The sequence below is a fragment of the Sminthopsis crassicaudata genome, chromosome 1 (assembly GCF_048593235.1).
Source record: "Sminthopsis crassicaudata isolate SCR6 chromosome 1, ASM4859323v1, whole genome shotgun sequence".
Classification (NCBI taxonomy): Eukaryota; Metazoa; Chordata; class Mammalia; order Dasyuromorphia; family Dasyuridae; genus Sminthopsis; species Sminthopsis crassicaudata.
In genome coordinates, this window is record NC_133617.1 from 31,463,086 (window position 1) to 31,535,174 (window position 72,089).

The 72,089-nt window shown below is 43.7% G+C and overlaps 1 protein-coding gene across 4 annotated transcripts; it reads right to left on the bottom strand.

The window, feature by feature from the left end:
• Positions 1 to 454: 454 nt before the first annotated feature.
• ATP2A2 (ATPase sarcoplasmic/endoplasmic reticulum Ca2+ transporting 2) lies at positions 455 to 52,293 on the bottom strand. Of its 4 annotated transcripts, none has more exons than XM_074297634.1 (22): positions 52,227 to 52,293; positions 51,428 to 51,734; positions 50,517 to 50,534; positions 50,344 to 50,426; positions 43,655 to 43,759; positions 39,335 to 39,473; positions 15,545 to 15,625; positions 13,314 to 13,399; positions 12,560 to 13,024; positions 10,512 to 10,600; positions 9,076 to 9,178; positions 8,398 to 8,529; positions 8,196 to 8,318; positions 7,847 to 8,065; positions 7,076 to 7,411; positions 6,766 to 6,986; positions 6,364 to 6,566; positions 5,394 to 5,479; positions 5,181 to 5,314; positions 4,584 to 4,701; positions 4,350 to 4,470; positions 455 to 1,351 (listed from the first exon to the last, which is right to left on the bottom strand). In XM_074297634.1, exons 2-22 carry the CDS (start codon positions 51,543 to 51,545, stop codon positions 1,338 to 1,340), a joined length of 2,994 nt encoding a protein of 997 aa, XP_074153735.1. In that variant the 5' UTR covers positions 51,546 to 51,734; positions 52,227 to 52,293; the 3' UTR covers positions 455 to 1,337. The 4 variants fall into 4 exon arrangements, with proteins under 4 accessions (XP_074153735.1, XP_074153740.1, XP_074153730.1 ...); XM_074297639.1 differs by having other exon boundaries at positions 51,428 to 51,716; positions 52,209 to 52,292; XM_074297629.1 differs by lacking the exon at positions 52,227 to 52,293 and having other exon boundaries at positions 51,428 to 51,747.
• Between the last annotated feature and the right edge of the window lie 19,796 nt (positions 52,294 to 72,089).

Below are 72,089 nucleotides of genomic sequence, written 5' to 3' on the forward strand. Positions count from 1 at the left end.
TCATGTTAAAAAAAACATCATATAATGGAGTCAGGTGTGATTTAACTATAATTGGCCTTGGTCTGAAAAGGGCCTTAATTTGAGAATCCTCCTTGGGGTCCCAGAGGCTCTCCGAAGGCCCCCTGTAGGGCAGTGTTCCCAGTGTGCACCACGGACAGCTGGGGAAAGAGGCAAGGGAGGGTACAGAGCCTTTCACAGGGCTGTCCCTTAAGACTCCAGCCAAGGCAGGAAGGGATGGACCCTTCGGGGGGCAATATTTCTACCTCACTGCCCACTAAGCTCCCAGGATAAGTGGGGGCCAAACTTCCCTTCCTTAGAGCTTCTGGCCCACCCGCCCACTACTCCCTGCTTCCAGGGAGGGCGGTAAGGGGGGTAGTAGCATCAGGAACCCCCCCCCATAGCGGCCAGGCCTTCACCGTTCACAAAAAGTGCGCCAAATAACACCCCACAGCTGTATTGTAGAATAAATTTATTTACCTGAAACCATGATGGTTGTGATGCTGATCGTTCTCAGCACAGAAATCAACAACTCATCTTTATTTACAGTCTCTAACGTCCAACATGCGTTTGTGATCAAAAGTGGACTTGTAGCATTAGGTCTAAGATAAACGCATCACGATATTTGTATTATTGCACCAACATCTGTCTACTGCTTGGATTTCCTTAAATAAGTTACATTATTACAGTGCAAAAAGAGTTGTTTGCACACATTAAAAAAAAATAATAACAACCACCAAACTTCAGTTCTGGACTGGAGGGCTGGCTATGATTTTGAACATTCAACATCTGTAGTGTTTTCCATGAGTTTATAAATAAGCGTACTGTACACGGCCGGCTTATAAAGGAGCACGTTTCGATGAGACCGTACAGGGGGTTGGCTACTCGCAACAGAAGGCATGCATTACAATCGAGGGTTTGTACATTAGAGAGGCTATGGCATTGTATCCCGGGGAGAGCTACGGAAACTTGGCTGCCGGCTCCTGATTCTCAGGCGGTCGAAGTTTTTAAAGACTCCCGTCTATCTCCGTGCAGCAAAGGCCCAAACTTCCCGGGAGGGTTTTCGGATTTAAGCTATATTGCACGTTTGTAAAGTAGTATTTGATTCTTTTTAAAAAGTGAAACCCCATCGGGAACACACGTCCTCCACATCACACACAATGAGCTCGAGAGGATTGTTTTTTTCCTTTTTTTTGTGGGTTTTTTTTTTGTTTTTTTTTACTTTTTTTTGGTTTTTTTTCCAACATCACACATGCAGAGGACCGGTAGATGTTGCTAAAAAAACGCACATGCACGCAACAAAACAACCTCACACTTCTGCAAAATGGTTTAGGAAGCGGTTACTCCAGTATTGCTGAAAAGGAAAGAGAAAGGAGATCAGCCTGGTAGGAAAATGGGGGGAGAAAGGAAGTTATTCTTATGACAAAAATAAGACCAAAAGATCAACAGTGACAGAGAGAGAGAAGACGCTGCAGGCTTGGCTCTTTCTGGAACTCAGCTCACCGGCCGGCAGGCCCGGAGTGGGGGACGCCTGGACTACACTGACCAGCTGCCCTCGCCTTGGCTTGGCGCAGTTAGGAGACGTGTCCCAAGAGGTGGTTAGTGCACGTGGAACCAGCACACACAAGACCGAGAGTTAATGGTTAGAAGCGCAAGTCAGGAGTGAGCAGTGAAGGCAGACCTCCCTTCCCCTGGGCCCAGCTGCCGGACCCCCGGGATTGCCCGTGCTCTGGACAGAGGCCCTCCCAGGAGTCACCCAGGCCGCACCCAGCCTTTGATGCTCAAGCATCTTATTCTCACCAGGATGGTGACTGGGGCCTTTCTCTGCTGGCTGCCCTACAGGGGAACAGACTCCTCTTTGGGGGATGGGCCCGGCTTGTCCAGACCATTCTAAGCCCCCCTCAGAGACTCTGAGGTGGAGGTCGAGCGCCCCAGCTAGGGGCAGCTGCAAAGCCGGGGAGCATCTTAGGAGGGAGGCTTCAGCAAGCAAATCAGGCCGAATGCTGGCCAAGTCTGAGGAAGGGGTCCTGCCCCATCCTGAGATCCCCAAAGCACCTGCTACCAGCCCCTTTCCAGGTCAAAAGACAGTGTATCCACTCTGGGAAGTCTGTAGCACTTCAGCCTAAGTGACGGGGACACCCACGGGGAAAAGCAGCACCCCCCCCCCCCGCAGGTCTTTGAGACAAACATGAGCCTGAAGGGCCATGTTGGAGACTCCCTGCCTGCTGCCAGGCCCCCCTGTGGCTCACCTCCTTGAAGGAGGGCTTGTAGGGAAAAGCTGGCCCGACCTGCAATTCTCAAACAGCCACAGCTCATCCAGGTAGTGAAAGAATGAAAGTTTCCTGGTCCTATCTCCCTGGCAACCCCATTTCCTACAAGGCTCTCTGCCAATGGGGGAGGCTGTCCCCTTCCCACAGAGTGGCGGGGCTGAGGGTCATGGGTCTCTGCTCACAGGACGCCAAGCAAGTGGCTAGGGTGGACTGGGAAGGCTGCACCAGACCCCGTCCTGGAACATCATATGACTGGGGGGGCTTTGTGGAAGGGTCAGTGAGGGGTCATCCCAGCTTCCCTCCTCTTTGATAAAGACTTCACGTCCCCGGGAGACCAGTCAGTTGTCGACCACTGAAGGGACGGCCTTCGCTTAAATGTCAAGGACGTGACCCAGAATAGATGGAGCTGCAGAGAGTAACTGCCTACAGGAATCAATCTGGCGAGGACCCCCGGCTCAGACACGGGGGCCAGCTCAGCCTCGGCCCTGACTGCCGCCTGATGGTCCCCAGAAGCTTGTGTGGCTGCTCAGGCCAGGTGCCCCGAGGGCGAAAATCACAGAGCACGGCAAGGGAGCACGGGACCAAGGAAGTCATCATTTATTCGTCAACATCATACAGCAGACTAATTGGTTTTAAATCAAAGTCACCCTCTGGTTAACAACAACAAAAAATACTCACTTTAGTTGATGAATGTTGGAAGGCATTGGAGAAAAACACCACAGTTAGGACAGTTAATGACTTACACGCTGTTGGTATCGGACTGAACTCGAAAACATGCGCAAACATCAACCATGATAATGATGGTGGTGGTTAGTGCCACAGGAAAATAAAAACCGTTCTATACAATATGTCCATTTGGTCAGGTGCTATTTACAGATTTTACAAAACACGCGCACCCCCCCGCCCCCATACGTCTCTCATGTATCTAGCAGATGGTTCACGCCCTCAGACCCAACTTCTAACTGTGCCAGGCTCTGCCCCTCTCGAGCCGAACGCCAGGGCTCTGGTCTAAGGCCTCCAAGGGAGATTTCTCTGATCAGTAAGGAGTCCCGCCTAGGCTTAAGCCACTTTTAGAGTTAAAACGAGACAGGTCTTTTCCTCTGTCCATTTAAAAGGTTTTATTTATTTCTTTTAAAACTAGATAAGTGCCGCTGAAGTGGGCAACATTGGCAAAACAATGTCTGTTACAAGAAAATACATTAGACGTTTAAATAAATAACCTTAAAAACTACATCGGGGAGATGAGTCCAGGAGAGTGAATCTGGAACAATGTTTTCTGCACAAGCGAGACTAAGCCTACCTCTCATTGAGACGGATGTAAACAAAACCATCGGCATCCGAGAACCAAGAAGCCAAGAGGGGAACGGGGGAAGGGTGGGGGGACGGTGCTGACGGTGAGGGGCGGGAGGGGGCGGCAAACCAAAAATACTGACTGAGGTAGCAGTACTCTGCTCAGTGCAGAAAAATTGGCTTATGAATAAAAAAATTAGACCGTGACATCAAATTAAATCCAGGTGATCATGCAGAAGACAATACATGCTACTTAGTTTTAGAAAAAAAAACCACACACATTCATTCCCTAAAATCTGCCGCCAATTAATTTGCTGACAATGTCTGCTGGCTCAACGATTTCTTTATACAAGGATGAGACTATTAGACAGAACACTGTACATGCTTTTTCATCTACAAAAAAATATTTGCATAAAATAGTGTTAGTTCTCTGTACATGTCAATGGACACTTTAATTATGTGTATAAAAAAGGAAAATCTTGCCCCACTGGAGTCAGAAAAAGCAAAACAAAATCTAGAGTATGAAACCTCCTTCACCAGCAAACATGTTCATGTGAAAATTCAGCAGAAATAGACAGTTGCTTTAAACAATAAAAAAAATTAATTGATTAAGTTAAACATCTTTTATGTAAAACTATGTCAGTCAAGACCAGAACATGTCACTAAAGTTAGTGTCTGTGCTATAAAGCCAGATAACCAAGGGCATAATGATCAGCACAAACGGCCAGGAAATCCCTTCGGTGCAGGATGGGAACGAGCACGGTTTGGTGGTGGGCTGCACACACTCTTTACCAGGTTCCAGGTAGTTACGGGCCACAAATTTCAGGGTCTCATCCATAAGGATCACGGGCAGGGAGATCTTCAGCACCATGAGCCACTGGGTCACGTTCAGAGGCGTGATCTGGAAGATGAGCTGAAGAAGGCGGCCGGGTCACAGTTGTGCTTCCCCACCAAAGCAGAGGGGGAGAGGGGGGGGAGAGGCTGGGGAGGGGCGGGGAGGGAGCCCGTGGGGCTTGGGAGACTCACCGGCAGAGGTTCTACGTAGAGGATCAAGAAGTGCAGGGACATGGAGAGGCAGATGGAGCCCACCAGCCAGATGTTCTCCCAAGGAGGCATCCTCAGCAGGGACTGGTTCTCTGATAAGCTGCAGTGAGACAAGCGCGGATACAGACATGTTCTCTCATATGACTAAAGAAAGCTTTAACTTCAACTGAAAATTGCCCGTTCGCGTTTTCTGACCCTTCCATCAATTGGGGAATGACCTGTATTCTTATAAATCTGACGCCATTTAGACCTTCCTTTTAGAAATGAGGCCTTCATCAGAAACACAGGCTGTAAAAATTGTTTCCCAGCTTTCTGCTTCCCTTTAAATCTTGCTTGTGCAAACACTTTGATTTATCTACTTTTTCATTTCATAATGTTCTTTATTTCTTGTTTGGTCATAAATGCCTCCCTTCTCTGAAGGTCTGATAGGTAGGACTATCCTTCCTCTGGGAGGCCATTTCTTAAAAGCTGCTCACTGACCAGTGAGGAAACCACTTTGCAAACTGTCAAGTGTTATAAACATTAGACCAGCAATAATTGTTTAAAGGAGAACAGGAACGTGGCACTGGAGTCGCCCACCTGTTGAGCGCATTGCACATCTCAATGGTCACCAACACAGAAAGTGCCATCGTCATGGGGTACGGGGATTCAAAGATGGCACAGTCCACGCCTTCGAAGTCTGGATTGTCCTCCTTACACTGCAGGAAGTGACTCTGAAACCAAGGAGAGACGGGTCACGCCTGGCATTTCTCCCCCCCCCCCACGTCCCCCAGCCTGTGGGACAGCACGTACCAGCTGGTAGAAGGTGATTCTTGGACCGCCATCAGCAGCAATGAACCACCACGCAGCTGCCCCAACGGTGGCAGCCCCAACATAACCTTGGGACGGAAGAATAAAAGGTCACTTGAGGAGTGCTCAGGGAAAGGGGGTGGAGCAACAAAGGCCAATTCAGGTTGGCCACTCAGTTCAGGGGGCCAACTCCACCACAGCCAACGGGTGGCCCAGAAGGCCTAGCACCAGCTGGAAGAAACACGACTGTGGCCCCCAGCCCACTCGTGAAGTGTGAGTGAACAAAGTTTGCTAAGAGGTGTATTAGTGGAATAAAAAACTAAGGGGGAATTGCAGTTTATTTTAAAAGGCTTCATTATATCCCTTCAATTAAAAAATAACGTTACTACAAGGATATTAAATGCTTCTTCCAGTGCTGGCCCTTGAAGCTCTCTGCTGGCCAGACTTGTTTAAAGGCTTGAATTAAAGGACAAGGTCAGTATCACTAATTCCTACCCCTCCATTCCCCGGGAGCGTGTCTGCATGCATGTGCACATGTGTGCTTAGGAGATAGGCCCCGTGTCTGACATGCTAAGCAGGCTGCCTCTTCCTCCTGGGCTTCGATCCAATGCTGCCCATCTTAACAATGGCTTTTGGACATCAAATAACTAATCATGAAGTGAGGAGATGTTCTGAGAGCTGGCTCTAAAGCCCTGCAGGGTGTCCCGGACTCTCCCCCCCAGTTGGAGGCTGGGGCTCAGACCCTTCAGAGTCTACAATGAACTCCCCTCCTGGTGTGGTTTACACACAGAACCAACCACAGGCCCACTCGGGCTCCCTTCACAGGGCATGTAGCACTTTACAGCAGAAAAAAGGGCCCTCCCTGCTGAAGGAGGAGGAAGTGGGAAGGAATAAACATGTTTCAGAAAATATCCGGGACTGAAACACGTGACACAAGAAGCAAGTCAGCCCAGCTCTCGGTGGTCCCACTCACATCCAATGGCCAGGTAGCGGAAGAAGAGCCAGCCGCTGATGAGGGGCTCTTTGGGGTTCCGGGGTGGCTTGTTCATGATGTCCAAGTCGGGAGGGTTGAAGCCCAAGGCTGTGGCCGGCAGGCCATCCGTCACCAGGTTCACCCACAAGAGCTGGACGGGGATCAGAGCCTCGGGAAAACCGAGGGCAGCAGTCAGGAAGATACTACCCCCCGGAAAGAAGAGAAGGACAGTAGGGTCATTTCTGTGGCCACAGCAAAAGAACGAGGACTCAAGACAATTCTTCAGTGACACAGATCCGAATTAAAAAGTTAATTTCAGACTGTGAGGAATGCCCAATTCTGGGCTGTGGGTTCCACAACGCCCCTCCCCGGCCTCCATGGGAGGTCCCGCCCCAGACTCACCACACGACCTCCCCCACGTTGGAAGAGATGAGGTAGCGGATGAACTGCTTCATGTTGTTGTAGATGGCGCGCCCCTCCTCCACGGCCGCCACGATGGTTGAGAAGTTGTCATCGGCCAGCACCATCTCCGATGCGGTTTTGGCCACCGCGGTCCCTGACCCCATGGCAATGCCGATCTCCGACTTCTTCAGGGCTGGCGCATCATTGACACCATCCCCAGTCTGGAGGGCAGTTGGGATGAGAGGAAACCATTAGAGGGACAGCTGTAAGAACAGCTCCCTTCCCAGCCTGTATAGACAGCCTCCCTTACCATGGCTGTAATCTCATCGAAAGACTGGAGGAACTCAACAATCTTGGACTTGTGGGAAGGTTCGACCCTGGCGAAGCAGCGGGCATTGAGGCAGGCGTCCCTCTGAGCTGAGGGACTGAGCTCGTCAAACTCCCGGCCCGTGAAAGCCTTGGCGGTGACGTCCTCCTCGTTCCCAAAGATGCCGATGCGGCGGCAGATGGCCACGGCGGTGCCCTTGTTGTCACCCGTGATCATGATGACGCGGATTCCGGCTTGCCGACAGAGCTTTATGGACGAGGCCACCTCAGTCCTGGGGGGGTCCAGCATGCCCACGCAGCCGACAAAAGTCAGGTTGGTCTGGAAAGGACAAGGCCGGCGGTGACGGGGCAGAAGCGGCCTTGGTGCCAAAGCCCCGCGCCCCTCAGCCCAGACGCCGGGTGCCTTTCGGCCCAAGTGTGATGAGGCACTGCAGAATCGGGCTGCCAGGTCCCAGACTTCCTGAGGCCTCACCCACACCCAGAGACTCCTGGAGCCAAGACCCCGCAGAGGTGAAGAGGAAGTCTGGGCCCGCCCCGCGCTGTGACGAGAGCCAGGGCCTGAGGCAGCAGCAGCAGCACACCATGTCCCTCACCCCACGGTCCCCGTTTGCCCAAGCTCAGGACAGAAGATACGGGGTTTTAGCACGGTAAAATATAGGAGCGCCAAGCCCCTGCCTAGGCCACGCCGGGCCGCCGGAGTCCCATGGCCTGAGCTGGACTGTGGGGTACAGAAAGGCCCCTGGTGCTCGCTCACCTCATACTTAATGAAGTTGGCCGAGTCCTCCAGATTCATCTCCTCTCTCCTGGGCGGATTGTCGTGTGTGGCCAGTGCCAGGCAGCGCAGCGTATCCCTACCCGTGCCCCATTCCCGGATAACCGTCATGATCTTCTGCTTGACCCCGGGGGTCATGGGAACCTTGGTGCTCCCCACACGGATGTGTGTGCACCTGTCGATGACACCTTCGGGAGCTCCCTAGAAAGAAAGGACGAGACATCCGGTTACCCGGGGTTGGGGGAACACCCCCCCCCATAGCGGCGCTGATGTTAAGCGCCCGACTAGTGCTGGCTCGAGGCAAGGAGAAGCTCTCTTTCCCGGCACATGCCTTCACAAACATCTTGCTCATCGAGGTCCGGCTGGGTTTGTTGGGCGTACAATAGACGGACATGGACTTTCTATCTCTTGAAAACTCAAGGGTGAATTCTTTCTTCATCAGTTGTTTGATAACCTAGAAGATGGACAGCCCATGAGACCTGTGGTGTCTACAGCCCCCCCCTGCCCCTGCCCCTATGGGCCCAAGGACTGACCGAGTTGCAGGCGTTGGCGCGCTCGATCCTGGAGAGGCCTTTGAGCTCTGTGTCAAAGACATTCATCTTCTCAACCAGACAAGTGAGGGCTGTCTCTGTAGCTTCCCCGACCTTTTCGTACACGCCTTTTGCCTTTATTTTAAAGGAAGGAAGGAAGGGAGAACGAGATGAGGGCTGCAAATGTGGCAAAGGTTCTCTGGCGCCGGGATCGCCCCAACCAGAGTTTGGCTCGACAATCTCTGCATTCTCCCCAAGAACTCCCTGAGAATTCAGTTTGTTCGTGTGCAGTGGCTCCCTTCTCAGGGAAGAGGGAAGATGTACTGAAGGTCTCAGCTTTTCCTCTCCGAGACAATGCTGAGCATGGAGTTTGGGGAGGGGATGGCCAGGAGGTGGAAGGGCCCCACTCGGGCCACCTACATTAGCTGCCCCAGCCACGTAAACCCTGAGATGTATGAATGGCAGCAAAGGGCACCTGGCGGATGGATCTCAAGTGTGTCCGGTGCAGAATCCCTCAGATAAATGGGGAACAAGAAAATGAAGTCCTCTCCAGAAAGGAGGAAAGAGGAGGCTGGGTTCTAAGGCCAACACTGTGCCCTCAAGGAGGAAAAGCTCAAGTAACAAAAACTGGCATAAGGCCCCGGCCAGCATGGTCCCTTCCCCTCAGATGGGGGCGCTCACCTCATTGTAGTCTAAAGCAGAGTCATTGCAAAGGGCACAGATGGTGGCCAGCTCTACGAGACCATCGTACTGGTGACACTTCACTTGTTTGTCGTCCTTGTGCCTGGCGGAAGAAAACAGAGCACAGAACACGTCATCCCTATGCTGCGGGCTCCAAGCTCAGCTGGTCTGCTTCTTAATTCTGTTTCTGTATTAATGACATTTTTACTCCCCAAAGTGATTGTACAAGTAGACCGAGGGCAGCCCTCTCAATTCACAAATGCCCCCTCAACTCTGGCTACTCTGCTGGCAGAGAAGCCGCCTTTAACACGCTCCTCACTCAAAATGAATGAAGACCACCCTTTACAACGGCCAGCCAGTACAGGCCCCGATATTCGGGTGTTTAACCCTCGCTTGTGGAGTTTAACCTTGGCCTATTTTATGCCTTCAAGACCAGAGGTAGAAGACTGAAGGCAAACGTAAAAGGTCTTTTCCTTGTTTCTTTTTAAGCACTTTTTTTAAAATGAAAAAAAAAAAAAACCACAATCATCCAAACATTTTACTGTCATTCAATGACACTCACTGGGAATGTGGGTGCAGTGTGATAATAGGAGACAGAAATCCTGGAACTCTTTCTTTCCCTCTCTACTGCATCATCTACCTGCCACTCATGAAATCATGCACTTCAGATTAGATTCTTTGAAATATTATTTGACTTTAAGGCTGTTGTCAGCAGTCTCCCCCTCCATCACTACCTTGAGAAGGCAGTAGCTCAGAGGATCACACATCATTGGAGAATAAGAAATAACGACTTTTTTTGCTTTGAGAAAAAGAATTACACAGGGCACGGTAGAAAATGGACAATGTAGCCGCCTACTGAGAAGCTTCAGATCTGTGACTTTTTTTTTTTGTCACTGGCAGGATTCATTACATCTTTAATCTCCTCCTGCTATCATCTTTATCCAGGTCAGTGACATAGCAGTGGCCCTAAACTGCCTTCTCATACAGTGTATTCCCAGCAGACTGTCCCCCTCCAGCTCATCCCCCATCATACCTCATTCCCCAGCCTAGGAGTGGGACCAGTAAGTCTTGCTAACAACCGCCATGACTGATAATTCTTCCTATATGTGTTCTCGGGCAATAATCGTTAGTTCTCCCATGTTAAAAACTCCTTTTACTTGAGGTCCCCCACCCCCTCAGTGACCGTTCCATACCCACTGCTAAAATGTGCACAAGCTAAAACCATGATAAGGATCCCGCCAATCCTCCACCACCGCATTCTTCTCCCTCTCAAATACCTCAAAAGTGTGCAGCCTCTTGTGCTCACCCTCTTTCCTCCCCACTTTTCCCCAGCTTGCACAGGGCCGTGGCCAGACAGAGTGAGAACATGGCCCTCCTCGCCAGGCCAGACTTCGGGGTTGGGTGGGGGGCAGGTCTACCGAGGATGCCCTACTTACACTTCTCCCATGGGTGCATACGTTGACCCAGTTATGGTAAACTCATTCAAGGAGCAGCTATCCCCTTCCACTCGGTCCAGAATAAACATCTGTGGAAGAGAGTTTTAAAGCCTTATGAGCTTATTGCAGAACAAAAATCAATCAGCCTCACACATGAGAGAAAGCAGCTGTCTTGTAACAGAAAGTCAAAGTCAACTGAGCTTGTCTCCCGATGGCCCCCAGCAGACCCTGGCCTCAGACCAAGAGTGGCCACCCCTCTGTCCGAGCCAATGGACAGACAGTCCCCATACTGTGCAGATCTGTCTGCCCCAAACGCAAGGGCCCACCTGCCTGCCACTGGTCATGAGTAATTGTTTCAAAGACATATTTCTTTGTCTATATGAAGTAACAATATTAACAGGACTCGGGAATCAGCATCCAATGAATATAGTCCACTGTCCAAATAGGGCTGGGGAGAAAGCAGGAAAGTGGAGCATCTCGGATGGGGCGAGTGCTGGGAAATATTTGGTCCTTCTGAGACTCTGTGTTATCTACTATTTAGCAAAGTGCTGATGCCTAAAACTAAGACCTTGTTATCCTGATGTTCTTTCCAAGTATCACAGCACCAACTTATGCACGAGATGGCACCAACCGGTGGCAGGGTTGCCAGGAGACAGAAGACTCATCAGGTCTTGTCTCTGGGGGCTCTTGTCTATAAATCACTTTACACGAGGAAGAAATCAATGAAAACTCTTCTAAGCAGTGAGCAGAAGCCCGTAGAACTTGTGGGAAGCTTTCCAAAAGGGTTCAGAGAAAAGAAAATGACATCACCTTGTGATGCTATCAAAATCACTAATTTCTGTAGCACTGATCACGTGCCAGATGCAGGGCAAAGTGCTCTGCCAAGATTATCTTATCTGATTCTCAGGAACACGCTGGGAGGAGGTCCTGTTATTTATTTCCCCCACTTTACAGATGAGGAAACCGAGACCTAATGAGGCTAAGTGAGCTATTCAGGGTCACACAGAAAATGAGCTCTAAGGCAAGACTTGAACTCAGGCCTTCTTAATTGCAGGCTGCCTTACTTCGAATTGGAGGTAATTCTGAGGCCCAGAGTCAAGTGAAACCTGTGCAATACAGAAAGCCAAGTTTATTTTTAAAAACCAGCAGCTACTTCCCAGGGAAACTGCTGCCTCTCTCCCCTAAGCTCCTCTGAGCTCAGATTTCTCCAACGTTGTCTAATCTGAAAATGTTCACAGGCTCCAGAATCCTTCGGATCAGCTCCTTAGAGACTGGCAGGACCCAAAGGCCCTGGGCAAGATGATAACAATTTGGGTTTTTGTGGCAGGCCCTAAGAAGGGCCTCTGATTGCTAAGCTGATGTCCCAGGCAGCCGGGGGGCCCAGTGCAGACACCTAGCCTCAGACATCCCCCAGCTGTGGGGTCCGGGCTGAGTCCCTTCTCTGTCTGCCTCAGTTTCTCATCTCTAAATGGCCAGCCACTCCCCAAAGAGTCGGAAACAGATGGACCCAGATGAAAGGAATGAACAGGCTCCACTAATGGGTGGCAGCTTCTTCAGGAGGAAATGGCATGATGAGTTCCATGCCCCTGCCACTCAAAGTGCAGCAGCCCCTAATCGATGTGGATGCCCAAGTACAGGTAAGTTTACATACTTGGTTAGCCTGGCTAGAGTCCAGCCCACCTTTCCACAGCCTGGGTGCCCATCATCCCCAGCCCCACCCAAGGGAGCAAGGAGAAGTGGGTACGGGTCCACACCAATGACTGGTGCAGGACATGAGGCTGAGCAGATGGCCTCAACCCACTGCCACAGGACAAAAACCAAAGCCGCAGCAGGCAAGCGGGCCTGTCAGCAGGAGCCCCCCCCCCAACCTCCCCACACCCCAGCTCCTCGCCCTGCCTCCAGATTTTAGGACCCTCTGGCTTTTCCGAGGAGATCCAAGGACCTCTCCCGCCTCCCTGTGACAGACTGAGAGCATCAGAGCCATAAAGGAGACAAGCTTGCTCCCTGGCCCCACAGAGGAGGAGGTGAGTTAGCCCAGGGCGCCTTACCCTGCACACAGACATCTGGTTAGTGGTCAGAGTGCCGGTCTTGTCCGAGCAGATGACTGAGGTGCAGCCCAGGGTCTCCACGGATGGCAAGCTCCGGACAATGGCGTTCTTTTTGGCCATTCGGCGAGTACCCAGGGCCAGGCAGGTGGTGATGACCGCGGGCAGACCCTCGGGAATGGCCGCAACAGCCAAGGCGACTGCAATTTTAAAGTAGTAGATGGCTCCCCTGATCCAGGACCCCCCATGCACTGGGTCATTGAAGTGCCCAATGTTGATCATCCAGACGGCGATGCAAATGAGGGAGATGACTTTGGACAGCTGCTCCCCAAACTCGTCCAGCTTCTGCTGTAGGGGTGTCCGCTCTTGCTCAGTCGCCACCATTTCATCACGGATCTTGCCGATTTCAGTGTTCACGCCAGTGGCAACAACTACTCCCATGGCTTTTCCAGCTGCAATATTTGTACCCTGAAAGAATTATGGGAGAAATGAGGGGCAGGTGTCATCTAAGTCATTTTGCCCTGGGCCAGCTCCATGGCTCACAGCACCCACAGTGGTCACTAGCTCTTGAGGAAACTAGCTCAGAACAAACTTCAGCTCTGGAAGATGGACAACTTGGAGACTTTTGAAGTACAACCTATTTACTAAGCAGGGTTCCCTTCGGCAATCTGCCGGGTTTCTGGTTATTCATTTTAAGAGCTAAGATTCCCCAAGGCCCCTAACCCTGAGGGCCACTTGGGCTTTAAGAAATACTTACAGAAAAGAGCATATTCTTCTTATCTTGATTGACAGCCCGGGGATCAGGCACAGGGTCTGTGTGTTTAATAACTGAGACAGATTCACCTAAAATACAAACATTAAAAGGGATATATTGAAATGTAAGCTCCCTGATGAGGAACAGTCAATAAGCTTAAAGTTGCAAAAATCTGTAATACTTTCTATGGCACGACAGATTGCCAATTAAAAGCAAATGTCAAATAAAAAGAGAAAGAAAAAACAAAAAGTGATGATTTCACAGAAATACCAGGAGCAGCCAAGAACCGGCAAGTGCCGATCTGACTCTGGATGACATGGCCGGCCGGCCGGCCTGTACCTCAAGGATCAACCTTCCCTTCCCAGGCTTTAACCAGGAATTACATTTTAATTGAGTTCTTAAACACCTATTAGCAAAATCCTGTTTAACTGATGCAGATCTTTTAGTGGCAGTAAAGTTTTGAAGGGAGATTTCTCTTTTCTAGAATAACTTTTGAAGCTCACTTTCTTTTTAATCAGAATTGAACATAATAAGACTCCCAATCTAGGGGCTCCTGAGGCAAGTTTGGTATCCAAGTGATAGAGGTGTCAGGGCCTGACTTTTTGTTCTTACAATGCCGTGGAGACAAAGAAGGATCAAGGACTGGGAGGAAGGAGAAAGGCCTGTTCCAGGGCCCTTTTATTTGGGCACCATGGGACAGCACAAGGCAATGAGCTGTATGCTGCAAAGGCAGGACCCTCGATCTCCTCTCAGGAGACCTGGCCTGTCCTGCTGACTTCTCCAGGAGGCACTTCTGTGATAAAACAAGAAGAGGCTAGATAATTATGGTCTCAAAAGAACCCTAGTTCTGTTCCATAACAAAAAAGCAGGTACCATGCAGAGAGAAGGTAGCCAAGAGAAGCTTATTTCCACTCCTATTCTCTCTGCAGATTCATCAACTTTAGTTTTAGCTTCCTTTACTATTTCAAAACTACATTTGAACAGCTCAGAACAGATCCCTATTTTTCATCTCCAGCCATATGCACAAGCCTTCACTTAAGCTGGAAATGAGTTTTCTTGTGGACTTTGGGAACTTTCCTTCCACATAATGACTGTTCGGAAAGCTGCCAGTCTGAGCATTGTTGTTTCGACTTTTCTCACATCACCTCCTTTATACAAGCAATTGCTTTGGAAATTAATAATCTGATATACAATCTTGATAACCTTTAAAATTTTTATTTTTCCCTACCAATCTGTGGGCTTTTTTTCAGGCTTTCATTGTTTTTTGTGCCGATCTTCTGCCACCCTTCCTTCCCTGGGTTATGCAGTCATTTGTGGGGGCCCTCCACCCTGCCCTGCCCAGAACCTTTGCCAACAAAGGGAAAGAAAGAGCTCCTAGCAAGCCTCAAGCTTAAATATGCAGAGCCAGGTAGAAGGCGGCCTTATTGTTAAAGCACTTTTATTTAATCATGCCTGCTTGGTAGGTGATTGCTGCAAAGGAGTTCAGATCAGAGATCAGGAGATTAGAAAGCACCAAGCATGCAGTCTAGCAGCCTGGGATTCTATCAAATGAGGCACTGTTAATAACAATCTAAGACCTTTTTGTCTTGTGGCAAAGAAAGAAGGAATCAGGGCTGGAAGGGTCCTCAGCTTCTACAGATAAGAAAACTGAGGCTCAAGGTCACACAACTAATCAGAAACAGAGCAGGCACTTAGATTACCGACTGCTGGGAAGGCAAATAAGTTCTTAAAAGCCATTTAGGATTTACCTTCCACCAGCCCACACTTTTCCCTCCAACTCCAGCTGATTTGCCTACTAACTACCCCACACCCCATTCATTGCCCATGACATGAAAATCAAGGATATAAATGTATACATGCATTACAATAATCTTTTCCTTTACACCCTTCCCCCTTAATCCCCCCTGGCTTTGTTTAAAAATTAAAACTCAAATGTTTGGCTAGAAGTACTTCAGAAATTATTATTTTCTGAAGGATGAAAATAGTACAGGTGCTATTTCTTAACAAGAGAGGAGCCTGATAAAAAGGTCTCCCATCATGGAATCTATTCTTAAATCTCTTTCTCAAGTGCCTGAGCCAGATCTCTTAGTGCTTAATAAAAACTCCTGACCTGGCCCATTAATGGCAATTTAATTCTGAGAGCATCCTCTAGCAAGCTTTAGAGTGACTCGAATCTAGCGCTGGAAGGCATTCAGCTTCACCATGTACATAAGCACATAAGCACTAACAATTACCTGTGAGAATTGACTGATCAACTCGTAAGGTGGTAGACTTGATGGACGTCAACCTTATGTCAGCAGGAACTTTGTCACCAACTGTATTAAAAAAAGCAAACATTTGGATTGACAATTAAACCAACAAATCTAAACTCACAATTTTTACAATAATCCATATAGAAATCAGGGATCTGAGGGGCCTTCCCTTCACACACATTTCATTTATTCCTTTCTGGGTACAATCTCTATTTTTTCAACACCCCTAAATTAGTAACCAACAAACACTTATTAAGGCAAAGGACGGTTTCTGACCTCAAGGGGCTCACATGTGTCCTCTCCTGTCCTGTGCAATTCAAGGCCTCTGCAGCAAGGGGACTAAAGCATCCATAGAGACAGTCTGCAGGGCCCAATAGGAACTGGACTTACTGGGCTCATCAGAATGTCCATGGACCCCCAGGGAGTAGAGACACAGACCAATAAGCTGGCAAGGAGCACGTGAATGGGAAAAGGAGCCGGTGAGGAGAGGAGATGGGATGATATACTGGCATGCAGGGGAGATCAAGGATGGAGCCGTGACTTCTGTCCTCCACAGAAAACAGGAACTCCAAGAGTATGAAAGTTTGGGAGGAAAATGAAGAGACTGGGAGACAGAAAGCACAGGGGAAAGAGGAGCAAGCCATGGGGCCTGGGAGTTCTGCCAATAGCTGAGGAAATGGAACCTTCCAAGGAGGTTCTTGGTTTTCAAAGATGGAGGAGCCCCCCGGTTTGTCCTTAGGTAGCAGAGAGTGGGGTGGGGGACGCTGGAGAAGATAGGAAGACAAAGGGAAAAAAAGATGAGAGGAGAATCTCAGAGGGCTGTGAAAATCTAGAGAGAAATCGAGGCTCATAGCAGAGAGGGGAGGGGATACTGGGTACAAGGTTTTCACAATATAACTCTCCTCAAGCAGACAAATGGCCAGAAGAAAAGAACATTTTATCCAAGTTAAAAACTGTAAATAATGCCCAACTTCTTGAATGATCACAGAAATGCAGACGTGGATTACTTTAAGGTTCTACCATACTAAACATCTGACTTCAACTTTGTGACTTGTACATATACTGGCACTTTCTAGGGATTCATGTCTACATCATATTACTGCTAATAAGTTGGCAAGAGTTTAAAATGGCAAAGTTCACCGTTAATGAAGCTATAGGATAAGAAGCACTATCACATTATTATTGGAATTGTGTATTGATATAATTTTAGCATATAATACAGAGTAAGCTAGAAAGGAGACTCTGCCCTTATGACCTCATTACTATGGTTTTATTTTAATTAAAAACAAAAAAGAAAATTATAAATAAAATCATTCCCAGCTATTAAAAAGAAAATCAAAACAAACACCCCTCCCCTCCCACCATCCCCACTATCCCACTATCACATACACACCAAATGACAACCTTAGAAAAAACCTCTACATTCAAGGACTGGTAAACTGCTGAGCCAAATGTGGAATATAAATAACGGGAAGCCAAGAAAGCAGAAGTGGAAACACATGCCCCGACTCCGATGACATCAAGCCTCTGAGCATGCAAGCCAAATATGGTGGAAGAGGATGCAGGTAAATAATCTTGTCACTGTTCTGATGAAAATCGAGACTTTTAAAGAGGCAAATGGATCCTTTGGAACTTTAAATTTTTTTTTAATTGATGTATTTATTGAGCTCATGAACTTGATCATCTAGTTCCTCATCAAGTGCTTCTTTCCCCTCGTGTCCCTCCAGGGAAGAGGCTCCACACTACGCACAACCATGAACAGCTGAGAAAGGAGGGTGACCAACAATACCGGGAAGGTCCTTGCTACCCATGATCAAACCTGTCTTGTATGTAAGTTGGGGGGGAGGGGAAATCAAGGGGGAAAAAGGGCAGAAATACATCTAAAAGTTAACTTGATGAAGAAGAGATTGCTCCTCTAACGTGCGGTCTTGTATTTGGTTTAAGAAAAACTCCCTTAATATATCAGGCAATAAATCGGCTCTCAAGCTGCCTCAACTCTTCAAACCATCCTAAGTGTGATTGATTAATTCAATTATTGCCCTGTAATGCTAGCACAGGGCCAAAGGATCGGAGAAGAAGAAAGGATTTGAGCCGGTTTCCAGCCTCAGCCTCCTGGGTTACAGATGAGATCCATTGAAAGTTCACTAGGACTCAAACCCACACACCAACCCCAGACCTATCAAGACCTTGCAGCAGGCCTTTCAATGGGCCTTGACATATATCTATTCCACAAAAAGAAGGGGGAACCACCAGCTTTCCAAATATTTTCAAAATGCATCTAAATAGTCAAGGAAAAAAATATGGCAGCCAGGAGAATAAACACAAGAAACAAGAATGTGCTGTGAACCCCCATAAGTCTGCCAAGAAGCTCAGGTGAGTTGAGTGGGAAAGATCTAACGGATAGAAGGGGACCTCATCTGCTAACACACTTTGTAATCCAGATACAGATACATGGGAAAGGAGAGCTACAACCCTGCCACGTTGGGGGGGGGGGGGGGGTGCTCTGTGGAGGGTTGTTTGTTTATTACAAATAGCTGGGAATGGTTTTATTTAGAATTTTTTCCCTTCTTGAATAGTATCACAACAGTGACAACAGTCTGAGGAACATTAGCCCTCAGGACAAACAAAGAAAGCAAAAGCTGCATCAGGGCCAAGAGCTACACGGGGCCTCCATGACTCCCAAAGAGGAGAGTCTGCACCGGCTGCCCCCCCCCCCCACTGAGGGCGAGGACGGTGCCTCTCTTTTCTGACTGTGCCCCGTGCCTAGCACATAGTAGGCCCTTTGCACCGGCTGGGTTGATACTGTGAGGAGACAGCTCTTCACCTCTGCCCCCAGGTGACCCGTGTGGGCTGGTGCTCTGCCAAAGAGAACCAGAGGCTAGCAGGGAGTTGATACCCCAGGTAACTAAGGAGATAGGAAGAGTTCCGAGTTACTCTTAATGAGTTTAAATCACTTGGTGAATGAAACCCTCTGGCACAGAAAGAGCCAGCAGACGTGGCTCTGGGGAGACTTTTCCCCAAAGATTATAGAGAATGGGGGCAGGTCCCTAGGACTGGGGGAGAACTGTCCCCCGCTAATGAGATGACCTGGATCTCTCTGGTCTTGGGCAGGAAGCTTGGAGACAAAGGGGGGTGAATCTGGAGTAAAGAGAGCAGGGACAAGGCCTGCAGTGGGAAGTCAGGGTCTGAGCTGGGGAGGCCCGGCCAGTCACGGACAGGTGGCCTGGCAAAGTGGCCTCTGGGTCAGGTAGCCTGCCGTCTCGCCCCTCTCCAGGGTGTCATGTTTGTAAAAGCCCAGAAGGAAAGAGGAGCCCAAGAAAGGTTCAAGGCTAATTTACAAGCTCTCCCTTGGAGTGGCCCAGAGACCCAGTCTTGGAGGTGAGGGTGTTTTATATTTATTTAATACTTTAATCAATGACTTGGATAAGGGTAAAGGTGATAGTCAGGATTCAGAATGGTCGGGACAGAATGGAACACTGGGCTTTGGTTTGACCCTAGTCGGCGCCTCAGAAAGGCACCCCGATGCAATCTCAGAGGGTGACTGTCCTGAGCCTCGGGGCTCAGCCCCAACTCAGCCATCACCCAGAGTGAGATGCCCAAGTACCCCGACCTCCAACTGTCCCCTCCCATTAGTCTTCAAGCTCTCAGAGAGCAGCAAATGTATCAAATGTACCCTCAGTGATCAGCACAATGCCTGGCACACAGTAGGTGCTCAATAAATGTTTATTGGACTGGAGATGCAGGATCAGAGCTCCAAAGGAGACAAGAGCTGGATATACAGAAGGCTGGGACGTATGACACCGTGCGGTCACCAGGAGAGAAGCTGGGACAGTCTTTGGAAACAAGGCTGGGAGACTCAGAGAAGAGAGAAGCCAGACTGGGGAGGAGTCTTCCCAAGGACACCGGGAGACATGGAAAGAGAAGGCACTCGCTCGAGAGGGGTGGGACTGGAGATGACCAAGCCCCAATGATGGGGCTTTGCTGAGCCAGACTGCGGGGTTGAAGGATGCTCAGCCCCGAGAAGGCTTGTGGGAATTTTGGGGGGAAAGGCACCATGGGCCCCAGCGTAAGGATGAACTTCCCAATAATTAGAGCTGGGGATGAGAATCACCTGGCTCAATGCCCTCCGCATTAAACAATTCTCTGCATCCTATCAAAAGAGAGCTTATTCCCGTCCAAGAACTCTCGGCTCTATTTACGGCCCCACTTTTGACGCCCAATCTGTGCAGAGCCTAGGCTCACTCTTTAAATAAAGCTCCATTTCACCAAAGTTACAACTAACACAGGGCATGTGATCACTAACTAGCATAGGAAGGAGACTGTCAATGCATAATCTCAGGAGATAAAAACTCAGCCTTTCACCTGACTGCAGGGACACACCAAGTTAAAAAGAAATTCCTTCAGGAAATGCTTATGCAACAAGCAGCAATATTTCACACCTAACAAGTCATGGAGTGTGAATATTATTATTGTTATGAGTTCTGCTGCAGCCCCAAAGAAGAGGGACTTGGGAGGAGACAGCTTAGGAAGGTGAATTCTCCATATTCCAATACACTGCTCAGCTTTTACACGCCCCAATAAGAGATTCAATGATTTGGTACCACTCAAAACATAAAAAACCCCAATATTAAAAATGATCCTTCCTCCTTTTAACATCACTCACTAGTGAAGAGTAATCCAACCCTATCTGTTCCCTTGAACGATTTTAATGGCATTAAGACAATAGTGAGCAATAAGGTTTCTCTTTGCAGGTCCATAGAAGCCAATGGCCGTTAGCTCTGCAGGGGGCAGAGGGGGCAGTCTTGGGGGAAGGGGGGAGAGGAACTAAACTCTACAAGCTCTAATCCACCTCCCTCCTCCAGGGCAGGACTACCCTTAGACAGTCAAATCAACATTTTATTTTTTTTTTAATGTAGCTAAACCCAGTATGGGCTGGGGACAGTGTCAGGTCTTTAGACAGATCTGAACGAATGTCAGAGCAGAAAGGGAGATCTGCACCCCGACTTCCACCCCATTTTATAAAGGTGCCCAAAAGCTCACCAGGCCCCAGCTCCATACTGAGGCAGTGCTAGGATCAGAACTAAAGGCAGATTCCCAGCCAAGCACAGGATCTCAGTCCTCACGCTGTGGTCTTCAACCATAAACTGCCACATACCAGAAACTCAAAAAATTCCCTTTCCTCCATCCCCATAGTACTTTTCCACTCAAATCCAGCTAAGCAACACCAGTTAATAGAGCAGTTGCGATTCATAAGGACATTCTATAAAAAAGTTCTTTATGGAAGGGAAAGATTTGCAGCTATAGAATAGAAACTAATACTGATTCCAGTGTGGCCTAGTGGGCTGAGGGCGGGCTTGGGAGTCAGAGGACCCCGGGCTCCAACCCCCACCTTACATATTTATTAAGGAGGAGGCTGAAGAGCTCCCAGCAGCTCTACCTCTAAGCCTCAGTTTTCAATTACCCTTCAATTGGGGATGATGTCACCTATGGGCATGGGTGAGAGGGGATAGATAGGAAGGACTCTGCACAGGGTCACTCTTGCCACCATGATTGCCACTTTTTTGGGTTTCTCCAAGGAACAGGAGGACGAGATTAGGTGGCTGGAAGGAGAAGCATGACCGTCACCCAAACACTCTCTGGGTTGGCGTGGATGGCAAGTCAAATGTGTATCCGGAAAAATCAAACATCCACATTTCTTTATGAGCGTGAGTTTCCCACCTTCTCCTAACAGACTTGCCAGCCCAAGAGAGCGGTCAGGAGAACTTTCAACAATTCTGGGACTTGTCCATCCACACGATGGCTAGGTCATTTCCCTTAAGGACAGTGCTGATGACAAAACTTTCCTAACTGACCTAAAAAAGACTGTTTGGCTCTTAACGCCCACACAACCTGACCCCAGCCTATCTTAGCTGCTTCCCCTTCTAATCTTCTGAAATCCAGACAAATTGGTTTTCTCTCAGCTCCTCACACATCGCACTCCATTTACTACCTCCGAGCCTTTGCCATCCCTCATGCTTAGAATACCTTCCCTTCCCCAATTGTGGCTTCCCAGAATCCCTCTCTCCAAGAGGCACAAAAGCCGAAATCTTTCCCAATCCCCACCGGTGGTCCAAAGTTCTCACTGCTCAATGGCATCATCCTTGGCTTCTCTGTGTATACTTGTGTTTATGGGGTGTACATAAATAGGGATCTTTGTGGTCTCCACCATTAAGCTATACACTCATTTGCTTCACTCTTGCTACCTGTATCCCAGTGTCTAGCACTCAGTTTAGGCTTAATCACTGCTTGTTGATTGACTGGTGCGAGGCCAGAGAAGCATCCATTATTCACTAAGACTGCCTGGAGGAGAGCCAGAAGTCCAGTGTGTGCCCTGGCCAGGGCACTTAGCCTCTCAAGTGTTCTAGGCAGATAAGACCTAAATTGGTAAAAGGGCGTTTCCTTGTTTCCAACCTAATAGTCCAGTGAACCTTTAGTAAGGGCTTGCAATTCAGGGACTGTGCCATACCATTAATAGAGAGCCCTCAAGGAGCTTACAGTCCCATGGGGCTGAGCCCAGAAGGAGCAGCAGCAGGGGCGGAGAGCGCTCTCATGGAAGAATCCGCGCGCAGCCCACAAGGAGTATGCCTTGATCTTGGGGGTGGGGAGAGGTGACACTGCCCAGAACTGCTGCCCAAGAAGCACTTGGGCAGGTTTGTTACAATGTTCGTGCATGGAGCAGGGGGCCTGGCTCCTAATCACTAAGAGCCGGCTCCAGATCCAGACTTAGCTGGGTGACTAAGTCCCAGGCCTCTTAAGTATTAATAGCCATCAGAACTTCTACCATGGAAGCGCTCCAAAGTGGCGCAATCAAAGGTCAAGACCACCCACTCCAGAGTCCTAACACTGTCATCAGACACAAACTTTCAAGCTTTCTGCCTCAAAACCAAATGAACCTTCAGGGAGACAAACACAGATCTAAGTGCTCCATCGGTGGGCAACGGGATGTGTGTATCTTACATCGGAAAATGGAAGGAGGCAAAGAATCGGCCTGCTCTTTAGGCCAGCCAGCTAAAAGCCCCGGAAATGAAAAACCAAGAAGTCTGGTTGCGACCAGTGGCCACCTGGGGAGAGCCTCGTCCTGTCTCCAAGTCCAATGTGCTTTCTACCAAACCAGAGCGCCAACAGTCACCGTCGAGTTCATCTTGGAGCCTCACAACCATTTGGGAGACAGGTGGTGTTATTATACCCATCTTACAGATAATAAAATTGAGCCGGAGAAGCTAGGCTGAGCTAACGAGTCTGAAGCAGGACTCAATCTCAGGGCTCTCAGATCTCAAACTCGGTGCTCTACCTACCCTGATATTTAACTTTTAGATGAGAACACAGAACATGCACTTTCTAACCCCATGCCTGTTCCCCAAAAGAAGCCCCCAATCCCCACAGCCCACAGTAAAGTCCTAGCCTCCTCACCAGCAGCTCCTTTTAGTCTCCAAATCCAGGACTACTGCCAGCAGTAAGTTGATTATTGGCAGTGCCACAGAGACGGCCATTTTAAGTATGACCAATTCTGACAACAAGATGGTACAGAGAACACGGAAAAGGTTAACTGCTAAGCGACAAAAAGGATACCTGCTGAAGTAAAACCGGGTCATATTATTTTTTCTTACATATTAAATGGGAAGGAGAGGAAAAGGAGCATCATATCCAGTGACTCCTATACCAGGCTCTGTGCTGGGCATTTTACAAATACATCAATTTATAACTATAGTTACAGCATTTGGACATTTCTGGAGGCAACTAATTTTGCTTTAAAGACCCGCAGGGACAACTAGATGGTGTAATGGACACAGCACCAGGCTGCAGTCAGGAGGACCTGAGTTCAAATCCAACTTCAGACCCGGAACACTCACTAGTTGTTTGACTAGTTTGGCAAGTCACTTAAGTCCAAGTGCCTCACACCTCCAAAACCCCCCTCCAAAAAAAACAATCTAAGGCCTCAATATGGAAAAATCAAGGCTCAAAGAAGGAACAGGCCTTTCTTTGCTTGGTGGGGCTAGACAGTGATAATGGACAATTCCTTCCTTGTTTGTGTATACTTCTCATGCTTCTCAATTTTGAGAAACACTTTTATAAACTAGCAAATTCCTTTTACCCTGCCATTCCCTTTCTGAACCTTTAGAAAAGACCCAATCTATTCCCAAGAAGAGATATTTTTCTTCTTTAACTCCTTCAATATCCTTCCTTTTAAGACATTAAGGTTTTAAAAGGACATCTGTTTCTTCTCTCCCTATTAGAATGTTAGCACTGTATCATCATACAGATTTTTATTATTCAGATAAATTTACCTTCCTAGATTTCTCTGAACCCTTGCGGTTAATAATTTATATTAATTTAAAAGTTCCTATTCAGTTTTGGCCTTTTCAACAGAACTACATAAAAGTCCTCTATTCCAAAAGGTTAACTTTTTTTTTCTTTGTAGGAGTATATTCAGCTTGGCAATACAAATTATTTTTTTGATTATAAGCCCATTATCTTTTGCCCTCTGAAATGCCTATTCTCAGATCTGTCATTTGTAGTAGAGGCAGACAGATGGCGGTGCCTGGATTCTGGTTTCTTGATACCGAACTGCTTCTTTCTGAATGTTTATAACACTTTTACTTTGAATGGAGAATATTTCAGGGTCTTTTGAGGTTTCTTTCAGGGAGAATTGGAACCCAGGAAGGGAATATATGAAGGACACTATATTTTCAATAATACGTTATGAGAACTTTGATTTTCACTTTGTTTTCTAGTTCTCATAACTTATATTATTGAAAATATAGTGTCCTTCATATATTCCCTTCCTGGGTTCCAATTCTCCCTTTACCTCTAACTGCCAAACTACTAAACTTCCCTTAACTATTTAAGGTCCTTCCTCAAAGACTGGCTAGCTATTTTGGTTAACCAGTCACGGTTCTCTTCCAGACTCGATCATAGAGGTTCATACTTCCTTGAGGTTTAGAAAAATTCCTTAATGCCTATTTTACATTTTGTGATTATTAGAACTTCTATAGTTATCTTAGTTGAAATGAGGAATGCCGCTATGTCTTTTACATATGGATTACTTTTAATGGTGATTTTATTATTCCTTCAATAACTTTGATAGTTGTTCAATCATAGATTAAGGGATTTAATATGAAGATCAATTATCGTTACTATGTTTGGCACCATAGTATTTGATAAGTTAGGAAAGGTGGCTTCTCTAGTTTATTTCATAAATAATACTTATAGAAATGAAGTGGAAGTTTGAGCCAGCTTATTAATGAACAAAGCAGAAATTTTATTAATAAAAATATACAATAATGCTAGATTACTTGAGTCATGGATAAGAATATGTGGAAATGAGTCGAGTGACAGACTAAAGGATGACCAACTAGTAAAATTGGTGAGCCATGTAATTCTGTTTCACATGGAGAGGTTGTCCTAATAATAAGATAGCTCTGCACGCGCATACATAAAGTACTAGCCATAGTGGAGAAAAGAACTCTTGAGACCAATCTGTGGAGTGTTTAGTCATCAGGAGTAATATCTAAGATCCGTGCCGCTAAAACTGGTCTAGTTTGTCTCTACAAGGCAGAAAAACTATCCCTGAGGACTTTATTAGTCCAGAGGATGGCTTTTGACATGACTTCTCAGTCACCCAAGGCACAAAAAGGCTAATCTCCAAAGAGTTGGTGCCTCTTAGATTTGGTGGCTCTCCCATCACCAAACAAGTCAAAACAATTCTGATAAGGCATTTCTGTATGAAGGAGAGCTGTGTCTACCTGAACCAATGCTATATCTTTACTGAGCATCATTTCTAAATTATTGTTAAATAAACTGCTTTTTTAAAGTGGGGGGGGGGGGGGAAGGGGTCTGTTTTGATTGTGATTTTCACAAAGTTCAATGACTCTGACCTGCTTTCCAGGCCAGTTTTTTCTGTTATTGTACTATTCTTTTATTTCCTATGAATCCATTTTGCCATCTCTGAGTCACTGATTTCTTTTTGGTCTATTTTAGTTCTCAGGGAGTGTTATTTGGGTAAGGTGTATTGCTTTGTCATCTATTTATTTCTCTTCCCAATTCTTTCCTCTTAAATCTTCATTTCATTTTTTCTCTCTTGCTTTTTCCCTCTAAGTATTCATGTACTCCCTGAGGAAAGTCCTTTTTTCTTTCCCTTTGAGACTCTACTTGCAATTGTTATGAAATTACCAACTCCCTTCTCGGGGGGGGGGACGGGGGACTGTAGATGGACAAAAATCTGGGATACTGGTTGACTGTTTCCTCTCCAACTTTAGTTGCTGAATTGGAGTTTTAGGCCAGCCAGGCTTTGCCCCCCACCTGCTTGGTCTTGCTTTCAAGCTTGCTGCCACCATCCCTCTACTTCCCAGAATTAGGCCTGCCTACTCCTTTGAGGGTAAGAGCCCAAGACCTTCAGAGCCTCTCTGATATTACATATCATAATGAAATAGCCAAGCATGCCCTTTAAGGTTGACAAAGCACTTTTTTTTAATCATTATTTTCCCTTTTGATCTTCACAACAACTGAGAGGCAGGTGCTATTGTTAGTCCCAACATACAGATGAGGGAACTGAGGCCGAGAGAGAGTTAGTAATTTGCCCAGTCACACAATTAGTAAGTTATGCAAGGAAGGATTTGAACTCCAAGCCTGCTGCTTTGAGTATCTATGGAATCAAAATCAAAATCTAAGGAATCAAAAATTCCTTGGGTTCTGGCCCTTTCTAGCTGAACAATTCAGCCACACTAGCTGCTGCTGCTGTGGCGGGGGCTAAGGATGTCCGAGGCCCCAGCTAGGGCCTTCTTGGGGATACCAGGCATGGAATGTGTTTGACCTCTTTCTGGGGCACTGGGGGGAGGGCACCTGGCAGCCACGCATTCATGCAGGAAGCCCCTTTCTCACTGCCCTTGGCTGACTTGTATGGGCAGTGATGGGGCAACAGTGGTCACTGAGGTCTCTCAATGGGTTTCTTGATAGTCTGATCTGGGACAAAGGCCAATGTTTTGTTGGAAATGGGGCAAGGGGCGGAGGGGAAGTCTGCCTCCTCTCTTCAGGAAGCCATATTAGCCTAAACAATGTCTCCAAGAGCTACCAAGGCTTCAGTGTCTTTCCCAGGGCCCTGCACATGGTGGCAGTTTATTTCACATCCTCATCAAGGACTCGGGCGAAGGCCTACGGGTACCAGAGCTGAGAAGGAACGCTAACACCCTGCACAGTAAAGTCGGGATCCAGAGTGATCCTGACACATTCGCCCCAGTTGCTCTAGCCTGTTGAGGTGAAAGTCAACAGGGATAAACACAAGAAAGATCAGGGGGCTTAAGAGGACCACGACAGAGACTGAGTGGGGAGCTATAGCTAGTGGTCTAAAGCTCCCTGATTCCCAGGATGCCTGAAGATGGGCAGAGCTGCCCAAAGAACAAAGTCACGTTCCTGATGCACTCTGCCCCATCAGACAAACCTGTAGTACTGCACGGCATTCTGGGAAGCAAAGTTTAAGAAAGACATTGATGAACTGAAGAGCGCTGGGGAAAGAGGCAACCATAAGCCTTTCTAAAGCACCTACTATGTGCAAGCCTTTTGCAATTATTATCTCATTTGGTCCCCACCATAACCCTGGGAGGTAGGAGCTGCTATTATTTTAGAGTCCCGGAAAATAAGGGAGAGTAACTCAGCCAGGATCACACAGTGAGGGCATGTCTGAGAGTGAATTTGAACTCAGATCTTCCTGACTCGAGGAACGGCCCCCTCTCCATAGTGCCACCTAGCCGCTGAAAGATCCACGTCATTAGGACGAAGTTTTAGTATGAAGAGAAGGCTCCAGTAGAACGCCTGCCTTGGAGGGGGGAGCGCGGGCAGGAGGTCCACAGAGTGGGCCAGGAGCCTTGGCCTAGGGGCTGCCCAGCCACAGGTATGGCCTTCCTTTCATTGGACCCAATTCTCAAATTCTGGGATTCTCCCTGAACTGAAGAACTTAACTCATCTCTAAGAGCAAGGAACTTGGATGCTCAGGGGATGAGCTCAATGACCACAGGCCTCAATGAAAGATATTGGAAAAACTGAAAATGCTGAAATTCATCCTGACAACCAGAAATTAATAGTCTGGGAATAAAACATTAATGACAACTGCCCCCTCTCCCCCCCAAGACAGGAAAGTGGTACATGGTTTAGGAACAGAAGGCTTTTCATACAAGAAAGGCAGCGCTACCTAAACTGGATCACTCTCAGTACCCAGAGTGTCTGGCACACAACGGATGCTTAATACCCATTTGCTGGACAGACAGGTGAAGACATTTAGTGCAATCATAACTATGAGCAGGGGAGAAGAAACGGATTATCAGGAAAGGTTTCAGGGCAGACAGGCCCCTAAACAGAACTTGCAGAATGATGAACTATGAATGAGTGTCTCTACTGGGCCTGTATCCCAAAGAGAACATAAATAAATAAAATGAAAAAAATTTTAGTAGCCCTTTTTGTAGTGGCAAGGAACTGGAAACTGAGTGGATGTGGATGCTTATCAGCTGGAAAATAGCTGAATAAGTCATGGCATATGAATGTAATGGAATATTAAGAAATGATTAGCAGGATGATTTCAAAAAGGAGAAACTTATGTGAACTGATGCCAAGTGAAATGAGCAGAACTAGATTATTGTACACAGCAACATCAAGATTGTGTGATGATCAATTGTGATGAACGTGGATGAGGCAATTCAAGGCAATTCCAATAGTCTTGTGATGGAAAATGCCATCCGCATCCAGAAAGAGATTTAGGGAGACTGAAGATTCAAGCATAGATTTTCACCTGTTTTGTTTGTTTTTTCCCTTTTGGTCTGATTTTCCTTGAATAATGTGACAAATATGGAAATGTTTATAAGTTTTGTACATATGTCTACCTTCTATAAGAGAGAAAAGGTTTGGGACACAAAATTTTACAAAAATGAATGTTGGAAACTATTTTTATATGTATCTGAAAAAATAAAATACTACAGAGAAAAAATGATTTAGCATGTGTTAGAATAAAAATAATTTTATAGCATAAACTCCCCACTATTTAAAGCTTTATCAAGAAAGGGTCCCCAAAATGAGCACCCACTGATCAGGTGTCTGCTGACTGAAAGCAACAGAAGACAAGAATTCCACAATAATCAAGGCAGATCACTTGGCTGCCACTGGGAACATATGAAAGAATGAACTTCAAAAAATAAACCACCAAACCAAGAGTAAGAAAAAGCAAACCACTCATCTACCACAATATGAAGACTTCTCTATCCAAAAAGGCTGGTTTCCTATTAGATTAACAAGAATGACGCTTACATTTAGTCCTGCACAACCTGTTCCAATGATAAATCTCATCAGTTCTAATGAGTACAAAGAATTGTCATAGCTCAGTCTCTCTAGAATCCCCCACTCTAACAGTCATGCAAAAAAAATGTAAAAACGAACCGTTCCTAATTTCTACTAGTGGCTGAATTTCCTTGTTGGGATACCAGATAGTCCCAAACTGGGATTCAAAGGTGCTAGGCCCAAATCTTGGGAGTTTCTGGCCAAACCCTACAAAATCAGGGATGTGGATTAGAGATCAAAGGTTCTTAACCTGATGACTGGGAATTTGAGTTTTGGTATTTTGATCTTAATGTCTCTTATTTTATGCATTAAATAAAATTACTCAAGGGCTCCTAAGTTTCAGAGTACCACAGAATACACACACAAAAAGCTACAAAACCCTGGACTACATGTATTCCAAGAGCTTTAAATTTCGTGCTAGTTAAAAGTTGGTTGTCCATGTTGTTTATTAAAAAATAATATAATATCCTTTTTATGGATAGTAAATTTGATGCCAAATAACTTGAAGGTTACATAGCAAAAATGAAAGCCAAGATTCCCACTCAAGTCCATGCTGCCTCCGACTTGTGTTACATGAAGATTTCTCTTCATATATACACACACACACACACACACACACACACACACACACACACACATATTTTAATACAATCACCAATTTGGGCTGTAAGGCTGGTCAGAGAGGAAGGAGAACCAACTTCAAACAGCTGGGAAGTAGGAAGGGGGAGCTGTCCAACAGCTTTGTCATTTTGAGGCAGACCCCCTCGTAGCAAAGACTTTCCTTGGCTGTCATTCCTGACTTTTCAGCTATGGTGGCTGCTTCTTGATGCTCTTGGTTTGGGTTACCCTAAGGGGAGACTAGTTCTGCTAGTTAACTCTCCACAAAGGACAATCCTTAAAGTTCGATACCGAGGGGCCTGTGCTCTCCCCCCTGTATTTTATTTGTAAGAGCCTCCACTCTAAGGAGGTTAATCTCTTTTAATTCCAAATGATTTGCCATTCCATTCAATGGTTTTGTCAATGATCTGGAGGGAGGACAAGGTTATCAACTAGATAGCTGACACAAAGCCTGGACCGACACACTGGACAAGAAAATCAGGCTCCAAAAGGCCAAGACCAACAAAATAGAACAATGGGTCAAGCCCTGTAATATTACATTTATTCTGGTTGAATAGTAAACATTATACCAGGTTTGGTATTACAATTACAATTACAGGATTGGGAAGGGAGTGGGTAGCAACACCTGCCATGTCTCAGTTCCTATGGGGAAAAAAAAGATCAGGTCCAGGCCCCTCCCATTCTTAAGAAATGCTTTCTGGACCCATCAATCTCCTCAGAGCTACCCTTTCTTCCCTTTAGGAACCAAACTTCTACCTCCTCTTTCCTCCATTAATCAGAATGTGCTCCAGTTATCAATGATCTGGAATTGCTCAACTTGATTACCTGGCTCAGCTGACCACCCTCTGGCACTGGTCCTCCTCCTTCTCAATTTCCTTTACCACACTATTCAAATCCACAATGTGAACACCTCCAAATTCTGAGTGACCCCGGGGTCCTGTCTTAGGCTTCCTTTAACCCTTTGCTCCTTCCTCTCTAGAGGAAGGGGATTTATATATTTTCCCCTACAAAGATGATTCCTACCTCTATATGCCCAACTCAAAGGTCTCTGGAGCTCTAGCCCCCCAATATCCACTATGTCTTGTAGATACTTCAAGAATGAGGACAAAAAAAGCACGCATCTTTCTTCCATGAGCCTAATGCTCTTCTCTCCCTCAACTTTTCTATTTATCTTGGGGGCTAGAAACCAAGATATGCACCCAGGGTTCATGTTCCAACCTTCCCTTCTCACCCAGCAATTACCTTGTATTGAAAACTTATCTAGACATGCCTGTGCACACAATCTTCCCCAGAACCTAACCAATGGCCCAACCTCATAAACCTCCCCATAGTAAGATCGATCCCTCACTAACTTACCACAAGGCCATCCCCAAAGCACAGGAGAATGCCGGCCATGGTGCCACAAGCCCAGCCAGCTGGTTGTGCGGCTTAACTAGATGAACATAGAATTTAGAATCAAAGTTTCCTCTAGCCTACTCCAAGAGCTCCCTCTTCACTGTTTTCCCTGCTTCTCATCTTTTCCTTCTCTCCAACCTTACACAAAGTAGATAAATTAAAATTCCTAAAACAGAGACCGAATCATTTCAGCAACCTCAAGTGGCTCCCTACTACCCACAGGAGAAAAAAATTGCTTTAACATTTCAAGTCTTTCAATGGTTTCACCTTAATCTTTCAAAATATGACTATTGCTTCATCTCTCATCAGGCTGCACTGTTCTCCCTGCTGCCCCAACCTTGGGTACCTTCCTCAGGGGCCCAGCTCCATTCAGCTTCCTTCCTTCTTCCCTGTTAGAAGGCAAGCTGCTTGAGGGAGATTTTTGGTTTTTGCATTTGCATACCCAGTATTTAATACAGTGACTGGCACACAGTAGGAGCAGATCCTCTCTTGGAGCCCCTGCAGGACCCATTTCTACCCTGTATCCGACGGTGTGGGAAAGGCAATTTCCTAATCAGGCTCAACTGTTTGGGCTTAGAGAATATTTCACTCCTGATACTCAAGTATTTTAAATTGGGTTTTTAGCTCTCAATCAACTCTGAAATAACACTGATATTAGACTGAAGATCAACCAAAAAGCTGAAAATCACAAACTATAACCTCTTGCTTATTAATAAGTTTCTAAAGTGAATGTAATTAAGTGTGTTACCAAAGTGTATCGTTCCTAAGAGATACATTCTTAATTCAGACCTGCTTTTGAGTCTAAGAGATATTTAGGAAGCCATCTCAGGCAAAGGACCCTACAGAACACAGCCTTACTAGGGTCAAATGTCAATCACCTTGACGGCACACTCAAAAGCCCAACAATCCACAAGCCTAACATGAAACTCCTGGGATGATCTCATCTTTCTTTACTTCTAACATGCAAGGAGATGCTCCGGAAAGCTTTTAAAAGCCCCACATGTTTATTTCTCCCAAAAATCAGGTCTGCTTTTTGCTATTTCTGTTAATTACCCAACAAGACAGATGTCGTCAGTCTGATTAAAAAAATGTCAATTTTCAAAAATAAACACGTGCTGGTTATTGTCTTGCTTTATCTGCCAACCTGTTTTCTTTGCTGTCTTTGCAATAGCTATTTCTGAGATTCGTTTTTTCTCCTTTTCTTTTTGCTTTGCCTGTTTCTCCTTAGAAAGAATGGTGGAGGATTGCACATATTTAACCTATATCAGATTGCTTGCTGTCTTGGGGAAGGAGGAGGCAAGGAAGGAAGGGAGAAAAATTTAGAACACAAAGATTTACAAAAATGAATATTGAAAACTCTTCATATATGTTTGGAAAATAAAATGATTGTTAAAAAGAAAAAGAAAAAAAAAAAAAAAAAAAAAAAGAAAGAAAAGAAAGAAAATGTTCGAACACAGTCCCCAGCACATCTAATTCAGTAGGAGTTTCAAGAGAGACCATCCTTCTTCACCAAAGATTACAAAATGGTCTCTTTCTAAATCTGGAGGATACCAAAGCGTTCATCTCCAAAATAGCTAATGTGTGTATACTAGTGGAAAAGGCCCAACTTCTAGCAATTAGCCATGGGAGCTCGGAACCCAACATCCCTGCTAGCATTAAGAACTGGTCTGTGATTCCTCAGTTTAGAGAGTAGGGTAACTCAAGGAGATACACAATTTCTAAAATGTCACATTTTTAGCAAAAGGGCAACAACTTTCTATCTGATCCTCATTCAATTTATTACTTTGAATCACATAAATCAAAAGATTTACAATTATTATTATTGTAAAAAAAATTATAACTAACTGCCAACATACTGGGTCCAATTCAATTACTCTTCTTTATTAAAATGGAATACATGGAGGAAAAAAACCTATCTAATAAATTTAAGTGAGATCTTATTAGATTATCTGGAATCATTTTTGCAAATCTCGAAGCGCTCCAAAGATGCTAATTCCTGATCTGGCGACTGGGGGTGAAGGCGATTAGAATAGAAGTGAAAACTTTGCTTATTTCTACCATTCAAGTGGGATATATAAATATCACTGGCATTCTTGCTTCAATAGGTATCCCAGGGAGACATATTCTATCAGTTCCTTACATGGTCATCTTTTTGCAAGCACCATCACAGGCTAGCTATTTCAATATGCTCAGAATGGAGACGCAGAAAATGTAGCCTTATCTCCAGGACTGGATAAAATTCCCTAGCAAATAACACATCACCCCCTTCTCGCAGCCTGAAGGATTCGGTTCTCCTTTGGACAGTCAAAATGTTACTATATTTTTCACAAAACTTTTAGTTATTTTGACTGACTCAGCACGGTATCAAATGGAACAGCTATACGGTATATTGCCATCTGTCCAATTTACCTGCCAGCTTACTGATAAGGATAACCCAATAGTTACTATTTACATCAATGCCTGAAAGTTGTGGCCTGATTGCCAGCAAAGCCAAAATAATTAACTGAACTGCCTTATGCACTTTAAATTGACACAAAGTACTTTACATAAAGAGAATTTTCTAAATAGAACAACCATAAGTAGAATTTATTTGAATACATATATAGCCATATTTTTCTATATCAAGTTGAAGACTTCATCCTACCTATCACTCTTGGAAACTTTATTACAACAAACAAAAATTATTCGTTCATACAAAAAGCACTCATTAAGCACCCACTATGTGCTAGGCACTCAGGTACAGAGACAGTAACACAAATTCCCAGCTCTCAAGGAGTTGACTTTCTACTGGGTCATGTTGCAGGTGGGAACAACACTACAAGTCCATAAAAACATATGGACACAGTAGACATAAAGCTGTTTGTCGAAGGAGGGCACTGTGCCTGGGGGCGGAGCAAAGAGAATCATGAGAGGCTTCCTGAAGGAGGTGACACTTGAGCTGAGCTTGGAAGGAAGGAAGGCACCCCACGAGGTGAAATTGAGAAGGAGGCACATTCTAGTATGGGTCAAAGTCTGCACAAAGGCCTGGGAAGGCAGGGCAGCGACCTCCATGTGCCAAGTGCCTAGTGTGGGGGGCACAAAGAAGGAGCTAGAATCAGACGAGGAAGGGCACTGAATGCCAGGGGAGGAAGTCAGGGTCAGCTATGTGGAAGATGGATAGGGGAGGAGAGACCCCACTGATGTTGGGAAGTGGTCTTGGCAAGAGACCATCAATGAAAGGACAGGGAGAAAAAAGATACCTGAGGACTTGAGAGATGAGGGGTCCACACTGGTGGTGCCACCAGCAAAGAAATGGGCATATGATAAGGAAGGGAAGATCTGAGGCAGGGATGGCTGGAACTCATGAGCCCCATGAGGAGCCACCTGGATAGAAATGGTCAACAGGCTCCAAGTGAGGAGCAAAACTGCTCTGAGGATGCTGGAGCTAAATGGCAGAAGCTGCTTAAGTCTCAGTCATGGGGTGCAACTCTGGGGGGAGACTGAGGAGAGATCAGCCAGGGAAACCTGGCAAAGGGAAGAAGGACCCTGTCCTAAGTGAAGGCAAGAACAAGGGTTGAAAAGTGCCAAAGACATCACAGGGAGCCTTCAGAGCAATCTCAGTTGAATAAAGTTGGAAACCAGATGACAAGGAGGTGAGAAATGAGTGGGAGGTGAAAAAACAGAGGCAACAAACAGAGTCAGCTTTTTCGAGGAATGTGGTTGTTAAAAGCAGAGCCAGGACACTTGTTTGCCAGGATGGTATGGCCAAGAGAAGGGGAGAGAGAAGGCACCAATGAATAAGGGGAAAATAACTTGTAATTACCCAAAGATACCTTACAAATATTAACAGAGGAAGACGTGTGCTTTAAAAACATGATGAGTAATAAGTCTAGAGACCAAGTGAGTTTTGGCTAAAACATGCCTCAACAGGATACTCACACCTCTCAACTCAAGTCCGGCTAAGACCACAGTCACAACCCCCCCACCCCCCCCACACACATATACGTGCCCTAACATCAAAACAACCCATATTCACTTAGGGACGGGTTAGTCTTTAAGGAGAGTTATTAATCTTCATGCCAGACTTTAGGAAAAAGGAATAAGAAATATGTCTAAGGAGGATTGATTTCAGGAGCTGGTAAAAGATAGCATATATTCTCACCAATCCAGAAAGCAAGAAAGCTACCAAGGCAAGATAAAAGTTCCAAACCTTGCGACTCTTAAGATTTTCCATGACTTGGATATTTAATTCCAGAAACTCCAATGTGCCAAAAGCCCATTGGATATCAATTGTGGCTGCCTTCATTCCCATCAAGGAGTCACAGGCTCTTCTTTTCATTTTTACTGTGCTGGCCCAAATATATCTATACTCTTAAAAAATTAATTTTTTTTTTTTGGGGGGGGGGCGTGGTTTACATATGTACAGACTGAAAAATGATCACAAGTCAGATTCAAAATATTGACCTAAAAGTAAGTCACCTTCTTTATCAGAGCAAACTAAAGGCAACACCAAAAAACCAGCACAAGTTAGAAAGAAAGCCCAAGAGGGAAGTGGAGCTCCATCTGCAAACCAGCGGCCACCTCCCTCCAACTAAGAACTTTTGGGGAAGAAGGGGAAACCTGTCCTGGGGATTCTTCAGGACTGAAGAGTTAGAGGTGAGGGACTCTGCAATGACACCCTTGGCTACAGAACCGGGATCAGAGCTATAAACAGCACAGATTCCTTTACCTTGCACCAATTGTTGTAATGCTTCTGCTAGGTTATGAGGCCCAACTAAACAAGCTCTTGTTAGGGTACAAAAGAATATGGAAGTGCAGCAGGTCCAGATGGACTATCCCAAAGGACATCCCCTCAAGCCATGCTGAGTGATGTGGAAAAGGACAAAAGAGAAGGGAACCAGGGCATTTTCCCCAAAGGCAGACAAGGTCAGGGAAGTCAACTTTAACTCTTTAACAAAATTCAAAAATATCCAATTAAAGACAGATAGCAAATAGTTAACCAAAACCACACCAAGCAGGATCACAAAGGGTCAACATGGGCGGCACCAAGAATGAGTCACGCCATAACCTCAGTCTTTACCCAAACCTCAGAAAAACATCTTTATAAATCTCTCTAATCTTTGTAATATGTTGTGTGTGTGTGTGTGTATATATATATATATACATATATATACAGAGAGAGAGAGAGAGAGAGAGAGAGAGAGAGAGAGAACACAAATATATTTGTAATCTCATCTCCTTTGTAGAAGGAAGGATGCGAGCTCTCTCCATCAGAGTAGAGTTAAGTGAATTTTAGACTAGTTCAGTGACTAGACCTAGAGGAGTCTGGTTGCTAGGTCTCCAGTGCAATGAATGCCCCTGGGACCATGGCTTGGCCCCAGGCTATTTAACCTTCTTATTAATGATCTAGGATAAAGGATAGACAGTTCCTAGCAGCAAGAGATTGACATCTACCTCTATCTCCCTATACTTTTCCCATGATTCTCATCCAGGCCCTTCCAGAAATGTGCCATAGAGGGTTTCTGAATGATTAGACCCACCTACCATACACCTCTCCCCTGCCCCATATATTCATTTTCAACTCTTTGGAGGCTGTTGTATTCAACTAGCACATGTTTGTGGGCCAGTCACATGTTACACACATGCACACACAAACATATGCGTTCTCCTGTATTACATAATAAATCCTGTAACAACATATTCTGGTGCAATCTGCCCTTTATACCACATAATGTATATTAAAAATGCACTTTATTTTTGATAGAATACACCAGATATTTTTCCCACTTTCAGGATCTCCCTCCTTCCATTTCTCACCTCATCCAGTGGTCATTTCAACATGGAAATTGTCTAAGTCAAGTCTTTTCTCCCTTATTTGCAAAGTGACAAAAACAGGATAGAGGCAAAGGTTCCTTAGGACAAGAGCCAGGATTTGAAAAGACTCACCAAGCTAAAACCATTGAGCTGAATTGAGTAAATTACATTCATCCCTATTTACTTTCTTCATGACAATTCAAAAAAATCCACTTCCAAAGTGCAGGGCAGCTAGAAAACTGGATAGAAGAAATATTGGGGCTTTAATGAACAACTTAGCACAGTGCCCCCCCCCAAGGACACGAAAGTAGTATAATACCATGTTGAGAGCCTAGGTTTCAAGGGAAAAGCATGTCTCTCTTCTCTGGTCTGGTCAGACTACAGGTAGACTCTGCTTTCCATTTGGGGAACCACATTCTAAGTAGGAATTGGAAAGAAGGGGAGGAGGGCAATCAGCATGGTAAAGGGCCTTGAGGGCCATAAAAGTGACTTCAAGTATCTGAGGGGCTCTCCTCTGGAGAAGGGATTACTCAAGATCACTCTGGTCCTAGAGGGCAGAACTAGAAGGACAAGAGAAAGAATGTAATTTAGGCCTGCTCTAAGGACAAGGGCTCTTAACCATTTCTGGGGCTGGGCAAAGGTGACTAACCCTGGCTACTAGACAGGTGGTGGGAAGTCCACGATGGTCTCAGTAAAGAGCCATGCTCTATGCCCTGAGCTTATAAAACATCCTGCTATTCTGTGACTGCCTGCTCTTATTCTGAGTCAGCTCAGTTTTTCTAGTGACAATTTTAAAGGACATTTTTTCCTTATTCACTGAAAACAGGCCAGTCCTCCTTTATTTATTTATCCCTTCAAAGAAAGAAGTTTCCAGAAATTTCTTCTCCTTTGATCTCATTTGGAATCTTTTTCCCAAGGAGCTTTTGAACAATTCCATCTACTGATGAAATTAAGAGCAATGGCTCACTGATTCAATGTTGGAATGGTCTCACCCGCTATAACTGTTAGGAATTAGAAATGGCTTCACAGCCTTATCATTAGGTCTGACAGAAGATGTGTATTCTGCCAGGAAACTGAAAAGGGACTTAAAAAAAAAAAAAAAGGAATAATTCACAAACCCTTAAATTATGCAGTGACTTAGCACATTCCACCCACCACATTTTATACAAAAGCATCAATGACAAACTTCATTTCTTTGCTAATAGATGTACTTCCACAGAGGGGTAACAAGTCCTGAACTTCATGTAGGCAGACAAAATGAAGGGGCTTGAATCCTGACTTGTTCCCCTACTAGCTGTGTGATCTTGGAGGAAGTTCTGGAGCTATACAGCACCCACCACTTGGGGATGTTAGGAGGAAAGCTTTGTAAACCACAGTGTTAAGAAATGTGAGGTTGTCCTTTTTAACTCAAATAGTGACTAAATCACTTCCCCTTCCTGGCACCATTGATTCAGCTAATTCCAGTGCTCAAGTCACCAGTACTGGTTACAATATTAACGCCGGCTCTGGGAACAAAGCCCCCAGCAGATGCTATCTCTAGTTGCAACTTCCTTTCCAAGGTCACCTGGAGGCTCACCAGTACAATAGGGAGCTGAACAGGGCGCCATTTTGGTAGACTTAATTGAAATGACCTTCTGCTACTAACCACTCCCCTCTGGCCAGACCATCAGCAATACCAGTGAGGAAATAATCATGAAAACAAAATGGTAAACTCCTTCTGAAAGGGGAAGATCTCATCTCAAGAATCAATCAATAAACAAACATTCATTTAAAACACAAAAAGAGGTAAAAGATTGTCCTTGCCTTCAAAAAGCTCCCCAATCAAATTGGGAAAAGAACAAATACATAGAAGAAAGCTAAATCACTGAGAGAAAGCACTTCAACTGAGGGGGTGGGAAAGGTATGTAGTAGAAGAGATTATAATAGGGGCCTAATCCTCTCCATACAGGTGACTGACTTTATGACTCCAAGAGCCAAGGGTCGGAACAAAAGTTCTTTGGCATCCACTTGAGACCAAAAACTGAACAAGCCTTTGTGGCGTCTGAGTCCAATTCTTATTTTACAGATGAGGAAACTGGGGCGTGGAGTTATATTAATAAGTTATTCTCCAAGATATTTAAATGGCTCTTTCATGAGAGAAAAACAATTTAAGAGATATATTGTCCCTTAAACCTAACTCTCATGGATAAAATCAAGAATAGGTTTTTGCTGGGGTTTTTAAAATATTGTACAGAGAATGAAAACAGAAAAAAAGTCATGTCCTTTATTTTCAAAGCCTTCATGTGATCACCACATCCTAATAAAAAACATTAACAATTTTAGCACCATTCTTGAGTTTCGGCATAAACCAGACAAATACAGTAATTCAAACAAATTTTGTACAGAAAACTTTAGTAGTCAATGGGTAGGGGAAGATGCCAAAACACTCTGAAACATATAATTCAGGAAACAGCTAAGCTCTGTTTTGAAGCTGGCCTACTCCTAAAATTCGATAAGATAATTCATCTATGCAAGAGCACTCATTTAGGTGTAATTACAGATAAACACACAGACTTAAGCATAACAAAACACTACAAAGCAGAATGCTTAGATGCACACCCAACTACTCACCAGCTATTTCCACAATATCCCCAGGCACTATATCTTTGGCTTTGATCCGCTGGACACTCTTCCTGTCCTGTCGATAAACTTTACCCATTTCAGGTTCATATTCCTTAAGAGCTTCAATTGCATTCTCAGCATTTCTTTCCTGTAAGAAAAAGATTATTAAATGCCTACCAATGTTTATAAAAAATAGAAGGGGAAAAAGCCATTTCAAGAAGTGTTACTGATGACAATGTCACCTTCATTCCATTTCTAGGCCAAAGAGCCAATCAAATTTAGAACTGCTAAATCTAGTTAAAATTATAGTCTGGAAGAATGTTGGAGACCTATGTGGTCAAGATCATTCTAATGAAAATTAAATTAGCCAAGAAAGACTACTTCACAATCTCACTCTACCAAAAACATTTCTATGATCTGAACAGACTGAGGACAAGAAAAAAAGAAAACAGCTACAGTTCTTGGATACCCTCCACCCTGTTGTCACGCATCATGGACATTTTAGGAAGTCAGTATCTATTTGGAGTTCCCCTCAGATCACAGAATGGAGAGCTGGAAGCAACCTAAGATATTATCTAGTTCAATTCTCTTATTTTATAGTTAAAGTTGGCCCAGCGCCATTAAGAGACCTGCTCAAGGTCACATAGACCTTCTTTCAAAAAAAAAAAAAAAAAAAATCACATCTTTCCCACAAACCCCAGAAATCTGTCCAGAAATGCTACAGACATCTTCTATTTATCACAATTTACCACATTTCATATTAAGCTTAATCTTAGAAAGTTATTTTGTCATAGACATTCCCCCTCCAGTTAATCCTATTACACTACCCTCAACTTGGTTTTTATGCAGAAATCTCAAACTCCATTGGTTCCCTATTGCAAGCATAAAATACAAATTCCCTTCAGATCTAAGATGTGTGATGTCAGGCAGTTCTCTTAGTGATTTTGGGGCCACTTTGTTTATCTATAAAATAATAGGTTCGAATTAAAATTCCTCTAAGATTGCTACTCTCAATTTTTCAAATCTGGACTCTTCTGTATTCTTAAATCCAGCCCACCTGTCCTCTTCTGTGTTCCTAATGCCTCATTTATGTGCCTTTGAACTGGCTTTGTCCCCAAAAGAATTCATTTCTTCCTTTAAGAAGGAACAGAGGCACCATCTATACCAAATCTTCCTTGATCCCTTCCCCTCCTCCTAGCTATTGTGTATTCTTTATTCTTTTTTTATTCTGTATGTATTTGAATATGTGGTTTTCATACTCTCAATTCTAAACCTACTGCACAGTTCAAACTCAGTACCTAGTGAGCACCCCAAACATGTACAAAACAGAAGTCATTCTCTCCCCCTACCTTTTCTATCTGTGTCTGCTGAAAGGTACCACCATGCTTTGCGTCACTTCATTATACACTTCAACAATGATACTGTACGAGGATGTATGCTGAGAAGAGCTAATCCAATTCCAATTGATTAATGATGGACATTATTGTCCTGATTCCACAATTTCTACCTTATATTCACATCACCTCTTGGTTGAATTCCTGCAATAGCTTAATGCTCTTCCTTACTCACGTCCCTACACAGTCCAACCAAAATGGCCAAGTGATTTTCCAAGGAGAGGCCTGACCACATCTGGCTGACCAAGGTCTTCCCCCCCTCCCATTAATTGACTTTTAGGAATAGGGACTTTGAGACACAACTTCCCTTTCAACACTGTGATCCATTGAGATTAGCCCTCTTGTAGCATTCCAAGATGCCTTTCATATCTAAATTTCCTAATCCTCCTCTCACTCAGCCTCTCCAATCCCTGAGTTGCCAGTATCTTACCCACAAAAGGACTTGTGTAAACACCAATAATGTACCCATTTCCCCAACTGAACAGAGGATTTGCGTGGGCAGGGACTCGTTCATCTCTTATATTAGCATATTTGTGGTTCAGCAGTCTCACTCTGTGACCCCATTTGGAGTAATCTAGACAGAGACACTGGAGAGGTTGGCCAATTTCTTCTCAAGATGAAGGAAATGAGGCAAACAGGGTTAAGTGACTTGCCCAGGATCATCCAGCTAGGAAGTACCTGAGAGTAGATGTAAACTCAGGGAGGAGACACAACACCACTAGGGGCCAACAACAACAAACATACCTGGAACATAACAGGTGATTAATAAATAGCTGATTAGGCATGCCTCACTCTTCCAATTCATTCATCTGCAGACCACAGGTATAAGAACAGGACCTTTAAAAGCTACTTACATGGGGCCTAAAGACAATATACTCATATACTGAAGTTATGCTAAATTAAGAAAACCTATGTTCAGATGCAAGAAAGAATCATGCAATTTAAAGTAATCTTAATTACACAAAAACTTCTAAAAAGCCAATTTAGACATTCACATATTAGGACTGCTCTAAATAAGCTTGTGGGGAGAAGATGTACACCTGTGTTAATGTGCTACGGAGCCTAGATTTCAAAGCCCAAACCAATAAAGTTACATTGACAGACCCCTTTCCTCAAGTAGGAATATGTTATGCCTCACTGAAATTTGGGGGAAAACTGTGAGTACTGCTGCTGTGGTAAATTTAAGAAATTTCCTCCTTTGTCAATTCAGGCAAATTCACACAGTCACTTCCCTTTCCCTACACTAGGGACATGTAAGGTGAAGAGCTTCATTAGAAGGCTAAAATTTAAATAGACTCTTGGGAGAAAGAGCAAATATGTCACACTTTTACCATATTATGCTCACCAAAAGTGAGCAAAGCTTTCTCAACAAGAAGGAAAAGCAACATTCCAAAACATCTAGAAACAAAAGGCCTGGGGCAGCTGGGTGGTGCAGTGAGTGGATAGAGCACCAGCTCTATCAGAAATCAAGGACCTGAACTTAAATCAGACCTCAGCCACTTGATGTCTACTTACTGTATGACCCTTGCCAAAATAAAACATAAAAACCACTGGACATACAACCTCACACACAAAGACCAATCAAAGCCAATTAACACTTAACACATTCCCTACAATTATCTTTAAAAAAAGAAGTTGGAAGAAAAAAATGGGGGGAAGGTGAGGAGAGAGAGTAGGGTAGGGCAGGGAATAGGGAAGTAAACAAAGAAAGAAGGGGAGACGCCAATTCATAAATAGACGCCAACATCAATGGAACAGAGAAGGAAGAATATCTAAAGATGGGGGATTGGGGCGCAAGAATAAATTCTATAAATATAAAGGATGATGAAAAGTTTGGTTTTTTATGCAGCATTTTGTACAATTCTGGGACAAACTGTCACTGAACAAATCTTCCCATCACAACAGAAACATTCTCTAGGACATGGTTTTTGTCCTTGTATGACAATTACATTCGAGAATACAGCAATATTTTTAAAATGTTATTTCAAGGAATTTAAATGTTACTAGAAGAATCAAGTCTTGCTAAATTTATTATTATTAACAATAATAGCTAACATTTGATTTGCGAAGTGATTTTCTAATATGGTCTCATCTGTTCCTCACAACTCCGGGAGATAGAGGCTATTATTTTCCCCATTTTACTGATAAGGAAACTGAGGCCCAAACTATCCACTGCACCACTTGACTGCCAAGATTTCTCAAAGGTACAATAGAAATGGGTCTTCTTGGTAATATCCAAAATTTCCTTTTAGGAAAGCAAACCTTTGACAACGGTCTCAGAGACTCTGAGCTTTTTCATGGCTACCCCAAAGTGCTATTTAAATTTGTCAATTCAGGCAAATTCACACAGTCACTTCCCTTTCCCTACACTAGGGACATGTAAGGTGAAGAGCTTCATTAGAAGGCTAAAATTTAAATAGACCCATGGGCACACAAAAACCCAGTATATTACGGTTTTGTAGCGGATTATCGTCTCATTGGTTTATATGTGGTACATTCCTTGTCTGTATCCCCAGAGTTTAGCACAGAGCCTGACAAAAAGATTTATTGAGTTGACTTAATAAGCCCTGAGCACAAGCTTGCTGAAGTGATTAGAGGGGAAGGGAAAGGAGCATGCTGTTATACCATGAAGCATAGGCCAAAATCACAAGTTAATGTTGAGGTCCTAAAACTATTTCCCAGGAGTCAGGAAAATCTAAAGAAAGTACTCTCTGAAAAGCCAGGTAACTTCTTAGCAAGGAATACAAAGAAAATGTAAATTTAAAAAATCACAAGAAGGGAAAAAAAAAGTTTTGCTGTAGACAATAAGACAGACTCAGTGGGCTTCTTTTTATTTAATCCCTTCAGAAGATTACAGATCTTAGATTAGAATGGAAAGGGATCTGCTGGGTTATCACCCAACAGTTACACTGCTAAGGTAAATATTAGGGCTTACCTGCCACACACCCACAATGGCATTGGCCACTAAGATAAGCAGGATTACAAAAGGCTCCACGAATGCTGTGATTGTTTCTTCACCTTCTTCAAACCAGGCCAGGACCTGCAAAAGAAATAATATTGCTGCAGTGAGTAGAACATTCTGTATTCCACTTTAAAGTGCTCAAGAACAACAGCAGGGTGTTTGCAACTAGCACCAGCTACTTATGACAATTCATGGATATTTAGCATCACCAAAACCATTTTCTGAGTGTTGAGCATCAGCAGAAAAAAGAACATCACATTCGTATTCCGGAGAGCCAGAGCAGCAGGCTCCCACTACCCTCATCTGAACATCACCTAAGGACCTTTTCCCTGCTCACCCCATCTCTAACTGATGACTCTAACCTCTTGCTAGAAAAACAACAAGAATCCTGCAAAACCTAATTACAACTTGGGCCTTCCTATCTTATCTTATCCTCTCTTCCCTCTGCTCTAACCCAGCGGAACTCCCTCACTGCCCCAAACGTATCCTATATTTGATACAGAGCTGGGCAGACCACCAGTGCAGATAGGGATTCACACCTCCATTCATTCATCCATCCACCCATCTATCCATGCAATGAATACCGGATTCTGGCCTGAAGGCTCCCTTAACCCAAGAGCAATCCCTTCCCTCTCCAAGCTGTCAGAGTACTTTGTACCTCTTAACCTTTCAATTATTAACATATTAAACTTAAGCAATAAGAGTTACAAAGGAACTTCTTCACAACCACCAGCAAGAAAAGGAGAAGGCCTCATCTGGAGTCACAGAGCCTTATGTCTACCTGTTCTGTTAGACTCTACTCTCCTTGAGTACAGGGTTCAAATCTTACTCTTCCTTAGCACTCTCCCAGTTTACCAACCAGTCACTTTTGAGAAAAGTTATCTATCTAAAACACCACCATCTGTTCCTATCCCAAAGCAGCCAAAGAGGGTGAGAGAACTTAGTAAAGAAACCAGCTGGTTACTGGTTTGAAATAGTTTGGATTAAGAACTAATGGTCAGCAGAATGCTTTGGGCATGGGAAGCAGAAATGGTTGTTAAATTAACAAGGATGATAACATAACTTTTTTTAAAAAATGATCATCTGTGTCCAATTCAAAGGGAAAACAAGCAATGAAAATTGTGCTAATAAAATTAAAGTGATTTAAATTCAGTTAAGCAGTAGATAGCATCATGTAAGATATGAGAACAAAAGCAACCAATGATATATTTTTAAAGATCTGGGATTTTCACCCCAAGTTTGTTGAGTTTTTTTGTTTGAAATTTTATTGAATGCCGATTCAATATAAAACTACTAAAATAGTGCAGTGACTTTTTTTTAAAAAACAGGTTTTGTTGGTAGCTTTTTTTTTCTTTCCCCTGTAACTCTCCTTCTCAGAGATAACTTTTATAAACAGAACTTTTTTTTTTAAATAAAGGGAAAAAGTTTAGCAAGATTTTTTTTTTTTAAATCAGACATCTGCAATATTGGGGAAAGACTTTTTTCAAGAGGTATATTTCAGACCCATGGCATACACCTAGAATGATTAGAAGGCCATTGGATAACAACGTCAGGCCAGGTGTCAGAAAGACCCAAGTTCAAATCCAGACTCAGACACTTCCTAAGCTGTGTGATCTTAGACAAGTCACTTCACCCTGTTTGCCTCAGTTTCCTTATCTATAAAATGAACTAGAGAAGGAAATAGCAAATTTCTCAGTTTCTTTACCAAGAAAACCACAAAAGGGATCACAAAGAGTTGGACATGACTGAAAATGACTAAACTACAATACAAGTTCAAGCATAAATATGGAATTCCAAGCAAACCAGGTAATGATGGGATTATATTAAGCGGAGTGCCTTACAAAATTAAGAGCAGCAGACATTACCCTAAACCTATTGGTGCCAAAGCTAGCATTAACTTTAATATGACCTGCTATTACCTCTTAAGTTGAGTGATAAATAGAATATAAAGAGTTCAAATTAAAGTATCCCAATTTAACTAGAACAGATTCTGAAGAGAAATTCATTCCAATATTTTAGGAACAGATTCTGTATTTTAAACAAATATTAGTAATGGTAGCTACTAAGAATTCAAATGATCTAGTTAATAGAAAATGAATATATTTTTGACCATTTTTGGAATAGCAACCGAAATACCTCTGTCTAGAAAGCTAACCACAAGAAATCAGTACGGTTGATCCAATGGGCGTTTCAATGCTTACTATTTAATAAATTGTAAGGTCAAGGCATAGAAATAAATACTTGGGGGAGAGGGGAGAGGGGAAACTGGAATATAACCAAATTTCCAAAAAGATTCTGAAAATAAAGAGGCAGGCAGATCCCAAGGAGAGAATGCAAAAGGGGCAAGTTGGGCCTAAGAGGCCCAGACACAGAGCCCTGTTCCTGAGCTCTGACACACAGCACACTACTGCAGGCTCTGAGATCAGGCCTAGTGCCAAAAAGACAACTTCTCTGAGGAAGTGATAAATTGTGATGGATGCAAGATCGCAGCTGCTCTGCTGCTAGCCTTCCAAATGCTTGCCAAAGAGAGCGTATTAGAAATAGGAAACTTAACTCTCCAGCTAAGAAAAAAAAATTGTTGGACTTGAGGAGGAACAAGGGCCTTTCTTAAAGGTCAGTGAGGCATTAGCAACTCGAAGATAAGCTTCGCACCTTGTTAGAGGGAGGATGAATTTCCTTCTTGGCAGCCGGATGTAAGGCACACATTTAAGTAACAAACTACAGGCCTTTCTTGGCTTCTCTAGTCACTGGTACCTTCCAGACTAAATTTACCTTCCATGTACTCTGCATGTAACAGTCTTTTGCATTAGAACATAAACTTCTTGAGGACAGGTCAGGCTTTTGTATTGCCAGCATTTAACAGTTGTGCTTAAATAAATGCTTGGACCCACTGATCTAGACTTTTCTCTTTAATTCAAGGGCAAAAAAAGTTTCATTGTTCAAAAAGTTCAAAAAGTTTTTCCTTCTAATATGAATCTATGATTTAGCACAAAAGACTTTTATTAGATGAGTATTTTGGAACAATAAATGATAATATACTGATTAATTGCTGACGAATAAAATTTTTTTGTAACAGGCTTACCTTTAAGGACATAAAGTAGCTGCTAATCATTTGTATTACAAATAAAGTTAGAATAATGGAGCCTTCCATGTGACAAAGAACGAAAGACTTCAAATGACAAGTATAATTTATAAATTTAAACAAAAAGACAATATTCTAATTTCAGACTATAAACCCACAGGAATCAGCATTATTAACCATACTAGAAGATGAACACATCCAACTGGCTTGTTCTACTGACCCAACTATTTCTTTGAACCTGAATAGTCCTCTCTGTTCCAGGACTTGGGGAGACAGGGAAGAAAGGGGCCACAGGAATTATCAGCATTGACACATTAGAAAAAGAGGAAGGCTCAAGAGGTTTATGATAAAGATAAGCTGGAAACAGATTGGAGATAACAGTAAGAAACTTATGAAAAGCAACTACCACATTTGAGGTAATTGGACCAAATAAATCTATGGACAGCACCAAACACTGACCCTAAGAACCCCAGGGTCACTCCATTTACATGTGCATGCCTATGTCCCTCTCTCTGATGTACATAATCATTCTAGCCTGAGGGCCTTCCCAATATATTCTTTGGTGAATATTGCAGCTAAATGGCATAGTGGACTTTGCATCAGGCAGGAGTCAGGAGGACTCTGAGCCTCAGTCACTTCCTAACTGTGTGACCCTGGCCAAGTCACTTAACCCTGTCTGCCTCAGTTTCTTCATCTGTCAAATGAGTTAGAGAAGGAAATGGCAAACTGCTCTAGTATCTTCACCAAAAAAACCCCAAATGGGGTCAGAGTCAAACACAACTGAAATGACTAAACAAATCCCTACAAGTCACCTGTCTAAAAATAATCAATTTCTTCTATTCAACTATGCTAGAACATTAACTAGAGTTATTCTCTGGTTTAATATGTCACGTAGTCACAGGAAACATCACATCAAGTGTATTTTTTACAATCTAAGAAGAACCTATTATACAACACCTATCCCCCAGTCTCTATTAGATAAGAATCAAAATTTTACATTTGTAAAATGCATGTTAAAGTAATTAAGCATCACTATTTTAAAGGAAAATAATATAATGATTCAGAGCTGAAAGAGACGTTGAAGACTGTCTAATCTAACCTGGAAATGAGTTCACTGGCTCAAGGTCACATAGTTACTAAATAACAGAACCAAGATTCGAACACATAACAAAGACTCATTATGATACCACAGCCTCCAAAGAATCAAAAATCAAAAAAGATGGCAATTCTGGACATTTTCTAGCAGTGATACCCCAAGATAAGTGGAACATTACTTCCATGGGTCTGTAAAGGTTAGAGAACATGAGGGTACTGCTTGAAATACTAGGAAAAAGACTACATGAATTCCAAGAAACCCTTAAACTCTACTGGAATTTCACAATAAACTATCCTTTCAACAGCCACAAAATAAGATTTTAAAAGTATACTATTCTAAACATAGATAGACTCTCTGAGGAGAGAAAGATTATATATTTGAAAGGGAACAGATTCTGAATGAGACCCAACCATCTCCTCAGCTTCCAATACTGATTCCTTTTTTTTTTTTTTTTTTTTTTTTAAATACCATCAACAACTACTCAGGAGCTAAGATTAATTTTGCTTCAATGTATACATGACCAAACTTCTGATGCAACATCTCGGTAGGGGAGGGTGGCCGCTCATGAAACCCAAGTACAAATTTATCTTGGCCCAGAAATGAGATTTTTTAAACCATCTTAGCCATCTAGAAATGTAAAATATTCACCAGTCTAAATATTCAGCCTGCCTTGTTTTATGAAGTTAAATTAAATTCACATTTTATTCTACTTCTCAACAAATTGTGATTAGTTCAAGGTAAAGTAGCAAAGTCATTTCCAATGTGCTTTAGCTGCCTACTGTTTATTCCTTCTATAAACTATTCAGGACTATTAGCAGTTGCTTAGTCCCTAAATAAATTCACACAGTATTTGCAGTTAAAAGCTCAAGTGAATGTTAGTAGTAACATAATCTGCAGAACCTTCTAAATGGCAAATTGATTAATCTATAACAGAGGATTCTAATTTTCTCAGATATGTTGGAATTAAACTATGTAATTTAAATTTTAAAAAATGAGGGAAAAGAGACATAGTAAGCAGTTGAGAGCAATTCAGTAGGCTCAGCAAGTCATCTGCTGTGATATCATGCCTCAATTTTCCTCTAAGAGAAGAATCCAAGAGCCAGACCCTAAAGGTAATTGATGGCACTCTCAGGATAATTATGACGTATACTACACTTAGTGGGAAAAGGATCATTTTAGACTTAAAGCACTAAAATTGTGTCTGCCAAATGTTTGCTGCTCTGAGAGCTGCCATTTCGAAAAACAACCCAGAAATCTACTGTTTTAAGGCAACACCTCTGCCTATTCCTCAAATCTCCTTCTGCTGAAAGGTAAGAGAGAAAAGACAGCTAGAGGAAAGATGAAGGTGGCCCCTTGGGGTTGCTGGTAGACACCCAACTGCTCAATGATTCATCTCCAGCGGGTCGTTTGGGGGTTTTTCTAAAGCTAGGCCCGGTTGACACACATGCGGCATGAATAGATGCGGTCATATCAGAACCAGTTCTTCCTGTCCTCAAGTTGGGGGGAGGGAAGAATTTTTTTTTTTTTTTTTTTTTTATGAATGAGATTATTTTATTTCATTCCAGAGAATCACATTCTCAAGTTTTCCTTATAAATCTGTGAGGTTCTCTATCACATTTAACACATATTCTCTGGGCTCAAAAAAGAATAACCCACATGAGAATTTGATGATAAAGAGAACAAATCAGTTAATAACTTATCAAGAACATATTCGCCCCCATCACCTCCGGAGGCTCTTATTCTTTGCATCTCTCTCGTTTCTTAGCAACCCCACCAGCTCTTGAATGCAAACCTAGACTCCCCAGCTCACACGACCATAAACTGCCCAGTTCAAATATTTTGTCTATGGAACAGGGTAAGCTGAACTCTGTCCTGTCCATCTGAGGACTTCTATCTGTTTGGTAGTCAGTCATGAAAAGGGGAGGGGGAGGGGGGTCTGACTTAGATGAACATACCACCACCCTGAAGGTCAGTGACCAAATTTGGTCAAGCACAGAGCCATCACCAGCGTCATCATTCTTGTCACAGTCAGAACCAACTGTCACCTTGCTATTACCAGAAAGGGAAAACAACTGGAGAATATGCCTTTGCTGAGTGCTATTTACAGATGACAATGACCCCACCATCATCTTCATGTGATCTTACAATTTGTGAATAAGGAGAGTCAAAATTTAACAATAAAATGAAATTTAAAAGGCCTAATAATAGCAAAAACTTTGGTTCTAGAAGCTTATTTGGCTCTACAATATGTATTTGGAAAATCCAATTGGCCTTAAATCTCTTAGTTTAAAAAAATCCCCGAGACTGATGCATCCATTTACTTTGCAAAAAATCCATAGTTTACATTCTATTAAGACAAGTGGCTAACACCAGGACGGTACATCTTTGCTTATCCCCATTATTTCTGCTCTGAGTTTTACAACTTTCCTCCCTGCAACCTTTGGCTGACCAATACTTTTAAAAAAGGAAATTTTGTATACTTACAAAAGATATGCAGGCTGCCAGCAGTAAAATTCTAACTAATAAATCTTCAAACTGTTCGATTACAAGCTCCAATAAGGTTTTCCCTATAACAAGAAACGCAAATTATAATAATAGTTATCATAATTGTTTCAGCAAGAAACAATGAAAAATAAACTTTTCATCAGATGACTTACCTTCTTCTGCTGGCAGTTCTGTAGAATGCAGAGATTTGCAAGGAACAGCAGAAAAAAGAAAAGAAGACATTAACATTTGGTTTTTCTCCAAGGAAAATTGTTAAAATTTAAACATCCCACATTCTAGAAGCAAAACCTTTAACCAGACCAGGGACCACCCTTCCCCCAGCTGACAAGTAAAAGATACAATCTTTTCTAGCTTTAATGACCTTGTGCCTGTATTTCAGAGTGAAACCCAGCCCCTTAAGGCAGGGACCCTAAAAAGGAGACATTTCAGCCAGCTCCCCATCCTGCAAGATGTGTGTGTGTGGGGGGGGGTCTTGTGGGGAGCCCTCCGCCCCGCGTCCAGGGGAAGCCCATTTCTCCTGCCAGAGCACTGATCGGTTTCATTCCCCAGAGCTCGGCTGGAGTTGCGTGGGTGATTCACCGATGCACAAAAGGAAGGTCACAGACCAGGGAGCGGAGATTCGGCCCGGCCTGCGCCGGCCCACCCCAACCCCCCGCCCCAGTGGGGAAGGCTCTGGGGAGAGGGATTCACCACGCAAACCGGGCCGGGGAAGCTCGGGTGGGATAGACCCACGAGGTGGAGCCCCAGTCAGCCATCTTCCCTCTCTCTCAGGCCGCCTTTCCAGCCAGATGCGGACTCTACACGCCCAGGCTCCCTCCGTAGCGGGGAGTCGGGGACCCCCTAAGGAGGGGCTGCCTCCTCATCCTCCCGGACGAGCCTCACGAGAAGGGCTGCGGGAAGCCCCACCAAGGGGGGTTGACTGGGAAGCGAGGGTCCCCTCGCCTCCTGCGCCAAGCGGGCACGGTGCGAGGGTGGGGGGCGGGGGAAGGGCGGGACGGGCCCGGGGGGCGCGCGGGTGCTCCCCGGGGCGGAAGCCCCCCCCCTCGCCGCAGCGGGCACGCACCGTTGGAGCCCCAGCGCTCCTTGAGCTTCTTGACCTGCTCCAGACTCAGCCCGGTGCTCTCGTTGACGCCGAAGTAGCCGAGCACCTCCTCCACGGTCTTGGTGTGCGCGTTCTCCATGGCTGCGGAGCCCGAGCCCGCCCGGGGCCGCCTCCGGCTAGGACGCGCTCGGCTCGGCTGGGCAGCAGCCCGGGCTCACGAGGCGGCGGGGGCGCCGGGCGCGGTGCTTCCCACCCCCAGCAGCAGCAGCAGCAGCAGCAGCAGCCCGAGCCGCGGCGCTGCCTCCTCCTCCTCCGCCGCCGCCGCCGCCTCCTTCCGCTCCGCCGAGCGCTGAATCACCCCACGGGCGCCCTCCCCCCGCGGCCCCGGGGCAGGTGACGCCGCTCCCCGCCCGATCGGCTCCGACCCGGGCCCGGGACGCTCCCCTCGACCGCCAACCGCCGCCCGGTCCGGCCCGGCCCGGCCCGCGCCTCGAGCTTCGCCCGCCCGCCCGCCGGGCCCTGGGCCCCGCTGTGGCCGCGGCTCCGGAGGCGCCCCGATGCTCCCGCCCGGGGAGCGCTATCTAGCCGCAGCGGCGCTCGCTGCCTCCGCGGAGCCCCCACCCCGAGGGGCCGCGGCGCCGGTGACCCGAGGAGGAGACTGCGGCGAAGGTGGCGGCGTCGGGGACGGGAGCGAGCGGCGCGGCAGCGACGGCGGCGGCGGCGGCTCTAATAGCATTTATTCGCTGCTGCCTCCCCTCTCGCCGCCGCGGCATGTGGACGCCGCTCATTGGCCGAGAGGCACCAGCGCGGCGCCGCCGGCCGGGCCACGCCCCCTGCCTCCCCCTTCGCTCCCCTTTCCTCCTCGCTCCTCACCCCCACCCCTCCCTTTCCTCTTCGTCTCCAGCCCTCGGCCGCCTCCTTCACCCACGCCGCCCGAGAGGACGCGCTGGCCCCACCCCCTCCCGCCGGCTGCGAGGGCCCGGATCGAGGCTCGAGGCGCCCACGGCGCAGGCGCACTGCGGCCACCGGCCTGCAGTTCCGAGCGGGCATGGCGGTAGAGGTTCAGGCCTTGGGCCTCCTGTTGAGGAAGCTCCTGGGCATCCCATCGCGAAAAGTCGGGAGAGCGCTGGGCTGGTCATCGCGGCACCTCGGGGCTCACGGATACGGGTGTTCGCCCGGCCCTCGGCCGCCCCAGGCCCACAGACCGCCCGAGGCCTAATCTCCCTCCCCTCCCCCCCAGCTTTCCTCTGACTAGGATTCCCCGCCGTGGTTCCCATCTTGAGCTCTCTATCCTTTCCCTGCCCAGGCAGTGAGCCCCCGACGGCAGCTCGGGCTTTTTGCCCGGGACTTGGTGTAACGCTAATGGAGCTGCTGACTTGTATTAAGGCCTCCTGTGAAGGAGCACCCACTTTTGGCTGACTTTGAGTCGGGCACCCATACAGAGTGGTGCGCCCTCTTCAGGCTCACCAAGCCGGCGCCTTCCACTGGGCTTCCCAGACGAGGTGTTGGGACCTCCCGAGGCCCGCTGGTCCCCGGATGTGGAGAGCCCCGCGTTATCTTCTCGGGGGTGTCTCCACTCATTGTGAGTTTGTATTCTAACAGTTACCCCGATATCTCCCAGTCCGGGCCAGATCCCGCAGGCCGCAAACGGCCCATAATCCGGGGTTTGATCATCAGGTCAGTTGGAAATCTGCCTCCCCATCCCCCCACGGTGCCCTGAGTGGGGGAGGGGGACCTTCACGATTGCTTCTTCAGGAGACTGAATGTAAACAATAGCCCTCCGTCCCGAGCCAGCATTTGTTGAGCCCTTGCTGGGCACTGCGCTGAATGGCCGGCCGGCAGCGAGGCAGGGGAGGCGGGATGGAGCCTGTCCTGCCCACGGGGGCTGGGGCGGAGTGACAATCCGGTTGGGAGCTGAGGTAGCCGCTCAGTTTTACGGGGTTTTCCCCCCAACATCAAGTTTGGGGGTGAGCTAAGAATAAAGGAATTACCTTGCACTTGTATCACGTGCTAATCATACATACAACTTTATGCACGTTGTCTTTCCCTTTAAGATGGGAGCGAGGGGCGGCGAACCTCGCAGAGAGCGCTGGTCCAAAAGACGGGGAGGCCCGAATTCAAATCCTGCTTCAGTGTGACGGGCAAGCGCGAGCTCGGGGTCAGGAAACAAGGTTTTGCTTTTATATCCCCAGCATTTGTGTGTCTGGCACGTGGTAAGTGCTTCCTAAGTGTGGACTTAACTGATGACGGCCCGTGTTACTTTAGTACAAAGTTCAGAGGAGGAACAGAGAAGGGGCAGAGAACGTAGTAGGGGGTCGGGTGCGTCACAACAAAACGCGCTCTCAGTAGTTATCTAGGAGTGCGGCAGGTTTCTTTGTCATCTTATTTAAGCGTCCGGACAGATCGGGAGCCTAGCCCCAGAGGTATTAATATCCCCATTTTACAGGCGGGAGAGTAAGTGGCTTGTCCGGGATCGCGTGTCAGAGGGATCCAGCTCGGAGCTGTGACTAGTCTCCCTCGGCCCAAGGCGTCCGCAGGTAACCCCTCAGAGACCTTGGGATATCTGGGGAGAGCTCTGAGAACATGCAATTGAATGACCCTGGAGAGGAGGCTTTCAAATGATTTTGACCAGAGGTTATCTTATTTCAGTCCATTTTGGAACGAAGAAAACTTCCAGGGACGTTCATAAACTTGGTCGAGATCTTGACGTCAGTTGCCGGGCTTGCCGCAGCCACCCTTTTCTTACCGGATACTGAGAACCTGGATTGAAAGTCGGGAAGGCCGCGGGAGGTGGGAAAGTCAGAAAGGAAAGTGCTCCCCCGGTCGGCGGGAGTCCTTCACCCGGGGGTCAGACCACGTGGGCAGCGCACGTTCGGTCTGGGTAGCACATTTGAGGCGGGACGTGCTGGGCCACGTTCAGAGGAGGGCAACCAGCGGGAAATCGGAAACTTGACCCCACCAGGATGGGTAGAAGGAACTAGGCCCGTTTAAGCTAGAGAAGACGTAGCTGGGCCGGGCCGGCACCTTGTCAGTATCTGATGACCAAGAAGAGGGAACAAGCTTGTTCCTTGGTCCCAGGAGACAGAACTAAGGAGATAGTGAGCAGAAGATGCAGAAAGAACTAACGAAAAACTCAGTAAAAGAGTCGTCCAAAAGGGGAATGGGCTGCGTCATGAAGGAGGAGGATGGCATTGAAGTGGGCACTCTGGGGTAGACACGGTCTAGGATGGCTGCTGTGGTCTCTTCCAACTCTGAAAGCCTCTGGTCAGCCCCAGTCCATACCTGAACAAGAGCCACTACTGTACCGTCTGACAAGTGGCCATTCAGTTTTTGCTTGAAATCTCCCTAAAGGAGCACACCCACTGTTCTTGGGGCAGCTCACTCCACTCTGGATTAGCTTTAGTCCTTAGGAAGTTTTTCTAACTTCTTAACATCCCTCCCAAACTTCAGATCTATTTACAACTTCAATTTACTGCTCTTAGTTCTGCCTCCTGGGGTCAAAGAGACGTCTCATTCTTCCTGTTCATGAAGGCCTTCTGAATACGAAGCCGGCTATCATACCCCTTCTGCACCCCTAGCCTGTCCCATTATCTGCCGTTTTAGAGGCTTCCTGGGATGGTGAAAAGAACATTAAATCTGAGATCAAAAAGCCTGTTTTTGAATCTCAGCTCTGTCCGGTACAACTTAAGTGACCTCAAGCAAGTCAACTCAGTGGGCCTCCATTTCCTCGCCTGAAAAGCCCCTTAAGAAGAATTGTACTCTGCCTACTGAGAGTTCATAAATACTTTCCTGGCAAAAGAAGAGGGGAGAGTGGCATAGTAATTTATTATTATTATTTTTAACTCCCACACTTGGTCTTATGATACCATTTGTCTGTGTTAGAAATCACAGGTTATGATCTGGGAATTTTTAAATAGCTATTAGAGTAGCATAGAATGCCTGAGTACCTAGTTCTCAGCAGCTCCAGGCTGGGGAAGATGGAGGCACTGACGCCATAATGTTAGGTATATTTTCTTTTCTGTCACTTTCTCCAACAGGGAGAAGGAGGGCCACTTTGCTCCAAAGCCTACACTTTTAGCTGCAGATATTTGTTCAAATATTCTTTATAAAACCCACGTCTCCCTGATATAAAGGAATTACACCACTTAACTGGGAGGGTGGAGGGGAGGGACCTCTGCACTGAATCCATGGACAAAATGTGTGCAAATTAGGTTTTCAGAGACCAGCAGCCTTCTTATAGCAGGTTGCCAAAGCAAAACATTTTGTCTATCTGTAGAGGCAGAGCACACCCTGAAAGGAGCAGGGGAGAGCCAGCTCAGCTGCCCCAGAGTTCAGCCTGAGGACTGGAAACATTAATTCCTCCAGCCAGATGCAGGTCACATTGCACTGCCCAGCTGAAAGAATCATGCACGTCATCTCATTTCATTATTTCCAAGGAGTGGAGGCTGGCATGAGGTTTTGATTGATACCTGGAAGAAGATTAAAAAAAAAAAAAACTTAACCACCATGAAGCAAGCAAACAAAAATTCTTGTGTATGGTAATGCACCAGGTGAAGCAAGGTGGAAACTGGTTAGGTCACAGCCATGGAGTAACTTCCCGTGATTGTTCCAGGGTGTTGCACTGAGGGGCTGATGGCTATTTTCTTTCTGCTAACATCTACACCATGTATAGCCAATCCCAGTTGTCTCTTCTGGCACTACCAGAATAGAAGATTAAGTATTTTTAAGCATTATGGAACTTGCAAGAAAAGTGCTTTCTAAACTCAAAGACCTAAAAAGCTGTGGGATTTGTTCATAAAGGTAAATTGTAATTATTATTATTACTGTTCTGCACTGGAGGGTCAAACTGGAATTTAATGATCATACTTCCGTGACTTCCCCCACCTGTTCACCTTAGCATCTTTTCTCTGTAAAATAAGTATAAGGCAGTAAGAATTTATAATAATAGCTGGCTTTTATGTAAAGGCTCAAAAAGTACTTTATATGTTATTTCATGTGATCCTTACAACTCTATGAAAGTGGGGTTTTTTAACCCTAATTTACAGATAAGGAAAGTGAGACTCAAAGAGGTCACAGAGTAAGTGTGAGTATTCAAATTCATGTCTTTCCCAGTCCAAGTCCAGCACTCTCTGTTTCCTGGGCCACCCAGTTGCCCCATTTGTTAAGTGCCTACTATCTATTGGATACTGTGCTGAGCACTGGGAACACATTCTGTCAGGCAGGAAGCAAGACAAAGATAACATGTAAGCATTATAGGACTATGGTTCTAGAACTGGAAGCAACCTTGTAAGTGGTCTAGTTCAGCAACCTGTGTCCAAGATCCTTCATATAGAAGAGAGAGAGCTGGGAATTGGAAGGTATGACCCCAAATCCAGGGCTCATTCCACGATGACATGACACTGCTACTGAGAGCAGAGGCATATATAGCACTCCAAGGTTTGCCAAAACTCTTTACAAACATTTCCTTATTCCATTCTGATTTTAAATCTTTGATACTATAGACATGAGAAGAATGACATGAACATAAGTGAAACCCCCAAATAGTCGAGTATTTATCAGATAAACTGCATTGTAAATGTTTAAGAATGGCATTAAAAATGTTTATTTTCAGTTTCAAATTCTCTCCCTCAGTGAAAAGACGAGAAATATGATAACAATTATACTTATGAAGTCATGCAAAATAGTTTTACATTAGCTATGTGGCAAGAGAGAAAAAAAGCAAGAAAAATAAAATGAAAACAATGTGCCTCAATCTACTCAGAGCTCATTGTCTTTCTGGTAGTGAATGACATTTTTCATCATGAGATCTTTGCTATTGTCACAGACATTTGGATCAGAGGAGCTGTCTTTGACGGTTGGTTGTACCATATTGTTGTTAATGTGTACAAAGGTGAGCAGTCACTTCACTTTGCGTCGGTTCATATAAGTCTTACTAGGTTTTTTCTAAAACTGTCTCCATCATTTTTTGCAGTTCAATAGGATTCTATTACATTTACATATCACAACTCATGCAACCATTCCCCAGTTGACAGATATCCTCTTAGTTTATAATTCTTTGCCATCATGAAAGGAGCTATTTTAAGCATTTTTGTACATATGGATCCTTTTCCTTTTTATTTGATCTCCTTGAGATACAGACTTAATAGTAGTATTGCTGTTATTATCAGCAAAAGATAAGATCAAGATAACAGCTGATAATAAAAGCTATGCACAGTTTATCAAACTGATAGTCTTGAGTATAATTCCAAATTGTTTCCCAAAATGGTTATTCCAGGGTACAGCTCCAACAGTGCATCAATATCCCAATTTTTCCACATTTTTTCCCCACAATTTGTCATTTTCTTTTTCTATTATGTTTGTCTTATAGGTATGAGGTGGTACCTCAGAGTTGCTTTAATTTGCATTTCTCTTAATAGTGATTTAGAGATTTATTCATATGACTACAGATAGCTTTGATTTCTTAGTCTGAAATCTGCCTGTTCATATTCTTTGATCATTTCTCAATTGAGGAATGACTTGTATTCTTATAAATTTCTCTCAGTTCCCTATATATTTGAGAAATGAGTCCTTTATCAGAGAAACTTCCTTTATATTCCCTCCCTCCCAGTTTTCTGCTTTCTCGACTGTATTGATTTTGTTTGTGGAACACCTTTTTAATTTAATTAATCAAAATGATCCACTTTACCTCTTACAATCCTCTCTGTTTCTTGTTTATTATCTAAACATCTGATGGATAATTTTTTCCATCCTCCCCTAATTTGCTTATATTATCACCCCTTATATCTAAATCATGTACTCATTTCAAGCTTGACATAAATGACAAGATATTGGTCTAAGGATGACATTTTTAACAGATGTTGGCATATGAAAGACTCATCATCCCCCAAATACATGGAATAAAGTTTTCAAATATAGAGACCTCGCATGTGGGAACAGGACACAGTACACATCATCACTGTCATCCTGTATGATTTGGAAGTTGTCCCAAACAGGCTGAGTTTACATCCCAGTATTCCTATTCACTTACCCCAAGTAGTCATTTTTATCTATGTAATAGATTCAATATCATTAGATATACATACAAGAATAGCAATTCAAGCATTAACTTTGTGTGTGTGTTTGGTATTCTAGATAGCACATGGCAAGAGAGCAAATTATTCTACCTGAACCCTGTTTTAAAAAGATGAATTAGATAACAGCAACAATAACAAAAACCTAGCAGAATAAATTAGAATAATCTAAGAATGGAGAGAGATACCTATTATACTTGCTCTTTGAGCTGTCCCAAGGATGCTTAGAAGACTCGCATCTCAGTATTTTTATTTAGCTACAAAAGGCAACTATTTTATCCACCTGTGCTATTAATAATCAGAACGTTAAATGTAAAAGAACAAGACAAGTCTAGTAACTTGTTCTGGGTCTGTTCTGTCAGAACTTCACTGAAAAGATGAGAACTAGATAACAGCTGACAATTACCTGGCTCTTTAATAGAGCTCTGTGAAGTGCTTCATTTGATCCCAACCATCCTGAAAATATATTATCCCCATTTGACCGATGAAGAAACTCAGGCTCTAAGGAAAAAGGATCATAGTATTAGGAATGGAAAGGACCTGAAGGGCCATCTAGTCCAACCTTTTCATTTTACAGATGAGGGAACCGAGACCCACAGTCAACCACTGAGGAGGAGTGGTTGTCTGGGTGACACAATGGATAGAGCTCAGGACATCTAGTCTCAAGCACTTACTTGCTGTGTGAAATTGGGCAAGCTGCCTAACTTCTTTCTGTTTAAGTTTCTTCATCTATAAAAATGGATAATTAAAGCACTTATTCCCATAGTGTAAAGCACTTTGAAAACTTTATTATGTAAATGCTAGCTATTATTATTAGACTTGTTCGTGATCCTCTAACTTGGGTTGGAGGAAGTATTTTGAATTCAGGTCTTTCCTGGCTTCAGGCTCAGCATGCCTTCCACTATTGTCCCCACCCGCCTCTACAAGTCTTCAAACAATAGATCCAAGACCTATCTCTGGGTCCACATTTACCATCTTTTTAAATTAGCCATCTTCCAAATGTGACCACAGATCAGTTGAATCACAATTATAGGTGATCCATGGGGTAATGAAAAGACATGTCGGGCAGCTTATTACCAACAATGATATGTTCTCATGATATCTTAAAAGTTATTAGCAAGAATGTGATAGCTAATTTCATATGGCTCTTTAAGATTTGCAAATAATTTTTACATGATCTCAGTTGATTCCTATTATAATCTGGTATAATATCCATTTTTACATATGAGAAAAATGAGGCTTTAAGGCATGAAGTGATTTGTCCTTGGCTATGCAAGTAGCAAGTGTTAGAAGTGATATTTGAATCAGTTTTGAAATCAATTATTCTATCGTACTACTATTCATACTATGAAACTGAACTGAAAACTGAAAAACAAGTAATATATCAAGAGAGAAGGATAACAGAAAGCCCAAGTATTGTACTGTTACCCACAAAATGTTACCAAACGGCCTGTAATAGTAACTGATTTTTACCTAGTATTTTAAGAATTGGAAAGTACAAATACCTCATTTGATACTCAAAACAGCTTGGAAGTAAATATTATCCTTATTTTACAGATGAGGAAACGGAGGCACAAAGAGCTTAAAGCATTGGATGGATGCTTCATTGAGATTTTATGGAATGACATGGATTTCCATTGCACAGGATAAGAAATTGTGGGAGGGCACCAGTATAGAAAGTGCTCATATTGTTGAGATCAACAGATCCAGAACATACTGAATTGTAATCTCAGCTTTCCTGTGCTGAGGTTATCCAACTCAAAAGTGGGCTTCATAGATTCTCTTTCCAAGGTTCACTAATAGCTGGACTCAGTATGCAAATTGAGTGAAAGGGTGGAAAGAAAGGGAAACTTACAAAAAATTGGGATTCTGAAGAAGGAAGGATAGGATAAGGATTACATTTGATGAATGCTAATAAAGAGAGAAAAGAGTTCATTGGCTTGATGGCTGCCTGGAAGTAGGCCAGGTGGAAAAGGCTTGAAGTTGGGGAGCAGGGACTGAGAGACACTTTGTCCCTATAGAGGAAAGGAAGACTTAACTAAGAAAGTGTGGGGATGAAACACAAGGAAAGAGAAAACTGCTAGATTAAAATGCAAGTACCTGCACAAAGGGAAACTATAATGAAGAGTCTTAAGGATTTTTTTTTTCCTGAAATCTAGTTCAAAAAATAAGCTTATGTCCATTTAAAGAGAGGGGCAAGGGAATGAGCCACTGGAGAACTGATTAAAAGTAAAAACCGGATCAACTAATAATCTCTACCTATTTAAATATAGTTTGTATCCTATGGCTTCCTGTTAGCCTCATCCTCTAAATGGAAGGTTAAATATGGGTTCAGCAGGTGACCCCCTACAGAGGAAAATGGGATTCCTAAAACAGTTTTCTTCAAATCTACCACCTGCTCAGAGGCTCCCTGTCATGTGTAGGATGAAGAACAAACTCCTTTCCAACTTTTATTTTTTACTCTACAAGAACTTTCTGCTTTGGCCTGGTTTGTGTACTCCCTGTTCCTTGGACACACTGAGTACATTCCTATATCTATGTCTTTCTTTGTTCACTGTCATTTTCCCCAAATGGAATGATCAACGCTTCAGCCTTCCACCTGTCCATATCCATCCTTCAAGGCTCAGCTCAAGTCCCTGATCTTCCAGAAAGCCTTGCCATGTATGTCACCCTCCCTCTTCTGAATTCCTCTGGTATTTATTTTCTGTATCACCTGTTTGGTACATACAATATTAGCCTGATACCCTTCATTGACACTTCCCGTACTTTCTATCTTGACTTACCAACTACATTACAAACTTCTTTAGGGCAGAGGCCCTTTAGGGCAGGTTTTTTGTATGGTCCTTGGTATCCTGCATAAGGTTACTTATATATAAATAAGATTAATTGGAGATAATCAACAGAAAAGGTGTAAACATTAAGGAGAATCAAAAGCTTCTTGTGGAAGAACAGATTTCAGTCTTAGTTGGGACTTGAAGGAAGCTAGGGAGGCCAGGAGATAGAGATGAGGAAGGAGAACATTTCAGACATGAAATTGAGTGAATGAATGAAGTAAAGGGAAAGTGCCCCAAACACAAGCTTATGTGACCAACAGTAAACACCAGGAAGACTTTTGTTTTGATGGCTGCTCTGGTTTATTTTACCATTGTTCTAAAACCTCTGTGGTCTCCTTACCTTCTTGGATTACTTTTCTCGAGTCAGTCAACTATCAACAAGCATTAAGTCTCTACTATGTGCTTCACATTGTGCTAAGCACTGATGATACAAAGCAAAAACAGTTTCTGCCCTCAACATGCGAACAACTATGTACGAACAAGATATATTCATAATTTGGAAATAACTTCAGAACATAGTTATGGCAACACCATTTTAAAAACAAATTTATATAGCCCTGTCAAAGTACTGTAGAATGATTTTCAAAATGGTAGCTCCCTGATGGGATAATGCAGTTTAAATATAGCAGCTATTCCACCATGCCCCCCTTCCCTCCAAGTCAGGTTGCTCTTTGATTTTTGTGGAAAGACGTCAAAAGTTTTCCACTGTCCTTGTTGCCCCTCTCCTTTCTCTTTTATCTTAAGGTGCAAATAACTTAAACAGCAAAGTGCACAAAATACAGAGATGAACTGCCTTGTCAAGCCCAGGAGAAAGGTGAATAAAGGTTGAACGTGATTTTAATTTTTAAATCATTGAACTGGTCTGATGGATTCCTTCTCTATCACCAGGCAGCAGTGTATGGCAGCAGCAGCACCAATAGCCAGAGGCAGGTAGAGTTTCACTCCGGCAGAAGTCCAAGGACTGGGCATGCGAAGGATAATGTTGCAGTGGGCAGATTCCTAGAATAGGATCTTTGTTCCTGAGCTGACCAGCTGGCTCTCTCAATTTCCAACAATAGAAGAAAAAGGGGAGGTGGGAGGCTCAGGGGTTTCCTTTTGTAATCTTGCTGTAGTTACCTGAGTGCTTACTGATCTCCTTAGATTAGTTGCCCTTTTGGTCACCTTGTGATTTTTTTTTCATCTCCTGATTGGGGGCAGGAATCGGTGGGAAATGGATCCAGCTCTTACTGTGTATCTTGATAGGAACATGTCTGACGGGCCCAGTCTGATCCTCCATCTGGTTGGAGCATCCTATTGAAGCCAAGACTATTTTCCTCCCAGCTCCTCTCTTTTCCCCTATTCCTGCTATTGAATCCCTTCTGTAAGACAAAAAGCGAAATATCTCTAATTCTGTTTTAGTGCCTAGTTCATTCCTTGCCTACACTTTGCAGCCTCTAATGGAGTCTGGCTTTGGAATCAGAGGTCTTGGGGTTGGATCCTAACTCTGACCTTGGCCAAGATATTTCACCTCTATGGGTCTCATTTTTCTTATCTTTAAAATAAGGAGGTTGGATTACACTTTTTTTTTTTTTTTTTTTTGAGGCTGAGGTTAAGTGACTTGCCCAGGATCACACAGCTAGGAAGTCTTAAGTGTCTGAGACCTCCTGAATTCAAGGCTGGTGCTCTATCCACTGCACCACGTATCTGCCCCGGATTACACTTTTAAGATCTTTAAGTTCCCTTCCTCCTCTAAATAGATACTTTTCATTCAAATACACTTTCATTGTTTTCTACTGCTCCTGTTCTTGCACTCAACTGGCAATCTGAATTTCCTAAAGTGATGTGACCATGTCGCATCAGTTGCAATAGCTCCCCCATTACCTCCAGGATCCAGCAAAAAAAAATCTGTTTGGTTCTAAAAGCCCTCCATGATTTGATCTCTTCCTACTTATCCAATCTTTCGATACCTTCTTCCCCTCATCTCACTCTAAGATCCAATGACTTTGGCTTCTTTATTGTTCTTCAAACAAGACACTCCATCTCCCAACTTTGGCCATTTTTACTCATTATTCACCAGATCTGGAATACTCTTCTCCCTCACCTTGGCTTCCAAGTCTCAGACAAAATCTCACCTTTTACAGGAAAACAATAGATATTGATCTATAGCTCTCTATATAAGCTTAATTTTTTAAAAAAATATTTATTGATAGGAAGACTGATATATAATGTAATTATTTCCTCTATACAAAGATTTTGTCCAACAGAAAAACATTCTGAAGTCTAAAATACTGGATTTTTTGTGTTAATTATAGGAAAAGGGAATTCAAAATCGATTTTATTGAAAACCCTGAAAAAGATTGGGTCTCCTCCCTAAAGAAGACATGAATGAGATGAAAGGTTAATGGGGCTCCCTGGTGGCACACAGAAGGCAAACTGGTAACCTGGGACACCAAACTTGCCACTGACTTGGAGCCTTTGGATTGGAAAGCAAAGGCAGTGAAAGGAAAGTTGCAAACATCTTGTCAAACGTCAAAGAATGCTAGTTTGGGCTTCATTTGGGCTTCAACTATGCCCAGGAAGGCAGAATGAATAGGAAAAGGCAAATGAGCAGCTAGCCATCAGCTAACTTCAGCTGACAACTTAGTCTTGGGTAGCACTATAACTTCCCTTGCCATTGTCATCCTCAGTCTATTAACTTATAGTTTATAATATACACACAAACACATATGTAGTCTTCCTGTAGAAGGTAAGATTTATATGTATGTAAATGTAATGTACACATGCACACAATATGCACACATATTTACACACGTGTGTATACATGTGTATGTTGTGTGTGTATTGACCACAATGCCTGCCACATAGCTGATGCTTAAATGAATGCTGGTTGACTTGACTTAGAAAAACCTTCCCATGATCCAGGTAATAAGTTTCCTTCTTCTTGAAGTCTTTCCTTCTGCCTTCTTTCAGTCTGCTTTCTCACCTGCTTTACTGTAATCTTGTCCTTAGTCTGTACCACTAAGTAGCCTCTGCTCCCCTGGCCTCTATGTGTGAGGAAGAAAACAGTTGTTCACTACCTCCCATTAGTTACTTCTATTCCAAATGGTCTATAGAACCAGTTCTCTCTCTTTTGAGATTGAAAGTAAACATCTTGCTTTTGTTATTGTTGTTGTTAAAGCTTTTTGTTTTTCAAAACATGCATGGATAATTCTTCCACATTAACTCTTGCAAAACCTTATGTTCCAATTCTCTTCCTCCTATCCATATGGCAAGTAGTCCAATATAACATCTTGCTTTTTCAGTTTCACTGGTGGATCTATTATGGGGGGGTGGGGGGTGGGGTGGGGGGTTGAAGGGTTGGGGATGGGATGAGGAGATGATAAGGGCTAGGTGCCATACAAGAAAGCAGAGATTCTCAGTCCCATCATTTGGCCGGAAAAGTTTGTAAACATTAGATGTTTCCCTTCAGAGATTCATCTTGGAATACAGTGCACCAATTGCATCCTCCCAATCATTCTCCCCTCTCCCCAATAAAATCAACTCGCACATATAGCTTTGTTCTCAATAGGCAAAATGCTCTCAAGATTTGATATAGTATCTCAGAGACATTCATTTCAAGGCTAAAGTCTGGCTCTCTCAGAGGGTCAACACCTGATTGGTGATGTCAGTGGAAAGGTAAACAGGGATTAAAAGGGAGTAAAAGTGAAAGCATTGCTTAGAGCAGTAGACTGAAGAAGATCATTAGCAAGTTAAAGAAGTTCATTGCTAAGATAATGACTCCGGAACAGAAGGACAAAAGCCTATCCTTTCTTAAAACTTCTAGTGAAACCTAGGGTCAGTAACTTAGGTCATCGGAGACTGAGACATTTTATCTTGGGAAAGAGATACTTAAAGGATCTGGCAGCTTAAATTCCTGAAATCCCAAAATTAAATGAGTCAACAAATGAAATTCTATAACTGCAGACCCACACCTGGATACAGAGGTGGATCCTAGTTTTTGAGGGAAAAAATTGGGAAAGGCTGTGTCCAGGTCCAGTGTCTCCTCACCCAATACAATGAATGGAAACATGGTCGCTCAGTAATAAATGCTGGAATGCAGCACTGAGCCAGCCCAGGGAGAGGTGGGGAATAGAGAAGAATCATTGTGGGCCCCACTGAAATGTGGCCACCCCTGAGGGCGGGGTGGGTGGAAGAGCAGCTGTCTTAACTGAACACACAGCCTAGAACGAGAAAGAAGCTATGCTGAGCTGGCCTGCCTCTGGAGGGGGAGGGCGGAAGCAGCAACCTGAGCTGGAGCCTTGCCAGGGCAGTGGGATTAACTGCCAAGCCCTGGCCAAAAAAAGGGCCCCGGGATTTTTATTTTTGTTCATTTTCCATTACAACTGCACAGCAACACAAACAAGCCACACAACAATGTGAGCTGCCGGGAGCATTTTTTTTTTTTCCCTGTACAGTTTGCCATCTGAATACCACACATCTTGCTGACCTCATCTTACTGAAGTTTCATTCTTGGAGCCGGATGACTTCCCTACCAATGGCAGAGGGAAGAAGGCATTGCCATGTTCCAACTATGTGAGTGTAGGAACTAAAAGGAAATGAAAAAAATGGTCCTTTGCAGTTTAAAATCCTATAAGGATGTAGCTTCACAAGAAGCCAGTGGCGTTTATGAGAAGGTAGATGGAGTTCAAGCCTTGTGCGCACTAGTCCCTGTCCTTGTCTGCCCTCCATTTCTTTTTTGCCCTTTGGAGCCCCACTCAATCATTAATTTCTCTTCCACCCTGCTCTTTCTTCATACTCTTCTTGCAGTCATGGAAACCTGGTTGTCTCCCAAAATCACTGGGTCCTTCATCATCACCTTCTTCAGTAATATTTTCTCTTCCTCTCATGCTCAACAGGTTCTCCACGGTCCCTTCCAGACCACTACTTCTGCCATTACCACTCAGCAACTTCTCCTTTCAAAATTCATTCCATTTGTCTTTACCAACTGGTTTGGTAGTTGTTATTTTGATCTCTCAAACTCCAGGTCACTTTCCCTCCTTTCTCAAGGAGTTCAGGACTTGGCCCCATGACTTTTTTTCTCTAGCCCGATCCTTGCTGGGAATTTTGATAACGGAAGCTGTCATTTTCACAATTTCCATTACAAACAAATATTCTTGTTCCCAGTCTAAACACTTTCCCCCTTCAATATCAAAGGGAAGCTGTAATGAAGAGTCTAAGGATTTTACCTGAAATCTAGTTTAATATCACCCTACTTCATTTACCTAAAGCAGTGTTCCTCACACTTTTTTTTTTTAATCTTAGGATTTTTTTGTACTCTTAAAAATTATTGAGAGTCCCTGCCAAGATTTTTTATTTATATGGAATATATCTACTTAGATTTACTAGAAACTAAAATTATTGAAAATTATATCTTAGTATCATTATGAAAATTTTTTTTCATGAAAGTCATGTTGTGAAATAAAACATAGAAGAGTATGCTTCCAAACTATATTCAGACTAAATCAGTTCTTTCTCTGGGTATGGATAAGCTTTTTCATCATAAATTCTTTCAAGTAGTCATGGATCTTTGTATTGCTGAGAATAGCAAAGTCATTCATTCATATGAAAATCATCTTGACCTCAGGTCTTAGTAAAATCATTTTGACCTCCTTTATTCCCTGAAAAAAGTGTTGGTGACACCCATGGATCCCTGGACTACACTTTGAGAATCATTGACTTAAAGCCGTGAGAATCATTGACTTAAAACTATGGTTATATCTTAGAACTCATTAGGGCCTATCTGAACTTTGAACGTCTCTTGTTTTCTCATAATACCCTGTCCTTCCATCTTTCTAGTTTTTAAGTCTTTCATTCTTACCACAATCTCCCATTCATTCATTCATTCTTCTTTCACTCAGAACTTCAACCTTGTTTTGGACTTATTTTCTTCTCTTCACTAGATAAGCCCTAGATCTGGCCAGTTCAATTGTCCTCTACTCTCAATTTCCTTATCACAAAAAGTCTTTTTTGCTCCTACTCCACAGCTGCTATAGGAAGCTCGAAATCATACCATCTAATCAATAAAGTTATATTAATATATTTCAGGCAGTGGACTAGGTGTTTGAGGCACACGGTAACAATAGGGATCATTATAATCTTACATTGTCTGATCCCAACTAGGCCCTCACTGTTACAGGGCAAAACTTGTATTCTTCTTTGATTGCTCTCTTGCCTACTCTCCTCAGTGTCAGTCCCAAATCTTTTTTTCAAGTCCCTGAGTATCTCCTCCACACCCTCTCAGGCTCAGTACAAGTCCTTACCTCTAAGAAGTTACAAATTATCCACTGCAAAGAGTAGAGCTTGCTCTTCACATCAAACCTCTCCATCATTATCCCTTATCCTCTCTGACTCTGGGCTCTCAGAATTAGCCCTTCTCTTGGATAAGGCAAAGTCCTCTACATGGGCTCTTAATTTCATTCTCTTTCCTGCTTCCTCTAATAGTTTGAGCCCAATTCCCTCCAGATCCTTTCCACAAGGATTCTGCTATGGACACACTTTTCTGTCCCTATGCCTTTTCACCTGTTCCCAAGGATCCCCAAAATTTACACTTAATCTTTATGCTGGATTTTAGTTATCACCTAAAATCAATATTTCTTCTTACAATTCCCATGGTTATATCAATCTCAGTGTGCCTAAAAGAGACTAATTTTCCAAACTTGGCTATTTCCATTAAGGATGCCACTGTATTTCTAGGGATCCAGAAATATAGGTGAGATTTATAACTTCACATTGATTCCTGACCCTTCCCTCTCTCCCACGTATAATAGTTGACAAATCTTATTGATTTTTGTCTTGATAACGTTTCTCTTCTTCTACCTTTGTTTTCCTTCAAGACTCAGTTCAGATTTCTACTTTTGCAGAATATCTCTGTCCCTGGATGCTAGTATCTTCCCTGTTGAGATTAAATTCCATTTACTCTGTATGTATATATTTATTTAGTTTCTTGAATTTTCTCTATTAGAATGGGAGCTCCTTGAGAACAGGAACCATGTCTTTATTTATTTTTTTTTTTTTTGTATCTCTGTCCAGTTCCTGGCATACAATAAACCTTTACTGCTTGTTGACTGAGTGTATTCACAGGTGTATTATTCGAGGTTATATTTGTACAGTCTCTCACTAGGGCTACTGTAAGTCTTTTCATTGATGTTTTTCTTCCAGTCTCTTTCCCTTCCCTCCCATACCACATCCAACCTATCTGACAAAAGTAATCTCAAAAGGTCATTTCTTTGCTTAAAAATCCTTAGTGAATTCCTATTACTTATAGGAAAAATATAAAATCTCAAGCTTATCTCACCTCCCTCCCTACAATAGTGTTTTATTTTTCCAAATACACATAGATTTTCCACCATTTTTATAAGATTTTGTGTTCCAAATTTTTCTCTTTGATCATTATATACTTCAACAACAATACCATATGATGATCAATTCTGATGGAAGTGGCCCTCTTCAACAATGAGATGAACCAAATCAGTTCCAATTGTTCAACAATGAAGAGAACTAGCTATACCCAGCAAAAGAACTCTAGGAAGTGAGTGTGAATCATTATATAGCATTTCCAATCCCTCTGTTTTTGTCCACTTGCATTTTTGATTTCTTTCTCAGGTTAATTTTACCTTATTTCTAAGTCCAATTTTTCTTGTGCAGCAAAATAACTGTATGGATATGTATACATAAATTGTATTTAACATATACTTTAACAATACATGTGAAATATATTGTTCTACCTGCCACATGGGGATGGGGGGGAAGGAGGGAAAAGTTTGAACAGAAGGTTTTGCAAGGGTCAATGCTGAAAAATTATCCCTGCATATATCTTGTAAATAAAAAGCTATATATATGTAAACAATTAAAAAAAAACCCAAAAAACCAAAATTTTCTCTCTGGTCCCCAAGATAGCAAGCAATTTAATATGAGTTAAACATGTACAATTCATTTAAACATATTTCCATATTTGTCATATTGTATAAAAAAAATCAGACTAAAAGGGAAAAAATCACAAGAAACAAGAAAACAAAAGAGAAAATAATATGCTTCCATTCACATTCAGTCTCCATTGTACTCTCTGGATGCAGATGGCATTTTCCATCCCAAGTCTATTGGAATTGCCTTGAATCACCTCATTGTTGAGAAGAGCCAAGTCCATCACAGTTGATCATCACATAATCTTGTTACTTTGTGCAATGTTCTTTTGGTTCTGCTCAGTGTCACTCAGCATCAATTCATGCAAGTTTTTCCAGGCTTTTTTGAAATCAGTCTGCTCAGCATTTCTTTCTTTTTCTTTCTTTCTTTCTTTTTTTTTTTAAAGCTTTTTATTCTTAAAACATATGCATAGATAATTTTTAACATTCACTCTTGCAAAACCTCGAGTTTTAAATTATTTTCCCTTCTTGCCTCTTCTCCCTTTCCAGATGGCAAGTAATCAAATATATGTTAAGCATATGCAATTCTTCTATACATATTTCCACAATTATCATTCAGCACAAGAAAAATCAGATCATAAAGGGAAAAAATGAGAAAGAAAACAAAAAGCAAGCAAACAACAAAAAGAGTGAAAATACTATCTTGTAATTCACACTCAATCCCCACAGTCTTCTCTCTGGGTGCAAATGGCTCTTTTCATCACAAAACCATTGGAATTGGTCTGAATCATTTTGTTGTTGAAAGGAGCCGTGTCCATCAGAATTAATCATCGTATAATCTTGCTGTTGCCGTGTATAATGATCTCCTGGTTCTACTAACTTCACTTCTGCTCAGCATTTCTTAAAAAACAATAATATTCCATTACCCAAGCTTGCCTTGTAATGCCATCCATAATCTGGCAGCTCCTACCCAGCCTTAGTTCCTATTACTTTCGTTCACAAACTGGATCACCATCTGTTCTTTGCTTGAATTTTCTCCTTGAATCCGTCCTGATTGCTGCTTTTTCCAATCCTCAGCTTCCTTCCAAGCTCATTTCTGATGAAGCTTTCCCTAATTAGTTCAGCAGGCAGAGCTCCCCTTCATTCTACTCATACTAAAACTTGTCTATGTCTATGTCACATACTTCTATGTGCCTCCCAAGTTCCCTGAGGACAGACACTTTATTTCCTTTGCATCTTCACAGATTGGCACAGTGCTTGGCACATAGAACACACTTAATGAAATCTCAACATTAAAGAGCTGGAAAGAACCTTGGAGGCCAAGGAACTCACTCCATTTTTAAATAATTCTAATTATTTGAAAGTTTTCCCTCCCATCAAACCTAAATTTGTCTCTTTGAAACTTGTATAAATTGATCCTAGCTCCACTCTCCCTCTGGTACCAAGCAGAATAAAGCTAATCCTTTGGCCAGCCCTTCTAATGGTTGAAGATAGATTTCACATCCGGAATGAGTTCTCTCTTCTCCAAGCTTACCTAGCTGTCCTCCTCAAGAAACTCTATAACTTGTAAGCATCCGTCCTAATATGTGATATCCATTGTGGACTGACCAGGACAGAGCACAGACAGGAGTATCTTTCCCCTAGTCCCAGACACCATGTTACTCAATGATCCATCAAATTACATTCATTTTCTTCATTACTGTGTTACATCAGGTCCACTTACATCAGGTAACTTACATCAGGTCCACGGTCCACCAAAAACCTTGAGATCTTTTTCAGCTGAATTGCTGTCTAGTCATATCTTGCCTATCTTTGATACAAACTCTTTGAACTTATTAGCACTTAATATTTATCCCTATTAAATTTTACACGATTCATTTAGGCTAATATTATAGCAAGCCAAGATAATTCTGAATTCTGATTATCAACCACTGTTTCAATTACTTTTCCCAGCTTTAGGTCACTAGCATTCCTTTAATCAATATGGGTTGAATTGAATTATAGCTCCAACATCTGACCTGTGGAACATAAGAATGAAATTGGAAAGAACTCAGATGGTTGGCACATCGAAATTCCAATAAACATGGAAAAATGTCTCCTGACATGGATGTCATCCTGAAAGTCCCCTGGGTTCCTTGGAATAGTGCCACGCACAAGGTAATATTTAATCCAGTCTACTTTGGGATCTCCCTGTGCCTCTGATTCAATTATCATGTCAAGGAATATCTGCTTCAAATTCTTGCATGTAGTGTATCCAGAGAAGGAAATAATTTTATACAGCAATGCACCATGGCAAAGCAAAATAAATTACTGATAAAAATACTTGAGAATTAAAGATGGAATTTTTGGTTGGTAGGAGTGATATACTATGACAGTCTGGGTCTATTGGAACATTTAGTCAAACAGGGAAAACATGAAAATAAGTAGGGGCAGATGTAGCATTTCCAGTGATGCAAAATATCCTCAATCCATTACTCTGCAGGGATTTTCTTTTTCCTTCTTTATTCTGGGAACATTTGCCACCAACTTTTCTTCCTTTCTCTCTTGCCAGGGAAAGAGAATAACCTGTCAGAATGATTCTGATGGCCTCATTCTGTCAGTCTCCTATGCTGCCAAGGGCCTCTGAAGGAGCAGAAGCCTGTTCCCAGAGTCCCCAAGTGTGAAGAATCTAAACCATAGCAGAAACATCTTCCTTATTTTCTTGCCCCTGAAGGTGTAACCTGTTGATGCTAGAAGCTTATCAGTATCAAGCACTTGGAAAAGTCAGAACTCATAGGAGAATGGAAAATTTTGATTGTTTCATTCTTTGTACTTGAATATGCAGGGCTTTGTCCAATTATAAGCGTTTAATAACTACTCAATGACCCACATAGAGTGGGAAGTACTGCAGAGACCATCTAGT

Excerpts from the sequence above, each read along its gene's own strand:
- ATP2A2 (XM_074297624.1), bottom strand. The coding sequence starts at position 51,545 with ATGGAGAACGCGCACACCAAGACCGTGGAGGAGGTGCTCGGCTACTTC. Across the intron at positions 7,412-7,846 it reads CCAACTTCATTAAGTATGAG|ACCAACCTGACTTTTGTCGG; the intron begins GTGAGCGAGCAC and ends TGTCCTTTCCAG. Across the intron at positions 6,987-7,075 it reads TCGATGAGATTACAGCCATG|ACTGGGGATGGTGTCAATGA; the intron begins GTAAGGGAGGCT and ends ACTGCCCTCCAG.